We start from the raw sequence: 72,089 nt of genomic DNA, 5'->3' as shown, positions 1-72,089 counted from the left end.
TTGGGTAGATACCCAGAAGTGGTATTGCTGGATCAAATGGTAGATTTGTTCCCATTCTTCTTCTTCTTTTTTTTTTTTTTGGTGGTACTGGGGGTGGAACCCAGAGACTTTCTACCTCCGGTCTATACTCCCAGACCTTTTTTATGTTTTTTTATTTGAAAACAGGGTCTCACTAAGTTGCTGAAAGCCTCACTAAGTAGCTGAGGCTGGCTTCAAACCTGTGCGATCCTCCTGTTTCAGCCTCCCAAGCGCGGGGATTACAACGTGCACCACCACGTCCGGCCTCCCATTCTTCTGAGGATTCTCCACACTGTTTTCCAAAGTGGTTGCACTAATTTGCAATCCCACCAACAATGTTTTAGAGTTCCCACTTCTCCACATCCTCGCCAGCATCTGTTGTTGTTTGTGTTTTGAATGATTGCCATTCTAGTTAGAATTAGGTGAAATCTCAGGGTAGTTTTGTTTTGCATCTCTCTGATTGCCAAAGATGTTGAGCATTTACGCTGGGCGTGGTGGCTCACGCTGGTAATCACTACGCTTGGGAGGCGGAGAGAGGAGGATCACACTGGTTCGAAGCCAGCCTCGCTGGCTTAAGAGACCCTGTTTCCAAATAAAAAATATAAAATAGGTCTGGGAGTGTAGCCCAGAGGTAGAAGAGCTTCCAGGAACCCCAGTACCACACACACAAAAATATGTTGAGTATTTTTTTCATGCATTTATTGGCCATTTGAATTTCTTCTTTCGTGAAGTGTCTATTTAGTTCGCTTGCCCATTTTGTTATTGGATGCTTTGTTTTTTAGTGTTGAGTTTCTTGAATTCTCTGTATATTCTAGATATTAGTCCTCTATTGGAGGTGTAGGTGGCAAAAATCTTCTCCCATTCTGTTGGCTCTCGATTGAGGTTCTTGACAGTTTCCTTTGCTGAACAGACGCTCTTCAGTTTCATGAAATCCCACGTATTGATTAGCTTTTTAATTTGTGTGTCTTTGGGGTCTTGTTGAGAAAGAGTTTATCTGTGCCTATGTGTTTCAGTGTTGGACCTATGCCCTCTTCAAGGAGCTTCAAGGTCTCTGGTTTGATTTCCAAGTCTTTGATCCATCTTGAATTGACTCTTGTGCAGGGTGAGAAAGTGGGATTAATTTCCAATTTTCTGCATATGGTTAACTAGTTTTGCCAACACCATTGGTTGAACAAGCTATCTTTTTTCCAGTGTATGTTTTTGGCCCCTTTGTCAAAAATCAATTGGCTGAAAGTGTGTGGAATTGTTTCTATTCTGGGTTTTCTATTCTGCTCCATTGGTCTATGTATCTGTTTTTGTGCCAGTATCATGCTGTTTTTTTTTTTTTTATTACAATGGCTTTGTAGTATAGTTTAAAGTCAGGTATTATGATTCCTAATGCATGGTTTTTGTTGCTGAGAATTAATTTGGCTATTCTGGGCTTTTTGTTACTCCAAATAAATTTAAGGACTGATCTTTCTATGTTTATGAAAAATGATCTTGGTAGTTTAATGGGCATTGCATTGAATCTGTAGATCACTTTTGGAAGGATGGCCATTTTAATGATATTTATTCTGCCAATCCATGAATATGGAAGATCTTTCCATCTTCTAAGATCTTCTTTGATTTCTTTTTTTAGTGTTTTATAATTTTCTTTGTAGAGATCTTTTACCTCTTTGGTTTATTCCTAAGTATTTTATTTTTTTGTGGGAGATCCTGAGTGGAAGTGTTTTCTGAATTTCTTTTTCAGTGGATTTATGATTGGTGTACAGGAAAGCTTCTGATTTTTTAAGATTGATTTTGTATCCAGCACTCTGCTAAATTTGTTGATCAGTTCTATAAGCCTGTTGGTTGAGTTTGTTGGGTTTTCTAAATATAGTATCATGTCATCTGCATATAGTGAAAGTTTGAGTTATTTTCCTATTTGTACTCCTTTGATTTCCTTTTCTTGCCATATTGCTCTGGCTAGAGTTTCTAGTACTATATTGAAGGGGAGTGGTGATAATGAACATCCTTGTCTTGTTCCTGTTTTTAGGGGGAATTCTTGAAGTTTTTCCCCATTTAATATGATGTTGGCGGTGGGCTTATTGTAGATTGCCTTTATGATGTTGAGATATATTCCTTCTATTCCAATTCTCTGCAGTGTTTATATCAAAAATGGATGTTGGATTTTATCAAATGCTTCTTCAGCGTCTATTGAAATGATCATGTGATTTTTGTCTTTGATTCTGTTTATATGGCGAATTACATGGAATGATTTTCGTATGTTGAACCAGCCTTGCATCCCTGGGATGAACCCTACCTGGTCATGGTGTATGATTTTTTTTATGTGGTTTTGAATGTGTGTTGCTAGTATTTTGTTTAATAGTTTTGCATCCAAGTTCATCAGAGATATAGGCCTGCAGTTTTCCTTCCTTAATCTGTCTTTATTCGGTTTGGGTATTAGTCTGATGTTGGCTTTATAGAATGTATTTGGGAGATTCCTGGTTTTTTCTATTTCACGAAATATTTTGAGGAGTATTGGGGTTAGCTCTTCTATAAAGGCTTTATAGAATTCACTTGGGAAACCATCTGGTCCTGGGCTTTTCTTTGATGGTAAGCTCTTTATTGCTGTTTCAATCTTTTTGATTGTTATTGGTTGGTTTAAGTGTTCTATATCTTCTTGACTCAGTTCAGGAAGGTTGTATTTATCTAGGAAGTTGTCAATTTCCTCCAGATTTTTCATTTTGTTGGAGTATAGTTTTTTAAGTAGTTTCTGATAATCCTCTGGTTTTCTACTCTGTCAGTGGTAATGTCTCCTTTTTCATCTTTTATCTTCATAATTTGGATTGATTCTCTCTCTCTCTCTCTCTCTCTCTCTCTCTCTCTCTCTCTCTCTCTCTCTCTCTTTGGTGGTACTGGGGTTCCTGGAAGCCCTTCTACCTCCGGGCTACACTCCCAGACCTATTTTATACTTTTTATTTGGAAACAGGATCTCTTAACCAGTGAGACTGGCTCCGAACCAGCACGATCCTCCTGTCTCTGCCTCCCAAGCGCGGGGATTACAAGCGTGCACCACCACGCCCGGCTGATTCTCTTTTTTAAATTTAGGTTGGCTAGTGTTTTATCTATCTTGTTAATTTTTCAAGAAACCAGCTTTTGGTTTTGTTGATTTTCTGTATTGTTTTTTATTCTCTATTTTGTTAATTTCTGCTCTAATTTTAATAATTTCCTGTCTTCTACTGGCTTTGGGGATCAATTGTTCCTAATTTTCAAGGGCTTTGAGGTGTGTCATTAGGTTATTTATTTGAAGATTTTCTGTTTTTCTTATGTGAGTGCTCAGTGCTATAACTTTTTCTCTTAATACTGCCTTCAAAGTGTCCCAGAGGTTTTGATATGTTGTATCTTTATTTTCATTTGTTTCTAGAAATTTCTTGATTTCATCTTTTACATCTTCTATGACCCATTCTTCATTCAGAAGTGTGGTGTTCAGTCTCCACATGTTTATGTTGTTTCTCTGGGTCTTCTTATAGTTGATTTCTAGTTTCATTCCATTATGGTCTGAAATGACACAGGGAAGTATGTAACATTTTTTAAAATTGCTAGTGCACATTTTGTGTTCCATGTGATCTATTTTGGAGAAGGTTCTGTGAGCAGCTGAGAAAAATGTAAACTCCACTATAGTTGGGTGAAATATTCTATATGTGTCCAACAGGTCCATTTAATTAATGGTGTTCTTTATTTCTGAGGCATCTTTACTGACCTTTTGTCTGGAAGATCGGTCTAATGTTGAGAGAGGTGTGTTGAAGTCTCCGAGTATTATTGTACTGGGATTTATGTGTGACTCCATGTCCCAAAAAGGTTGATTTATGAAGGTAGCTGCACCTATGTTTGGGGCATAGAAGTTGATTATTGTTATTTCCTCTTGCTGGATTATTCCTTTTACCAATAAAATATGACCTTATTTGTCTCTTCTAATAAGTTTGGGTTTGAAGTGTAACTTGTCTGATATCGTAGTTGCTACTCCTGCTTGCCTTCAAGTTCCGTTAGCATGGATTATCTTGCTCCAGCCCTTACTTTGAGTTTGTTCCTATCTTTACTTGTAAGGTGTTTTTTTTTTTTTTTTTTTTTTTTTTTTCGGGTCTGGGGCTGGAACCCAGAGGCATTTGACCTCCGAGCTACAACCCCTGCCTTTTTTTTTTTTTTAACAGGGTTTCACTGAATTGCAAAGGGCCTCACTAAATAGCTGAGGCTGTCCACGAACCGTGATCCTCCTGTCTCAGCCTCCCGAATGCTGGGATTACAAGCATGCGCCACCACGCCCGGCTAAGGTGTGTTTCTTGTAAGCAGCAGATGGATGGATTCTGGTTTTTAATCCATTTTGCCACTTTATGTCTTTTTATTGGGGAGTGAGGCCATTTATATTCAGTGTGATTATTGAGAGACAATTTTTTAATTCCTAAAATGTTAAGATTTTATTTCTGTTTGAGATACTGTTTATTCTTCTTTGCTTAGTTGTCTGCTGGATGGGAAATCTTGTTTCTTTGGTTCTGGTGTGTATTACCTATTTCTCCTTTGCAGTTAATCTCCTTGAGTATTTTCTCTAGTGCTGGTTTTGAAGACATAAATTCCTTCAGTTTCTGTTTGTCATGGAAGCTTCTTATTTCCCCATCTAATTTGATAGATAGTTTTGCTGGGTAGGCAATTTTTGGCTGGAAGTTGTTTTCTTTCAGAGTTTGGAATATGTTATTCCACGCCCTTCTGGCTTTCATGATTTGGTTTGGGAAATCTGGAGTGATTGTAATTCGTTTGCCTCTGAATGTTACTTGGCCTTTTGTTTCTGTTGCCTTTAAGATTCTCTCTTTGGCTTCCACATTGGTCATTTTGACAGTTATGTGGTGTGGGGAACCTCTTCTCTGATCCTGTCTAAAGGGAGTTCTATAAGTTTCCTGAACCTGTGTATTGACCTCTTGCTCTGTTTGGAAAATTTTCTGCTATTACTTCTTTGAAGAGATTTTTGATCCCTTTAGTTTCACCTTCTTTTCCCTCCTCTAATCCAATTATTCATATGTTAGCTTTATTCAAATGGGCCCATATTTCTTCAATGTCAGATTCCTGGTGTTGGTTTTTTTTCTAAATTATAAACTATGCGTTCGTTTTTGGAGTGATCATGTTCTAGGAGTGAGATTCTATTCTCCATGTGGTTTTATCGATTTTTTATACTTTGAATTGAGGCCTTTACTTCAATAACTGCGTCCTTTATTTCTTTTAAACTCTCTCTGAATTCTTTTCGAAAGTCCTGTATTATTTCTACAGTTGTATATTGATTCGATCTTCTGGCGATCTCTGAATTTCTGTGTTATCAGGTTTGATATTGTGGGGTTTTGGACATTCATTGCTCCATTGTTATTCCTCTTTCCCATGATTTCAGAAGTTTGTGCCTCCATTGTGCAGGTTCAAAGCCAGCCACACGTGCTGGCTTAGGAGACCCTGTTTCCAAAAAAAAAAAAAAAAAGTAAAAATAGGTCTGGGAGTGTAGCCCGGAGGTAGAAGGGCTTCCAGGAACCCCAGTACCACCACCACCAAAAGAAAAAAAAAAAAAAAAAGAAGTTTGTGACTCCTCTGGATTCTTCCCTGGGTCACTGCGACTTCACTTAGGGTGCTCTAGATCTTGAGTCTGTGGTAATCTCAGTCACCACTACTCTTTTACTGGGTTGTATCACAAAGTTTCATACCCAGGGAGTTAATTGAGGCTGCGCAAGACCATGGGGTTACCAGGCTGGGTGTTTTTCCATGGGGAGCTGCAACTGGGGTGTGGTATCTCTGCCACCCCTGCTCATTCACTGGGTTGGACTGCAAAATCTCAGACCCAGGGAGATTATCAAAGCTGCACAAGTCCCTGGGGGTGCTGTGAACTCACCGCCACCTCTGGCAATATGGCGCTGCTGCCATGGCCTTGGGAGACATGAGGCTGGTGTATTTCTTTTCTGATTTTGAGCTCTGTTCTCAGTCCCTGGAGGGCATGATGAGCTTGGCTACTGGGATTTTTAGACATTCTTTGCACTGAAAAAACTGCTGAATTTCACCCGTATGATCCGCAGCTGCTCACTTCAGCTCCTTGTTTACCTTTCTTCTCTGGAGCCTGATGGGTTGTTGAGTGCTCTGATCTGGAGCTGTTGTGGGCGCAGTGAACTCGCCGCCACTGCTGGCAATATGGCGCTGCTGTTGCCTCCTCAGCTGTGAGGCTGGCGTATTTCTTTTCTGGTTTTGAGCTCAGTTCTGTGTCTTTTTCTTCTCTGGAACCTGGTGCTGCAAGGCAAGATGGCGCTGGCACAGCTCCGCCACTGCAACACAGGCTGGTTTCTTTTCTGGTCTCTGGTTGTTCTTCTAGCCTTCTTTTTCTCTGTCCCTTGTATTTACAGTTTTTATTTCTCTGCTGATGGTGTTTTCTGTCTATGAGAAGCGCTGATTTTGTGGCAACAGAGATCGATTGTTAGCAGGACTTGTAAACACTGCTTTTCTCAGTTGCCATCTTCCCAGAAGTCCCCATTTCTTGTTTCTTTTTTAGTGTCAAATCTTTTGAGTTCATTTGAAGGAGTAGCTAGCAAAGATCTCCCATTTTTATTTTTAATTTTTTTGGTGGTACTGGGGTTCCTGGAAGCCCTTCTACCTCCGGGCTACACTCCCAGACTTATTTTTACATTTTATATTTGGAAACAGGGTCTCCTAAGCCAGCTCACGTGGCTGGCTTCGAACCTGCGCGATCCTCCTGTCTCTGCCTCCCAAGCGCGGGAATTATAAGCGTGCGCCACCACGCCTGGCAAGATCTCCCATTTTGTATGCTCTGTCTTTAGACTCTTGAGGGTTTCCTTTGTTGAGCTGAAACTTTAATGCCATCTTATTTATTATCTTTTCTTTTTGTGGTAGTGAGGATGAAACCCAGGGGGCATTCTACCTCTGAGCTACACCCCTGCCCTACTTTTAATTCTTTATTTTAAACAGGGTCTCACTGAGTTGCAAAGGGCCTCACTAAGTATCTGAGGTTGTTTGCAAACTGCGATCCTACTGTATCAGCCTCCCATATGCTGGGACTTTAAGTGTGTGACACCATGCCCAGATTTTTAATTCTTATTTTAATTTCCTGAGCTTTGGGTGTCTTATTGAGGAAGTTTCTACCAGTGCCTATATGTTGGAGTGTTGGTCATATGCCCTATTTTAATAATTTCAAAATTTCTGGTCTAATTTCCATGGCTTTGAGCCATCTTGAGTTGACTTTTGTGCAGGGTGAGAGATTGGGGTTTAATTCTATTTCTACAAATGGCTAATCAGCTTTTCCAACTCCATTTGTTGAAAGGGCTGCCTTTTTTCCATTGTATGTTTTTTGACATCTTTGTCTAAAATAAATTGGCTCTAAGTGTATGGATTTGTTTCTGTATCTTCTGTTCTAGTTCATTGGTCTATGTGTCTGTTTTTGTGCCAGTACCATGCTGTTTTTATTACTATAGCTCTGTAGTATAATTTGAGTCAGGTCTGTGATGCCTTATGCATGGTTTTTATTGCTGAGAATTGCTTTGGCTATAATTGGCCTTTTGTTTTTCTATATGAAATTAAGACTTTTTTATGGCTCTGTAAAAAACAACATTGGTATTTTTATAGCAATTGCATCGAATCTGTAGGTCACTTTTGGTAGAATGGCCATTTTGGTAACATATATTCTGCCTACCCAAGAGCATAGGAAATCTTTTCATCTTCTAAGATCTTCAATTATTTTTTATATTGTTTTATAATTTTTATTGTGGAGGTCTTTTACCTTCTTAGATTTATTCCTAGGTCTTTTATTCCTTTTTAAAATTTTATCGGTGCATTGTAATCATACATCATCATGGATTCAGAGTCATAGAAGAATACATGCACACAGCACTTGGTGAACCCACCCCCAGCTTCCACTCCACTCCCTCCTCCTCCCTGTGCATGGCATTGTGATTGAGACTGGTAAACTTTTGTATGTACAACATGTCCACTGAAGTGTTTCCGTCATCGAGTCTTCCTGCTCCCTTCTGCTTCCCTCCCTTAGATCCCCTCCATCACTCCACTAGGGTTTCTCCTCTTTTTCTAGAGTCCCTTCTGTGTCCCAATTTCTTCTCAGCTTCCACATATGAGGAAAATCATCTGATCTTTCACTTTCTGTGACTGAGTAAGCTCAGGTAGCATAATAGTCTCCAGTTCCATTTATTTTCCTGAAAATGACATAATTTTCTTCTTAATGGCTGAGTAGAATTCTACTGTGTGTATTTTCCATAATTTTTTAATCTATTAATCTATTGATGGATACCTAAGCTAGTGGTTGATGGTTCCATAGTTTGGCTATTATGAATTGTGCTGCTACAAACATAGGTATGCATGTGTTACTATGGTAGTCTGGTTTCAGTTCTTTTGAGTTGATACCCAGGAGTGGTCATATGGTAGGATAATTTCCATTTTTCTGAGGACCCTCTACATTGATTTCCAAAGTGGTTGCATTAATTCACAATTCCACCAACAATGTATTAAATTTTCTATCTCTCTACATCCTTGTCAGCATTTATTATTGTCTGTATTTTTAATGATTGTCATCCTAACTGGGGTTAGGTAAAACCTTAGAGTAGTTTTGATTTGCATCTCTCTGATTGCTAATGATTTTGAACATTTTTAATATATTTATTGGCTATTTGTATTTCTTCTTTTGTGTCTATTTAGTTCACTTGCCCATTTTTTGATTGAGTTATTTATTTTATGGTGGTTTCTTGAGTTCTTTTCATATTTTAGATATTTGTGTTCTATCAGAGAGTATTTGACAAAGGTCTCCCATTCTTTTTTCTCTGTTAAGGCTTTTGATAGTTTCCTTTGCTGCATGATAGCACTTCAGTTTAATACAACTACACCTATTAATCCTTGTTTTAATTTATTGTGCCTTTGAGGTTTTATTGAGGAAATTTTACTAGTGCCTGTATTTTGGAGTGTTGGCTCTATGCCCTCTTCAAGTAACTGGAAAGTCTGTGTTCTAATTTCTAGGTCTTTGACCCATCTTTAGTTGACTCTTGTGTAGGGTTAGAAGGTGAGATTTATTTATATTTTTGTACATATGGATAACCTGTTGCCAACACCATTTGTTGGAAAGTCTATCTTTTTTACAGCATATGTTTTTGACTCTTTTGTCAAAAATTTATTGCTGTGTGGGGATTTATTTCTAACTCTTTTATTATGCTCTTTAAATTTATGCATCTATTTTTGTTGCAATACCATGCTATAGCTCTGTAATATAGTTTTAAGTCAGGTATTGTGATGCCTACTGCGTGATCCTTATTGCATGCTCAGCTACTTAGTGAGGCCCTTTGCAACTCAGTGAGACCCTGTTTCAAAATAAATAATAAAAAATAGGGCTGGGGAGTAGCTTGAAGGCAGAATGCCCCTGGGTTCCATCCCCAGAACTGCAAGAAAAAAAAAAAAAAACTATGGTATTTTATTAGAGATTGTATTGAATCTGTAAGATCACTTTTGGTAAAATGACCATTTTGATGATATTTATTCTGGAAGAGCCTGGGAGATCCTCTCACCTTCTAAAATTTTTAATTTTTTTCTTTACCGTTTTATAGTTTTTGAAGTTATTGTGAATGGAATTGTTTCTTGTATTTCTTTTTCAGTGGATACATGGTTGTCGTATAAGAAAAGATACTGATTTTTGTATTCCTCTACTTTGTTGAATTTGTTAATCAGCTATCGAATTTATTTATTTATTTATTTATTTATTTATTTATTTATTTATTTATTTATTTATTTATTTTTGGTGGTACTGGGGTTCCTGGAAGCCCTTTTACCTCCGGGCTACACTCCCAGACCTATTTTATGCTTTTAAAATTTGGAAACAGGGTTTCCGCCTCCCAAGCACGGGGATTACAAGCGTGCACCACCATGCCCAGCTCATAGAATATTTTTAATTGAGTTGTTTTTTTGTCTTCTAAATATAGGATTATGTTTTCTGTAAATAGGGATAACTTCAGTTCTTTTTTTTTGTCCTATTGTATTTCTTTGATTTTCTTCTCTTGTCTTATTGCTCTGGCTGGAGTTTCGAGTGCTATATTGAAAAGGAATAATGATAGTGGGCATCTTTGTCTTGTTTTTTATTTTTTTCATGATACTGTGGATTGAACTAAGGTATGTTCTGCCTTTTAGCTAAATTCCCAGCTTATTTATTTATTTATTATGTATTGGTGATCCAACCCAGGGGAATTCTACCTCAGAGCTACATCCCAAAACCTTTTTATTTTTTTAAAATAGAGTCTCATTAGGTTGTTGAGGCTGGTTTTGAATCTGTGATTCTTCTGTTTCAGCCTTGCAAGTCCTGAATTACAGGCATGTTCTACCATGCTCAGCTTGTTTCTAATTTTAAAGAAAATTTTTGCAGTTTTCCCCAATTCAATGTGATGTTGGTTGAGGTAAGTTCCTTTGATTTCAGTTTTTGACAGTGTTTTTAACTTGAATGGGTGTTGGATTTTGTCAAATTCTTTCTCAGCATTTATTGAGATGATCATTTGATTTTTGTCTTTAGTTCTATTTATGTGGTATTTTTAATATAATGATTTGTATATGTTAAACCTACCTTATATCCCTGGAATGAAATCAACTTGGTCATGGTGTACAATATTTTTGATATGGTTTTAATATATATCTCTAGTATTTTGTTTAAAATTTTTTTGCACCAAGGGTATTAATCAAGGATACTGGCTTTTAATTTTCTTTTCTCGAGGTATTTTTATTCAGTTTTGTTATTAAAGTGACAATCACTTCATAGAAGGAGTTTAGAAGAATTCCATCACTATTTTATAGAATGGTTTGTGAAGGGTTTGGTTTAGCTCTTCTATAAAGGTTTTGTAGAGTTAAGCTGAGAATCCATCTGGACCTCAAATTTTCATTTATGGAAGGCTTTTGATTGTTGTTTCTATTTCTTTGTTTGCTATTGGTTAATATAGTGTAGTGTAGGATTTCTATATTCTCTTGGTTCAATTTAGGCAGGTTGTGTCTAGAAATCTATTAATTTCTTGTTTACAATTTGTTGGAGTATAAGTTTTTAAATAGTTTCTGATGATCCTCTGGATTTCCCCATTGTCTGTGGTTATGTCTCCTATTTCATTTCTTACTTAAGCAATTTGGGCTGATTCTCTCATTCTTTTTGTTAGATTGGCTAAGACTTTATCAGTCTTGTTTAAATTTTAAAATATACAGCTTTTTGTTTTGTGGATATTTTGTATTTTTTTTATTGCCAATTTCATTGATTTATGCTCTGATTCTAATTATTTCCTGCCTTCTATTGGCTTTAGGATTAGTCTGTTCCTATTTTTGAGGGCTTTGAAGTGTATCAGTTGTTGTTGTGGGTGACTTAAGTTTTTCTTATGTGGGCACTCAATGCCATTTTTTTTCCTTAAAACTATCTTCAAAGTTTTCCATAAATTTTGGTATACTGTTTCTCTATTTTCATTGAATTTTAGAAAAATTTAAAATTTCCCATTATTTCTTCTTTGATCCTGTTTTTATTCAAAAGTGTATCATTCAATCTCCACATATTTTTGCAATTCCTTTGGTCATTTTGTAATTCCTTTGGGTTATTTTGATATCTACTTTTGTTCCATTATCATCTAAAAGAATGCAAGGATTTATATTGCTTAAAAATTGCTGGTATTTAAGCCAGGAATGGTGGTGCACACTTGTAATCCCAGCACTTGGGAGGCTGAGACAGGAGGATCGCACAGGTTCGAACCCAGCCTCAGCTACTTGGCTCTCAGCAACTTAGACCTTGTTTCCAAATACAAAGTATAAAATAGGTCTGGGAGTATATCCTGGAGGTATAAAAGCCCCTGGGTTTCACCCCCAGTACCACCAAAAATTAAATTAAAAAAAGAAAAGAAAGAAAAATAGTTGGTATTTGTTTTGTCTAATTTGGGAAAGCTTCCATGAGCAGCTGAGAAGAATATGTATTCACCTGTTGCTGGTTGGAATATTATCTATACATCTATATTTGTTTATAGTGTTCTTTATGTCTGAAAAATATTTAATGATCTTTTGTCTGGAAGATTGATCTAGTGGTTTGAGTGGTGCATTGAAGTCTCCCAATATTATTGTGTTGGGGTCTAGCTGAATCTTTATATTGTAGAATTAGTTTCATAAAGATGGGTGCACCCATGTTTGGGTCATAAATTTTAATATACTAATATTTTCTTGTTGAATTGTTTCTTTTATCAGTAAGAAATGACCTTCTGGTCTCTTCTGATATGTTTGGCTTAAAGAGTACTTTGTTGAATATGAAAATTGATACCCCTGCTTGTTTTTGGTCTCTATTTGCATGGAATGTCTTTTTTCCATTCTTTCACCTTCAGCCAATGGATATCTTTGTAAGATGAGTTTCTTGCAAGCAGTATATAGCTGAATTATGGTCTTTAGTCTCCATTGTCAGTCTATGTCTTTTAATCAAGGAGTTTAAACTGTTAATATTCAGTGTTATTATTGAGAAATGATTTTAATTTTCTAACTTTTGAGTCATTATTTTCTGTTTGATATAGTTTTTTTTTCTTTGCTTAGTTGCTTATCTGGTGAAATTTGTCCATTCTCTAGTTCTGATATTTATTTTTCTTCTTTGTGTTTTATTTCTTTAAGTATTTTCTCTAATACTACCTTGGTAGTCATGAATTCTTTTAGTTTCTGCTTGTCTTGGAAGGTTTTTATTTCTCTGTCAATTTTGAAAGATATATTTGCTGGATATAACAGTCTTTGTTGGGTGTTGTTTTCGTTCAGAGTTTGGAGTACATCATACCAGGCCCTTGTGGCTTTCATGATTTGGACTGAGAAGTCCAGAATGATTCTTATTGTTTTGCTCCTGAAATTCAATCATTTTATTTATCTTTATGCATTTAAGATTCTCTCCTTGACCTGTATATTAGTCATTTTGATTATTATGTGGCATGGAAAGGTTCTTCTTTGATCTTGTTTCTTTGGAGTTCTGAACATATTCTATGTGTGTAAGTCCACCTTGTTTTTCATCTTTGAAAAGTTCTCAGATATTTATTATTTATTTTTTAATTTTTTTATTTTTTGGTGGTACTGGGGTTCCTGGAAACCCATCTACCTCCAGGCTACACTCCCAGACCTATTTTTTATATTTTTATTTGGAACCAGGGTCTTTTAAGCCAGCGAGGCTGACTTTGAACCAGTGTGATCCTCCTGTCTTCGCCTCCCAAGCGCGGGGATTACAAGCATGCGCCACCATGCCCGACTCTCTGATATTATTTATCTGGAGTTTTTTTTGGGGGTGGTGGTGGTACTGGGGATGGAATGCAGGGGCATTATATTTCTGAGACACACCCCAGCCCTATTTTTATTCTTTATTTTTAAACAGGTCTAACTAAATTGTGGAGTGCCTCACTAGGTAGCTGAGGCTAGCTGCAAATTTGCAATCCTTTTGTCTCAGCAACTCAAGTACTGGGGATTCAAGTGTGTGCCACCACACCCAGCCTCTGCAGTGGTTTCTTTTTTTTTCTTTCTTTCTTTTTTTTTTGGTGGTACTGGAGTTCCTGGAAGCCCTTCTACCTCTGGTCTACACTCCCAGACCTATTTTATATTTTGAAACAGGGTCTCTTAAGCCAGTGTGGCTAGCAGCTAGCTTTGAACCTGTGTGATCCTCCTGTCTCTGCCTCCCAAGCGTGGGGATTACAAGTGTGTGCCACCATGCCAGGCTACAGTGGTTTCTAATGCACTTGGTTTATACTTCTCAACCCTTTTCAATGCATCTTATCTGTAAGGTTATTTTATATTAGTCCAGATTTTTGGAATATTATGGCTATTCTGTCATATTGTCTTCTCTATCAGTTTTTTTGTAGTACTGGGGATGGAACCCAGGGCATTTTACCTCCATGCTACACCTCCAGCCCTGTTTTTTATTTATTTTGAAACAGGGTCTCACTGAGTCACAAAGGGTCTCACTAAGTAGCTGAGGCTGGCTGTGAACCTGGATCCTCCTTTCTCAGGCTCCCAAATGCTGGGATTATAAGCTTGCACCACCATGCCCAGCACTCTATCAGTTTTTAATGATCTTCAAAAGAGATGTGGTCAGTTTTCAATGCATCTTCTAAGAGTGAGACTATCTTCCATATGGTATAGTCTGGCAGTGATGGTTTCTTTTGACATTATTTCACTTATTGTCTCTCATTTCATCCAGGGCCTCTTTTTGATAATTATTTAGGGTCTCAATTTCTTTATTGAACTGTTCTTTCATATTCTGCAAACTTGCTCTGATTCCTTTTCTAAAATCTCAGATCATATTGATAATAAATGTTTATAATTCTTGCATTTTCTGCAGCTTTGTATTGGTGATCTCCATTGTTGTGGAGTTGTGGGTATTTGTTGTTTCCTCATTGATCTTTTTTCTCATGTTTTCAGGATTCTTAGGTTTCTATCTCTGCTGTTTGGGCATCCCCTTTGTGTGGGAATCCTATGTCTATTCATTTTCTTTTTATAATATGTCCTGTGCTGGGTGTATATATTTGCCTAAACAAATCTGTCTCATAATCAGTTATTTTAGTTCATCCTCCAGAACCTCTTTAAAAGGATATTGTACTTAGCCAGTGTAGGGAAGCAGTGGCTCTGATTGGCTACAAGCCTGCATGTTCTGCAGGCCCAAACTCATCAGAGCCACAGGCTATAACATTTTTATCCTGTGGCCATGCTCACTGAGCTTTAATGCCCCAGGAACACCATCAGTGCCCTACTGGGTTATGATCATGTGAAACATTGTCAGACTCTGGGCTCTGTGATCACTAGACTCAAACTCTCCTGGATGAGAGATTGCAGTGTTCCTAGCCCTCAGCATGGCTATCTGAGTTAAATGTCTCCAGGGACATTGCTACAGCTCTGCTAGCTCTAATAACACAAAACCCTGCTGGTCTCTGGCCTCTCTGCTTATGAGGCCCAAACTCCAAAAGGGGAGAGATTGTACTGTTCCTAGCCTGGGATGTGGGTGGCTGAGTGATTTAGCCCCAGAGACACTACTGATGCTCTGGAAGCTTTGATCATGTGAAACCTTAGTGGCTACCAGCCTGAATACTCAAACTTCTCCAGGTGAATTTATAGACTTCTGAGTTTGGAGCACAGTTGATGGAGTTATTTCACCCCAGAGACACCAATGTTGGTTATCCTGCAGTGATTGCTGGAGACCCTGCAGGGGAGAGGTGGACTGCTGACTTCAGGAGTGTTCCTAGGGATGGTGAGCGAATTCACATTTCTGCTGTGTTTAATTGTAGCTCCTGCCCCAACCTCTGGAGGGGTGTTTTTCACAATCACAGACCCCATGAGTTTAGTCATTGCCAAATGAATACCTATAGCCATGTGAGCCCCCACTGGGATAGTTTGTAAACCCATGGTCTTAATGTGCCCAGTTGGAGCTAGTTGGTTTCCTGAAGGAAAGGTTTGTAGTTTCTCTGTCCTGATGAGTTAGTTCAGCAGCAACCCTAGTAGTTCACTGGGTTCTTTCCAACATATACCTTTATGTCAACATATACCTTTGGCCCAAGTGACTGACCAACTCTCAAAATTGAGCCCACAGAGACCTTGATGTTCTTATGTTTCCCTAAAATATTATGCTCTCTTCTATACTGGCCACACAGTACTGGAAGGCTCAGTTAGGAATTAGCAAATATCCTAGCTGCTTTTGCTAGACATATGTATTTCAGATGGTGGGAGATAAACTTACCCAATTAATGAAGTTTCTATGAAGTCTAAGATCTGGGTCATATAGAGATGTTTTTAAAGGAAAAATATATATCAAGCCCTGGCTATTTGGACTCAGTGGCAACATGTCTCTGATTTTACTTTCCTGGTCTAATTTATTATCCTTAAGCATAAGGTTCTTTGCTGCTTGGTCTTGTGACATATCTGGTTTAATAAGTATCTGGTAGGAACACTGTGTGTAGCTTTTGGCAGGACCCAGTAAGTGAACCACATTGAAGGATACCTAGAATTTTTTTAACAAGGTCATGTCATTCTTCTAAATGTGAGAATCAGCTTCTGGGTTGCTGCTGATTCCTGGTAGAGATTATATATATATTTTTTGGTGATACTGGGTGTGGAACCCAGAGGCTTTCTACCTCTGGGCTATACTCCCAGACCCATTTTTTTTATATTTTATTTGGAAACAGGGTCTCACTAAGTTGCTGAGAGCCTCACTAAGTAGCTGAGGCTGGCATCGAACCTGCGCGATCCTCCTGTCTCAGCCTCCCAAGTGTGGGGATTACAAGCATGCACCACCACGCCTGACTAGAGATAATATTTTGATTGTGAGATCACAAGTGATCGTATGACGAGCTGTCCAACATAAAGTAGTTATAGTGTTGGGCATAAATAGTAGCCATCCATCATCAAGTGGCAGTGCAGTAGTGTATGAAGGGTTTTGTTTTTTTTCTCCAGATACAATCTATACCCCGATGCTTCCTTTAGAAGATGACTGTAGACAGTGTCAATATACAATATTAGTCAGATCCCTTGACCTCTGGCTTCCAGTTGGGTTCACTCAATTGAGAATCAGATCAGGAAGTTCTCTTTGTGCAAAATTACTCAGGCTTGCTGTGTCTCTTAATTAAAAGTGCTTTAACTTTGTTCTCTTAATGAAGCCCTCACTACATAAATTTTTCCTTTTGGATTACAGTAACTGGTTCTTTCTTTCTTTCTTTCTTTCTTTCTTTCTTTCTTTCTTTCTTTCTTTCTTTCTTTCTTTCTTTCTTCTTTCTCTGGTACTAGGGATTGAACCCAGGGACATTTTTTTTCTCTGAGCTATACCCCTAGCCTTTATCTTTTATTTCAAAACAGGATCTCAGTAAATTGCTGAGGGCCTCACTAAGTGGCTGAGACTGGCCTCTAGCCTGTGATCTTCCTGTTTGTGCTTTTCGAGTATTGGGGTTACAGATGTGTGACACCTTGACTGGCTGGATCTTTTCTCTAGATACTTCAAGCTTAGGAAAAGTAAAAACCCCAAGATACTATACTATTCCTTGTGGCTTTCTCACATCCTACACACACATTTGTTAATAATCAGTTTTTTTAAATTTATTTTTTTGTGTGTTACTGTGTATGGAACCCAGGGGCATTGTATCTCCGAGCTACACCTCAGCCCTACTTTTTAGTCCTTTTTATGTTTGAAACAGGATCTCACTGAGTTGTGAAGGGCCTCACTAAGTAGCTAAGGCTGTCCACAAACACTGATCCTCCAGTTTCTGCCTTCCAAATGCTGGGACTACAAACTTGTGCCATCATGCCCGGCAATAATCCACTTTTTAAACTGGCTTCTGGTGATCTTATTTTGATGGTATCATCTGCTTCTGAACCAGAATCTATTGAATACAGTAATGTGTACCTGAAATCACTCTAAGAAACAGCCTGAAAATAGGGTTCTAGTTTGGGTTATTTTACCGAGTAACACTGAGATGGACTCTTTTCCAGTAGAATATTTAATGTGGGAAATCCAGGACATATGATTGTATCCCAACTACTCAATTATCACTGATAGTAGCATGTAATAAAGTACAAGTGAAAAGGAAAGTGTTAACAGATCAAGTTCTAAGGGCACAAGTAAATTATGCAACAGGTGGTTCATTCTCCTGGAAAATCCCTTTTGGCAAACTAATAAGGGAGAAAAATTCAGCTTAGAGCATACTGGCATGGGGTTATAGCTTGCTCATGGGCAGCTCTGACTGTGGAAAGAATAGTCTATTGTCTACTCAGTACATGTCCACTGGAAGACATTGCTGTGTAGGTTGGGGTGTGGCGTGAAATATATGCTGAGCCAGCAAGTTATGGAAGTGCTATTTCTTTCATTTTCTCCTGTTTCCTGTAGTCCACTGAGACAGGGAGGAGTTACCTCAACCCTCTCTCTATTACACTTACAGGCCCACTCACGTAAATTTTGCTTTTGATTTCTATAACTTTGGGCTCTTTTGAAGCAGCTTCCATACCAGTCTCATTTATAGAGGAGGAAACCAAGGCAAAGAAAAGCTATGTAAATTGCCTAAATGCACACAGCTATCAAGTGGAAGGGCCAAGCTCAAGTTAGTTTTTGAGAGTCTAAAGCCCATGTTTCTTCCTTTAAACTCCAAAGGAGATAGAACAGGAACACAAGCTAAAAGAAGACAGTCAGTGTAATAAAGACAGAGGTTCATGTAGAGTTTCAGTTACTTTAAGAAAAACAACAAAAACAAAAACAAAACACACCTTAGTGGATAATTTTGCCATAATTTTGTGTCAAGGAACAAGTCCTCCAGTGAGAAGGACAAGTCCTTCGTCCCCTCCAGGAAATCATTTCTGTGTATGTAGTTGTTAGGAAACTAATACCAGCCTGGAGCCCAGACCTAAGCCCAGAGAGCAACAAAGACATGTGTTCTTCATGTACACAATTCTCAAGTACTATCCCACTGCTAAGTGGGAGCTAAGTGCTTACTGAGGATGTCGTGGGGCAGGACATCAAGGGAATCTGTTAGGTACAACTTTGGATTCTTTTCAACTTCTGATGGTGCTCGGAGAGATCCAAGACCACAAAGAGCATTTTTGGGTCTTAGCCTGTGATTGTTTGGAATATGGGGCTGCTCCCGGTGTTCCGGATGAGGGCACATCTGGAGGGTTGCCTGGTTTCTCCGAGAGCTTGAGAGTTCTGCTGTTTCATCTTTGCAAATGTGCTGCAGAAGCATTCCCCAAGCGTGCATATGGAATGTGAGCTCCAAAATTTGTCTATTTTGAAAAACACAAAGTGTTGAGCCTCCTTATAAAAGCAGAACTTGTAAAGGGAGAGCAACATTTTAAAGCAGGGCGTGCATGTCCCTATGGAAAGCCTCTTTTATTTTATTTAATTAAAAAAATTTTTTATTGGTGCAATGTATTCATACATCATAATGGTATAAAGAAAATACTTTTGTAGACATACATGCACACATCGCCCAGTTAGCCCCTACCCGATCCCCACCCTGTTCCCTCCCCATCCCTCCTTCCCATGCTTGGCTTAGTGGTTGACATCTAGTTTTATAGCAATTTATCCAATATTAACGATGATAATCTCACAAAACAGTTTCATTTGTCTGATACCAAGCTTTTGATGACTAAAAGATAACAGTTCGATATTTCTTTTTGCTTTATTTCTTACCAGAGAATATTTTTTTTCTTTTCTTGTTTTTTTTAGGTGAAGCTATCATACATTTATTTATTTATTTTTCAGAAAAAATCTATCCTGATATAGAATATGGACTCTAGATACCCAAAACAATCTCAAAGAAGAACAAAGCTAGAAGATGTATATTTTCTGATTTCAAACCATATAAAGCTACAATAATGGAAACAGTGTAGTATTGTTATAAAAGCAGATGTATAAATCATTGGAGTTAAATAAAAGCCTAGAGATAAATTCTTCCATATATTGTCAAGTTATTTTTGACAAGGTTTCCACGAACATTTGGTGGAGGAAATAATAATCTTTTAACTAAGTATTGTTGAAAAATAATAATTACATGAAAAAGAATAAAATTGGACCCTTACCTAACACATATACAAATATTAACTCAAAATAGATCAAAGACCTAAGTATAAATCTTAAGACTATAAACTTTTAGAAGAAAATCTGGGTCATAAAACCTCACAACACTGAAATTGGCAGTGATTTCTTGGATATGATTTCAATGGCACAGGTAACAGAAGGGTATACAAACTCCCTAAAAAATAAAAAAATATTGTATATCCAAAGACAGTGTAAACAGAGTTAAAAGCTACTGATAGAATGGGATAAAATATTTCCAAATGCTATATCTGAAGGTAAATTAATATTCCAACTAGAAATCCTAAAAATTAGCAACAATAAAAGCAAACAATGCAATTTAGAGATAGGTAAAAGACTAACATAAATAATGAATCTCCACAGATAACCAATCTTAGTTGTCTGTTGGATGGAAAATCTTATTTCTTGGGTTCTGGTGTGTGTTACCTATTTCTTCTTTGTAGTTAATCTCTTTGAGTATTTTCTCTAGTGCTGGTTTTGAAGACATAAATTCCTTCAGTTTCTGTTTGTCGTGGAAGCTTCTTATTTCTCCATCTAATTTGATAGAAAGTTTTGCTGGGTAGGCAATTTTTGGCTGGAAGTTGTTTTCTTTCAGAGTTTGGAATATGTTACTCCAAGCCCTTCTGGCTCTCATGACTTGGTTTGGGAAGACTGGAGTGATTCTAATTGGTTTGCCTCTGAATGTCAGTTGGCCCTTTGTTTTTGTTGCCTTTAAGATTCTCTGCTTGGCTTCCACATTGTTCATTTTGACAATTATGTGGTGTGGGGATCCTCTTCTCTGATCCTCTCTAACAGGGGTTCTGTAAGTTTCCTGGACCTGTGTATCAACCTCTTGCTCTATGTTTGGAAAATTTTCTACTATTATTTCCTTGAAGAGATTGTTAATCCCTTTGGTTTCACCTTCTTTTCTCTCCTCTATTCCAATTATTCTTAGGTTAGCTCTCTTAAAATGGGCCCATATTTCTTCAATGTCATATTCCTGCTGTCGGATATTTTTTTCTAAATTAGAAACTATGCATTCATTTTTGGATTGCTCATCTTCTAAGTGCGAGATTCTCTTCTCCATGTGGTCTAATCGGTTGTTTGTACTTTGAATTGAGGCCTTTACTTCATTAATTGCATCCTTTATCTCTCTTTGGCTCTCTCTGAATTCTTTTTGAAACAACTCTACCTCTATTATTTCTACAGTTATTTTCCTGATTTGATCTTCTAGAAATCTCTGAATTTCTGTTTTATCGGGTTCTGATGTTGTGGGGTTGTGGGCATTCATTGCTTCATTGTTATTCCTCTTTCCCATGATTTCGGAAGTTTGTTCCTTCTCTGGGTTCTTCCCTTGGGTCACTACGACTTCACTTAAGGTGCTGTGGATCTCGAGTCTGTGGTATCTCAGACCCCACTACTCCTTTACTGGGTTGTATCACAGAGTCTCAGACCCAGGGAGTCAATCGAGGCTGCTTTAGACCATGGGGAGTGCCAGGTTGGGCGTTCTCATATGGTGTAATATCTCTGCCACCATCACTCCCCCACTGGGTCAAATCCCAGGGAGTACAGTACTGGGATTTCTCCTCTAGGGGCCGCAATTTGACTCACTGTTGAGTGCGCAGATGGAGCTGTAGTGGACTCGGTGAATTCGCTGCTGCTGCCACCAGTAGCAATATGGCGCCACTGCTACGCCCTCGGCCGCGAGGCTGGCGTATTTCTTTTCTGTTTTTGAACTCCTCTCTGAGCCCCTGCAGGGTTTGCTGAACCCAGCCCCTGGGAGCTTTAGCTGGTCCCTGCGCCGAGAAATCTGCCGAATCCCGCCCAGCTGTTCCACAGCGGCTCACCTCAGCTCGCTGTCTGCCACTCCGCTCTGGAGCTTGGAGGTGGAATGCCCCTGGATTTTATACCCAGTACAGAAAAAAAAAAATAGAATAGAATGAGAGATACTTAGTATTAATAGTACCGAGGAGTTCTTATCAAGCCTCTCTTGGCTTTGCACAAGGCCATGAGTCTCTAAGAGGGACAGGACAGAAGTAAGATAGCTGTAAAGTGAATGCCTTGGGCAAAAAAGAGCAGCGCCTGCTGTTGTCTCCAGCTGTCTTCTGTCCAGGATTTTCCCTCTCTAATTTCCCCTGGGATTTCAACTATGTTGGGGAATTTCCACTAAAGTAGGGCAGAGGAAGTACCTGGAAATAGGAAAGATTAAAAGAGACCATCTGCATAAAGAACAAAGACAAGGAAGGCTAATAAGATATAGGGTAAGGCCAGGACTATGGAAATCAAAACAAAACTTCAGCCCCTTTTGTGGGCTGCACTCTGAAGACAACCTTAAACAAGTCTTGTTTAAGAGGGGTGAGCAGACAAGTGGGGTGTAGACAGGGGGGCCAGGAGATTACAACCCACCAGCCCATGGGATAAGGATTCAAATTAAGGATTAAAACTTGTCAAAAGACATTGGGTTCTCCAGACCCAGTTCAGATCAATCATAAAAGAGCAGATGAGGAGCCTCAATAAGGTATAAAAGCTCCCCTCCCGGGAACTTCTGTGATTACTCTCTTTTGGGTTCCTCTCTTCCCTGTGTGTAGGAAGCTATTTTTATTAAACTCTCCTTGGCTTACAAATAAAGTTTCATATCTCTGTGCCCTTCATTAGTCCATGAACTTCATTTGTTGAAATCCAGTGAACAAGAACCCAATAATCGGAGGCATCCCATATCATTTTGGTGACCCAGATGGGACCATGGGGGAAGTGAACCAGTGAAGGAAGAATTTGGTCAAATCACCATTACCCTCAGGGCAGGAGGTTTTTTTTTTTTGTGATACTGGGGTTCCTGGAGGCCCTTCTACCTCTGGGATACACTCCCAAACCTATTTTTTATACTTTTTATTTGGAAACAGGGTCTCTTAAGCCAGCACAGCTGGCTTTGAACCTGCGCAATCCTCCTGTCTCCACCTCCCAAGCATGGGGATTATAAGCGTGTGCCACCATGCCTGGCCTAAGGCAGTTCTTTTTTTAATTTTTTAATTTTTTATTGGTGCACTGTATTCATATATCATAGTGGGATACAAAAAACTTTTGTAGACATACACGCACACATTGCCCAGTCAGCCCCCACCCAACCCCACCCCATTCCCTCCCCATCCCTCCCTCCCATGCTTGGCTTAGTGGTTGACATCTAGTATTATAGCAATTTATCCAAAATTAACAATGATAATCTCACATAACAGTATCATTTGTCTGATACCAAGATTTTGATGACTTAAATATAACTTTCAATATTTCCTTTTGCTTTATTTCTTATCAGAGAATATTTTTTTTCTTTTTTTTTTTAGATGAAACTATCATATATTTATATATTTATTTTTCAGAAAAAATCTATGCTGATATGGAATATGGACTCTAGAAACCCAAAATGATCTCAAAAAAGAACAAAGCTAGAAGATACATATTTTCTGATTTCAAACCATATAAAGCTACAATAATTGAAACAGTGTAGTACTGTAATAAAGGCAGATGTATAAACCATTGGAGTTAAATAAAAGCCTAGAGATACATTCTTCCATATATTGTCAAGTTATTTTTGACAAGGTTTTCACGAACATTTGGTGGAGGAAATAATAATCTTTTAACTAAATATTGTTGAAAAATAATAATTACATGAAAAAGAATAAAATTGGACCCTTACCTAACACATACACAGTTATTAACTCAAGATAGATAAAAGACCTAAATATAAATCTTAAGACTATAAACTTTTAGAAGAAAATCTGGGTCATAAAACCTCCATTGAAATTGGCAGTGATTTCTTGGATATGATTTCAATGGCACAGGCAACAGAAGGGTATACAAACTCCCTAAAAAATAAAAAAATATTGTATATCCAAAGACAGTGTAAACAGAGTTAAAAGCTACTGATAGAATGGGATAAAATATTTCCAAATGCTATATCTGAAGGTAAATTAATATTCCAACTAGAAATCCTAAAAATTAGCAACAATAAAAGCAAACAATACAATTTAGAGATAGGTAAAAGACTAACATAAATAATGAATCTCCACAGATAACCAATCTTAGTTGTCTGTTGGATGAAAAATCTTGTTTCTCTAGTTCTGATGTGTGTTACCTATTTCTTCTTTGTAGTTAATCTCTTTGAGTATTTTCTCTAGCGCTGGTTTTGAAGACATAAATTCCTTCAGTTTCTGTTTGTCATGGAAGCTTCTTATTTTTCCATCTAATTTGATAGAAAGTTTTGCTGAGTAGGCAATTTTTGGCTGGAAGTTGTTTTCTTTCAGAGTTTGGAATATGTTACTCCAAGCCCTTCTGGCTCTCATGACTTGGTTTGGGAAGACTGGAGTGATTCTAATTGGTTTGCCTCTGAATGTCAGTTGGCCCTTTGTTTTTGTTGCCTTTAAGATTCTCTGCTTGGCTTCCACATTGGTCATTTTGACAATTATGTGGTGTGGGGAACCTCTTCTCTGATCCTGTCTAAAGGGAGTTCTATAAGTTTCCTGGACCTGTGTATCGACCTCTTGCTCTATGTCTGGAAAATTTTCTGCTATTACTTCCTTGAAGAGATTGTTGATCCCTTTGGTTTCACCTTCTTTTCTCTCCTCTATTCCAATTATTCTTAGGTTAGCTCTCTTAAAATGGGCCCATATTTCTTCAATGTCATATTCCTGCTGTCGGATATTTTTTTCTAAATTAGAAACTATGCATTCATTTTTGGATTGCTCATCTTCTAAGAGCGAGATTCTATTCTCCATGTGGTCTAATCGGTTGTTTGTACTTTGAATTGAGGCCTTTACTTCATTAATTGCATCCTTTATCTCTCTTTGGCTCTCTCTGAATTCTTTTTGAAACAACTCTACCTCTATTATTTCTACAGTTATTTTCCTGATTTGATCTTCTAGAAATCTCTGAATTTCTGTTTTATCGGGTTCTGATGTTGTGGGGTTGTGGGCATTCATTGCTCCATTGTTATTCCTCTTTCCCATGATTTTGGAAGTTTGTGCCTTCTCTGGGTTCTTCCCTTGGGTCACTACCACTTCACTTAAGGTGCTGTGGATCTCGAGTCTGTGGTATCTCCGTCCCCACTACTCCTTTACTGGGTTGTATCGCAGAGTCTCAGACCCAGGGAGTCAATCGAGGCTGCTTTAGACCATGGGGGGTGCCAGGTTGGGCGTTCTCATATGGTGTGATATCTCTGCCACCGCCACTCCCCCACTGGGTCACGTCCCTGGGAGTCAGTACTGGGATTTCTCCTCTGGGGCCTGCAATTTGACTCACTGTTGTTGAGTACGCATATGGAGCTGTAGTGGACTTGGTGAATTCGCTTCTGCTGCCGCCAGTGGCAATATGGCGCCGCTTGTACGCCCTCGGCCGTGAAGCTGGCGTATTTCTTCTTTGGTTTTGAGCTCTGCTCTGAGTCCCTGCAGGGTGTGCTGAGCCCAGCGACTGGGAGCTTTAGACGCTCCCTGTGTCGAAAAATCTGCTGAATCCCACCGGGCTGTTCCCCAGCGGCTCACCTTGGCTTGCTGCCCACCGCTCCTCTCTGGAGCCTGGTGGGCTGTTGAGTGTGTTGGTCTGGAGCTGTAGCCATCCAGTGAATTCGCCGCTGCCGCCGGCAGTAAGGCGCTGGTGCTATGTCCTCGGCCGTGAGGCCGGCGTATCTCCTCTGTGGCTCTGAGCTCTGTTCTGAGACCCCCTCCTCTCTGGGGCTGGTGATTTTTTTGTTTCTCTGGTGATGGTGTTTTCTGGCTATAAAAGGTGCTGATTTTGTGGTAATAGAGATTGGTTCTTAGCAGGGCTCTTAAGCCCTGCTTTTCTCGGTCGCCATCTTCCAAGGCAGGAGTTCTTACAGGACACACTTAGGTTACTAACATCAGTGTCACCTTGAGTGGCGCTATAGTAGATTTTTTATATCCTCATTTTTAATCCAGATTTCCTGACACAAAGAAACTTTCCTGGTGATTTTTTTTCTCTGTGGTACTGGGAAGTAAACCCAAGGACATTCCACCTTAGACTCACACCCCTAGCCCTATTTTATTTTTTATTTTGAAACAGGGTCTTAGTAAATTACTGAGGCTGGCTTTGAACCTCAATCTTTCTGTGTTTTTCTATCTCAGCGCTCAGCCTACCAAATACTAGGATTATAGGCACACACCACCATACCTGGCCCCTGGTGATTCTTAAATATAAAAATTGAGACCACCACTTCTACAAGGGCTTTTCCTGGATATCTAGTACTAGTAATTATATGTTGAATACTTGTCAAGTACCAGTGTTGTTGTTGTTTTGTTGTTGTTGTTGTTGTTATTATTATTATTATTATTATTATTATTATTACTGCTCTTTTGTTTTCCTTTGATGCTTTTTTTTAGCTCTTATGTATTCTTTTAAAGACCACCCAGCTGAAATCCCTCTTCCTCAGAGAAGCCACAAAAGGCTTTCCTCTTGTGCCATCTCAGGTCTACTTAGCCCTAGATTAGCTTTCTGAGTTCTTCTTTTCTTTCCTAGTGCAGGTGACAACACTCAGCCACTTCTCTGTGAGCTTCTCTAACCAGAGAAGCTGTGTTATCTTCATGACTAGTGGAGAGTGGAACCCACTCTCCAGCTGGCCTGAAGACAGATGTGTGGCTCTTTCAATTTGAAGGGTCTCTGTGTCATTCATTCTGCAAGCATGATAATTCATGTAGCTCAAGAAAACGAACCCTATTTTTGCTGTGTTCTTTGGTGCACGGCATTTAATTTCCTTCCTGTCATGGTCACTGAGATGAACTTTCTGTTCCTTTCCCCCTAGGATGAAGTTTCATGGGCCTCTTTCCCTTCTTGTCAATACTCACAGAACAGAAGGCAGACCCCTTGCCAGCGCTGTGTTCAGTGTGTCCTAAGGTGGGCACTGGTGTTCCAACTGATACTGAAGTCTTGCTTCTTAACCAGGTATGGTGTCACACACTTGTAATCTCAGTATCTGAGAGACCAAGACAGGAGGATTGCAAGTTCAAAGCCTGTCTTGGCAATTTAGTGCGAATTTAGTAATCTAGTGAGACTCTGTTTCAAAACAAAAATTAAAAAGGGATCAGAGGTGGAATGCCCCTGGGTTCCATGCCCAGTACCACAAAAACAAAAACAAAAACAAGTCACCTGCTAGCTCAGCAACAGAAAATAGACCCCATCCCATACAACCTCTTCAATCCTTTTCACCACTATTTAGTTCTAATCAAGAAGAGCTGCTTTCAGACATTTCCTCTCAAAAGTTGGTCCTGACCATTTCTTCCAGAGGTGAACACCTCAATTCTTATTTATTTATTTATTTATTTATTTATTTATTTTTTGTTTGTTTGTTTGTTTTTGCCAGGCTGGGAACCCAGGGCTTCACACAAGCCAGTAAGTGCTCTACCACTGAACCACATCCCCAACCTAATGCTTCTATATTTTTACATCACATATGAGAGGACAGACAGCCTTGCTTTTATTTTCTCTTTCTTTTCTCTTTCTTTCTTTCTTTCTTTCTTTCTTTCTTTCTTTCTTTCTTTCTTCCTTTCTTCCTTTCTTTCTTTCTTTCTCTCTTTGATTGAACCCAGGGCATTCTACCTCAGAGCTTTATCCCCAGCCCTATTTTTATTTTTATTTTTATTTTTATTTTTATTTATTTATTTATTTATTTTTTGGTGGTACTGGGGTTCCTAAAAGCCCTTCTACCTCCGGGCTATACTCCCAGACCTATTTTATATTTTTATTTGGAAACAGGGTTTCTTAAGCCAGTGTGGCTGGCTGGCTTCGAACCTGTGTGATCCTCCTGTCTCCGCCTCCCAAGCGCGGGGATTACAAGCATGTGCCACCATGCCCGACCATATTTTTATTTTGAAATAGGGTCTCACGAAGTTGCTGAGGCTTCCCTTGAGCCCGTGATCCTCCTGTCTTAGTCTCCCAGGTACTAGGTAGGATAAAAGGCAAATGCCACTGTGCCTGGCCATAATCTTACTTTATAATCACCATTTCTGTAGGTGCAAATGCTTTAATACTGTGATATTATAATAATTAGCACTTGGTAGGACTATCTCCTGAAAAGAAGCCAAGAGCAGCAGAGAAGAGAGGGCCGATAAGGCTATATCAGGACTCATGATTGTTCATCACCTTTATCTGGACCAAAAGACAGGCATGTGACAGACATTTCTAAAGGCAGGAGAAGGTGTGGACACTCTATCATCCTGTCTTTGGAGATGGTAGAGTGAGCCCCAGGAGGTTCCACGATGCAGGGGCCAAAGGGGACTCGGGCAGAACGAGCTAGCTTACATTGGCTGCCGCTCTGCTTGCCAGCTGTGGAGATGGGGTGTGGGCACATTGCTGAATTACTGTGTCAACAAGAAGCATTGATGAATTGCTGTGTCAGGAAAGTACAGAAGGGAGGGGAGGAGAGAAGTGTCTGGGGAAGAGGACAGGACTTCAAAGGCCAGGGGCTTTCTGGAAGATGAGAGGGAGCATCTGCTCAGCTGATAGTGCAGGAGGCCTGGAAAAAGTGTTTAGATCAGGGAGGAAATGGACTATCGCAAGGAAGCAGGGGGCAGGAACTCTCATGGAAGGAATAAATGGGCAGAGAAGCTGAGTGGTGCAGCTTCCTGGTCCTGGAAACCTACAAAGAGGAAAAAAAAAGATGCTGGGGACCTCACCAGACCTTGAGGTGTCAGGCCAGAGTCCCCTCTGCTTTGGCGTTTCAGGAGTTTGACCTAGGTTGCAACTGAGGTTGAGTGACAGGGCCTTTTGCTCCTTAAGAGTACTAGCCAACTTTTAATCTGATTTCCCTTCCTTCTTTCCTCCCTCCCTCCCTCCCTCCTTCTTTTCTTTTCTCTCCTCCTCCTCCTCCTCCTTCTCCTCCTCCTCCTCCTCCTCCTCCTCCTCCTCCTCCTCCTCCTTCTTCTTCTTCCTTCCCCTTCCTTCTTTCTCCTTCCTTCCTTCTTTCCTTCCTCCCTTCCTTCCTTCCTCTCTTCCTTTTTCCCCTTTCCCTCTTCTTTCTTCGTCCTTCCGTCCTTCCCCTCTCCCCTCCCTCTCTCCCTTCCCTTCAGCGAAGTCTCACAATATTGCCCACACTGGCCTTGAACTTGTGACTCCTCTACCTGAACCTTCCCAATAGCTGGGATTAAAGATGTGCACCAGATTAAGCCAGATTTCTGTTATTTTAAGATGAAGAAATGATATTTGATTATTTCTTTAGCATTTAGGCAGATATTTAAGATTTCTCTTTTACCTTATCAAGGAAGAGAATTGCAATCTGGTCTCAGCCAAAGCCATAGCTGTGAGGAGGAGCCATCTGGGCCACGTTACTTATGTTTTGACGTCTGCAGAAATGACCGGTGGACCTGAGGGTGCCTCGGCAGCAGCACGTTTGTGAAATTGCCACATGATTCTCACATTTCCTCAAAAGTGTGGGAAACACTTCTCTCTTGATGCTTTTCAATGTTTAACACACAAATCACTTGGAGATTTTGTTAAGGTGCACATTCTGAAGGTCCCAGTGGGATGGTAGTCTTTATTTTTTATTTTTTACTTTTAGTGGTACTGGGGGTGGAACCCAGAGGCTTTCTACCTCTGGGCTATACTCCCAGACCTATTTTATATTTTATTTGGAAACAGGGTCTCACTAAGTTGCTGAGAGCCTCACTAAGTAGCTGAGGCTGGCCACGAACCTGTGGGATCCTCCTGTCTCAGCCTCCCAAATGCTGAGATTACAAGCATGCGCCACCACGCCTGGCACTAGTGTTATTTTAAAAAGCTCCCAGGTGATTCAAATGTTATTCAAAAGCTGTTATTGAGAACCATAACTAAAAGATTGACTTGCTGAAAAATTAGTAATAAATTAACTATTGTGTCCTAAAGTAGGCCCTGAAATTTAATTTTCAAATGAAGTTTTTCAACCTTTAAACAAAAAATAACCTTGATGTTTCCTATGTAGTTCCTTTTTTATGGACAAAAATGGATGGCTCTATAGAGCAAAGTGGTGGAAAAAGTATGATTGAGGATTGTCAAGGAAATATGGACAAGTCGAACAAACAAGAGAACACAGGCATAGGTTATATCGCATGCTAAGCATTTAGTTCTTATTGAAAAAATAATTTGCATTTAGTGAAGATCACTTAAACCTAGAAATAAGCAAATGATAATGAAAAATAATTAAGTCGGGAACAGTGGTGACACCTGTAATCCCGATACTTGGGAGGTTGAGACAGGCGGGTTGCAGATTTGTGGCCAGCTTCAGCTACTTAGTGAGACCCTGTTTCAAAATAAAAAATAAAATAGGACTGGGGGTGTATCTCAGAGGTAGACTGCCTTTACGTTCAATCCCTGGGAAACACCCTTCCCCCAACAAAGTAATCTTAAATAACCATTTTTAACCTTTGAATTTTAATCATTATTTATCTTTTTCCTATTTTTAATTTGATACTTAAATGCATTCATAACATGCATAGTTTAAAAAGCTTCATAATAGGAAACTTTAAACACGGGCACAAGCAGACTGAATGGTATAATGATTTTCTATTGCCTAACCACTTCATTTGCCTAATGATCCACGTAAGGTCTGTCTTTTATCTAAACCTGTATCCTCTTCCGCCTCCCCTGATTTATTTTGAAGCAAATCTAAGGCATTATGCATCCACTGATAAATAGTTCCACTTTTTTCAGTTCATATGTGGTCAATATTTTTCCGTGTCACTCAGTATTTTCCTATTTGTTTTAAATGGCCATATAGAATTTTATTATATGAATATGTCATTGCTTATTTGGATAATGTCTTACTGGGAATTAAGTGGTTTATAATGTTTTATTCTTAAAATAATCTTTGATATATACTCTAGTAAATAAATCTCAGTATGCATTCTTGATTATTTAACAAAATCAGTTCTTAGAAGGGAAATTTGTGGATCAAAAGTTTTTCATGGAGCCAGGCATAGTGACACATTCTTGTAAATTCTAGTACTTTGGAAGCTGAGATAGGAGGATTGCAGGTATGAGACCGGTCTCAGCAACTTAGTGAGACCTTGTTTCAAAATAAAATAATAACCTTAGTCTGGGAGTGTAGCTTGGAGGTAAAATAGTCCTGGTTCAATCCCACAAAACTCAAGAGTTTTGTGTAGTTTAAAACTTTCTTTGACACATTTATCAAATTTCCTTCCACTAAGTGTGTACTAATGATAGTCCTACTAATCTCAAGAAATCCCTGTAAACTTGAAAAAGAAAAATAACATTTTATTAATTCTTCGATTTCTTTTTATTTCAAGTGAGACTGAATTTTGATAGAAAAAATCTTAAAAAGCTATTATAGTAATACATGCATGTGGTCCCAGGTGACTGTCTCCACAGGCTCCTTCCCACCCACAGGCTCCCAGAGGCAACGGATTCTTTTGCTATTTCTTCTGGTGGTTGCTTCCATAGGGCTAGATGATCCAGCCTCTGTTTATTTTTTTAATGAATTTTAGATAGTTTCAATTGGCTTTCTGTTATGATACATAATTCCTTTTCCTTCCATATTTTGAACATAAATATTATTTTACAAGGTTTTTTAATTGATTAGTTATAAACTTTTACATTTTTTTGTCCCATTAACCAGAATCTATTACTTCCTGTTTTCTTGGTATAGAACTTGAGATTAGAAGTAAATTTTTTTTTTTTTTTTTTTGGTGGTACTGGGGTTCCTGGAAGTCCTTCTACCTCCGGACTACACTCTCAGACCTATTTTTACATTTTTATTTGGAAACAGGGTCTCCTAAGCCAGCACGCGCGGCTGGCTTCGAACCTGCGCGATCCTCCTGTCTCCCCCTCCCAAGCACGGAGATTACAAGCGTGCGCCACCACGCCCGGCTTCTACATGATCTCTAAGAAACGTGTAACTATACTGCTTGGAGAGATGCACTAACATTAGTGAGTGATTATGATAAAGTAGATCTCTTTTTCACGTGATGAAGGTAGGTATCACACAAAGTTCTCATTGGGGTTGGCATGTTAGTGTCCGAATGTAGGACGAGGAGTGGCAGGATGACTAGTACTTGAGGAATAGCATTTTTCCTTGCTCCCATGGGTAATTCTTTTCGTCCATCCTCAATAAAAGAAGAGGTCGAGAGTGAATCATGACTAAGTAAATGAGATTCTCAGGGGGAAAAAAATGTGATTTTTGTATTATTTCCTGATGGCCTGGGTTAGTTTAGGACAGAACTTAGTGAGCCCGTGGTTGGTGGTGCCAATGGCTCTCCTCAGATGTTAGATGTCTTAAATATGCTTCAGAAGTGGCTGCTTCTTATTCCTTTTGGAATCTGCCAAAGCCTTCGTCTGCACACAAAATAGGCCCTGACTCACAAAAGTGACCGAGGGCAATCTGTAACAGACCCATGGGGATCATAAAATGTTATTCTCCTCATAACTCACCAAACTCAAGCTTCTCCAGAGGAAGAAGAGATAGGATCAGAAGGTAGATGAAACAACACAGGTTAAGCTGAATCTTTATGTATTTTATTTACAAATTTTTAAATAGTCTATAACGATGTTTATTTATTTTTTCTTTTGGTACTGGGGATCGAACCCAGGGACATTTTATCTCTGAGCTATATTCCCACTTTTTATTTTTCTCTCTGAATTAGAGTCTCAATAAGTTGCTGAGGCTGGCCTTGAACCTGCAATTCTCCTGTCTTAGCTTCATTATAAGTACTAGGATATTAGCCCTCTATATGTATGTGTGTATAACAGCTACTAAACTCCATTAAAATGATGTAAGATTTTAAAATACTTAGAAGTAATGCATATTAAATATTTCTTCAAGCTTCAAGTTATATGCTTCTAAATCAAAAGCAAAAAATGTTTAATAGAACGTCACTTTTTTGCTATGAAAAAAAAAAGTACTGGGATTACAGACATGCACTACCACACCTGGCTAATGATGTTTATTTTTATTATAAAATGTGTGACACACAGAATATGTGAAACATGTTTGTAAGTTCTAAAGCATAGTAATACAACGAACAGCCATACGCTCATCATTCAGGTTAAAAATCAGGACATCGTCGATAACCTGACACTTCCCACATCCTTTTCTCTCTTGTCTCTGCCTTTTCCCTCAAAGGTAAAATGATTCTGGATTTTGGCTTATTATGTTAGTTTTCAAAAACTTTTTTGTTGGTGAAAAATAACATTTAGAAAAGGACATCTATCACAAATTACAGCTTAATAAATTATTATAATAAAAAATGTCCATGTGGTTACATCATAGGTCAAGAAACAGAAACTTTCAAGAGCTTCGGAAGGCTGCCTGAGCCCCTTCTTGGTTATAATCTTCTGTCTCTCCTCTAAGGATAACTATTAACTTTATTTTCTTTTTGTACTGGGAATTGAACCCAGGGGCATTCTACCTCTGAGCGAAACTCCCAGGCCTATTTTATTTTATTTTATTTTATTTTATTTTATTTTATTTTATTTTATTTATTTTTGGTGGTACTGGGGTTCCTGGAAGCCCTTCTACCTCTGGGCTACACTCCCAAACCTATTTTTATATTTTGGAAACAGGGTCTCTTAAGCCAGCGCGGCTGGCTTCGAACCTGCGCGATCCTCCTGTCTCCGCCTCCCAAGCGCGGGGATTACAAGCGCGCGCCACCACGCCTGGCCTTATTTTTTATTTTGAAACAAGATCTCACTAAGTTTCTGCCAGCTAAGTTGCAGAGTCTGAGGGCCTCGCTAAGTTGCAGTCTTAGAACCTGTGATCTCCCTGTCTCAGCCGCCCAAGAACTGGGATTAGAGGCGTGGGCCACCACATCTGGCTACGATTAACGTCTACAGCAGTCATCTACTTGCTTTTTCAGTTTCGCCACCAACGTATGCATCCTTAAATATTATTCTGCAATTTTGTCTGTTTATAACTCTATGAAAGAGATCATCAAATATGTACTTTAGGGGCTGCATATTTTGCTGCAGATTGGTTTTCTTTGCTGTAGACTTTAATATTGTATACAATGATTGATTGGCATCTGGAATGTGCCTCATTTTTTGGATATTATTATTATTTGCAGTACTGGGGATTGAACCCAGGGGAATTCTACCTTCTCAGATACACACCCAGCCCTACTTTTTTATTATTCATTTTGAAACAGGGTCTCACTAAGTTGCTGAGGCTGGCCACAAATCTGTGATCCTCCTGTCTCAGCCTCCTAAGTACTGGGATTACAAGTGTGCACTACCAATGCCTGGCTTCTTTGATATTATACCAGTGTGATTAAGCAGCACAAGGCACACATGTGTATCTATTATATAGAGTATATATGATATAATCAAAAGTGAAATCATTTAGTCATAGGATAGGCATATCTTCAATCTGAATAAACAATGATAAATATTTTCCAAGAGAGAACAAATTTAATTCCTCCAAGAGTAAGTAAAAGCCTCATTTGCCCACATTATTGTTAGCATTTGATTTTGCCGCATTTAAAATTTTAGCCATCATGCTATATGTATAGTAAGATATGTATTTCAATTTTTTAGAAACTTTAGCACTTTTCCATATATTGATTGGCCATTTGCATTTTAAGTCCCTTCCCACTTTTTTTTCTGAGAGGTAATGGGGTGGATCGGTGCTGGGGATCGAACCCAGGGCCTTGTGCATGCTAAGCACACACTCCACCACTGGGCTACATCCCCAGTCCTACCCTTCCCCATTTTCTCTGTCTTCTCTAGTTGCATCTATTTTTTTTTTAACTTTTCTAGCACTTACTGAGAAAAGTGTTGAAATCCCTCTTTATGATCTGAATATATTTATGTTTGTAATATCACCCAGTTTTCTTCATATGTGATTGAGGACATGCTAAGCACATACACATTGATATTTGTTAGGTCTTCTCAGTGAATTCAAACTTCTCATTATGAATTGGCCCTTCTCATATCTAGTATTAACTGCACTACTACAATCTTTTCTCTCAGATAGTAAAGTGATAGTAAAATGGCAATATTTACTTTCTTTTGATTTGTGCGTATTATCCTTTCCAAAAATTTTGCTTTCAATCTTCTGCATTAATTTTTAAATATGTTTCTTTTAAACACCATATAATTGATGTTTAAGATTTATTATGACAATAGTTCTTTAAACTGGAGCATTGTCCAATTTTATATTATTCTTGATCCATTTTGCTAACATTGCTGTGTTAGTTTGTATTTCTACTTGTTATTCTATACTTTCTTCTACTTTTTTTTTTTACATATTTTAGATTGATTACTTTTATCTTTTGTTTTTTTGTGGGGTTTTTTGTGGTACTGAAGATTTAACCCCGGGGGCATATTACCTCTGAGCTACATCTCCGGCCTGATTTTATTCTTTATTTTGAAACAGGGTCTCACGAGGCTGCTGAGGGCTTCATTAAGTAGCTGAGGCTGATCGTGAACCTGGATCCTCCTGTCTCAGCCTCCCAAGTACTAGAATTACAAGTGTATGCCACCAAGCCTGGTGGTTATTTTTATCTTTGAAAATTTAAAAGTCATCCTACTTTATCTTACTAGTTTTGAAGACATATATTCTATATCTATTCTTTTACAAGTAGCTTTAGTAATGATACCATGAATTCCTGACAGACTGAAGTGTGATGCCAAGATTATACTCTCCTCTCATAAATAGTTTAGAACATGGAAACTTTAATTCATTTCTGTGTCATATGCCACATATTACTCACTATATTACTTTTTATTTCATGCAATATTTATTTAGACTTATCCATATATTTACTACTCTCATTGTTTTTCATTTTTTGTGGCATCTCTGAATTTGCTTCTGCAATAATTTACCTTCTGTGAAAGCATCTGTGGAGTTCACTTAGTGGGCATCAACTAGAAGTAACTCTTTCCAGTTATTTTTTTGTCCAAAAGTATATTTAGTTCATTAATTAACTTTCATTCTTCAAGAAGCATGTAATATTCTGTTGGAAATTATTTTCCAACAGAATTTTATATGCTTTTTATTATTTTTAATGTTTTTAAAAATTATTTTTCCAATGAAAAAATAATTTCATTGTCTTTGAATTCCACTGATGGTGGTAAGTCATTCCAAATAAAGTGTCAGTCTCACTAGAACTTTTGAAAAAAAAATAAGCCTTTTTTTCCTAAATGATTTAAAAGATTTCTCTTTGTCTTTGGTTGTTTGAAGTTTCATAAAAGTGTATGTAGTTGCATTTAAAAATTTTAAATTATTCATCCTGCAAGCCAGGCATGGTGGCGCACGCTTGTAATCCCAGCATTCGAGAGGCTGAGACAGGAGGATTGCAGTTTGCAGACAGCCTCAGCCACTTAGTCAGGCCCTTTGCCACTCAGTGAGACCCTGTTTCAAAATAAAGAATAAAAAATAGGGCTGGGGGTGTAGCTTGAAGGTAGAATGCCCCTGGGTTCCATCCCCAGTACCGCCAAAAAAAAAAAAAAAAAAAAAATCATCCTGCTTAGAGCCCACCCAATTGTTGCATTGTTTCATCAAATTTTTTGTTTTACATTTTGTCTTTCCTCTCTTTCTGGGAATTAAACATTTGTTAGTTCTCACTGAATCTCTCTGTCTCATATTCTCTATTTTTTGTCATGAATAAATTTATATAACATTTTATAATAATGATTTTCTCCTCTGATTGGAACAATTTTGTTTTTTATATTTAATATTTTCAATTTATTTATTTATTTATTAAATTTTAATTGGTGCATTGTAGTCCTACATCTTAGTGGGGTACAAGAAGGTGGAGGTTATCCTTTTTTTGTCTGCAAAAGTTTCTTCTAACTTCTCTTTCTTTACACTTGTCCTAACTTTGCGACATTTAATCTGCTCTTCAGCCTATTCATAATGTCCAATGGAGCTCTTAATGTCAATTCCACAATTTCTTTTTATTTTCAATCCATATAACTTTTTAAATAGTCTCTGGATTAGTTACCTATTTGGATTAGTTACCTAGTTTTGGGTTAGTTATCTATTGCTACATAATAAATCACCCCCAACTCAGCCACTTAAAGAGACAAACAATTGTTATCTCACAATTTTTCGTAGCTCAGAAAGTTGCATAAATTTATCCGAGTCCCTCTGGTCCCCAGCCTCTCACAAGGCAACAGTAAAGAGTTTCACATGGGTCTCACGTCATCTCAAGACTCTACTGAGGACTGACCCACTTTTAAACTCACTGGGGTCTCTATTTCAGTCCTGAGGTTGGCTAGACGCTGGCTGGAGACATCAGTTTCTTGCCGTGTGGATCTTTCTCTCTAAGGTAGTCCACTACATGGCAGCTTTCTTTCCCCAGAGCAAGGGTTCTAGTCGAGAGCAAGAACACAGGCCAGCCACAAGACAGAGGCGCAGAGCCTAGGCCCAGCTGCCAAACTGTATGACTTTTGCCACATTCTGTTAGTCAGAAGTGAGTTTCTAGGTCCAACCCACACTCAGGGAAAGGAATTGCTCAGGGCAAGTATTACAGATATGAGGAAGTGGGGATCATCTATCTCAGGTTCCACACCAAGATTTGGGGCTTGACATCACCATAAACACAGTCATTTTACAGTCTGTGTTTAATGTTCCTAAATTTCTGTAGAAATTTAGGTACATTTATGTTGCCTATTATTTCTGCCAGTTACATTTCGTGGCATCTTTTCTCCTTGAGTGTCTGATTATCTTTAATTATGTGGGCTATCTTATAACTCAAAAGTTATTTGGAGAAATAATTTGAGATCACAAAAAGATGTCGCCTTTCTCTAAAGAGTATTTTAAAAATAGATCTACAATTATTGCCTCTTGGTTAAAATTTAAAAATGTTGCCAGGCTTGGTGGCACACGCTTGTAATCCCTGTGTTTGGGAGGCAGGGACAGGAGGATCACGTAGGTTCGAAGCCAGCCTCGCTGGCTTAAGAGCTCCTCTTTCCAAATAAAAATATAAAATAGGTCTGGGAGTGTAGCCCAGAGGTAGAAGGGTTCCATCCCCAGTACCACAAAAAAAAAAATTAAAAATGTTTTTGTTAGATTATGATGATATGATGGAGAACTAGTAATTTGGATTTGTCTTTATTTTAGTTTGAGGCTTGAGATTTTCTGTTACTCAGATAATGTGAAACTGGTTCACAGTCCATGTGAGGGCTTGTTTCTAGTTTATTTTCCTACATAAGATACAGACTTTCCATGTTTCCATCCAAGAGGTGAGGGAATTGTTTTCTAAGATACCCACTCTTTATGGCCTTGGATTTTGACTCTTACTCTAATTTTAAAAATTTCTCCCAAGCAGGACTCTGTCTTTTACTTAACACTCCTAGACTTATAAATATCCCCAGGCCCAAAGTAGCCCAAACTGTAGGCTCACTTTCCTGTATTCCTATCTTCTCCTAGATCTTGATCCAGTAATTTTTCTACCATCTTGTTAGCTCTTTGATGCTCAAAGAAAATTAAAAAATATTTTATCACTTATTTTCATCTGCCTTCCATGGGAGGGTTGGTTTGTAAACCCAGCGTACCATGCAGAAGGGGAAGCCCTAGTTGGCTTTTCTCAAAGTTTTATTACACCGGCTTGTATTTCTAAACAAGATGCCATTTAAATTCCTTTTTTTATGATTATTAAAAATTTTCCATGGTATGTGTTGTTCTGAAAATTCTCAGTCTCGTCCTGTTGATGTGTGTGGGTGGGACTAGTGTGTTCATTTTCACCAATTTTGATCTCTGTTATGTGAACATACTACATTGCATTTACCAATTCTCCTATCAGTGGATATTTTGATTATTTTTAGTTTATTTGATATTATGAACAGTGTTATAACTCATTTTATAACATTTAGCTGGGTGCGGTGGTGCACACTTGTAATCCCAGCATTTGGAAGGCTGAGACTGGAGGATTGCGGTTTGCAGAGAGCCTCAGCTACTTAGCAAGGCCCTTTGCAACTCAGTGAGACCCTGTTTCAAAAATAAAGAGACTAAAAAATAGGGCTGGGGGTATAGTTTGGAGGTACAATGCCCCTGGGTTCTATCCCCAGTACCACACACACAAAAATAAAAAATTATAACATTTAACAAACATTTTAAATATTTTTAAGCAAATGGGGCATCTCCTTTTTTAGGGTTCTTGGCTAGTGGATTTTTTTTTTTTTTTTTTTTTTTACTGGGGGTGGAACCCAGGGGCATTTCTACCTCCGGGCTACACTCCCAGACTTATTTTATACTTTATTTGGAAACAGGGTCTCACTAAGTTGCTGAGAACCTCTCTAAGTAGCTGAGGCCGGCTTTGAACCTGTGCGATCCTCCTGTCTCCGCCTCCCAAGCGCGGGGATTACAAGTGAGTGCCACGGCGCCTGGCACTAGTGGATTGTGATGAGTGAAGTCCAAGGACTAGAGAAGAGTATAGAAATATGAAAGTTTATTTTAAGTCAGGAAAAGATAGAAGTCAAATAGCTTCCTCCTCAAAGAGGAAGGAAAAGAGTTAGTTAGGGAGAGGGCTTTTAAACCTTCCTGAGATTTTCTGTCTGTTTTCCTTGGAATGGTCAGAATTGGGTTTTGGGGAGCCAATGACTTTTGTACAATATTGATTTTTATTTTTAATTTGAATTTTTATCTATGGGCTGGTCAGGGCCCTGATTCTCTGGCACCCACCAGTCTCTCACTTTCCTGCTAACTTCCCCAAATTCACAAAAAAGAGAAGGATGCAGGTGGACACTTTAATCCTTCCTGTTTGCAGGTCCTCTGCCCTGCCTCGAATGGAGAGATGTAGCATGTTCGAGAGTAAGGAGGCTCCAGATTGCAAAGGTGTCTGTTTCCTCCAAATTCACTCACAGATTTCACTCCCACAAATAAAAACCCAAGTGAACCTGTACAAACTCATCATTGTGTATTCTAGTGGAATAATTTTATATCCCAGTCAAATAATCAGTTCTGTCAAAGATAAGAAACCATCGGGTATCACTATAGTTGGGCGTGGTGGTGCACGCTTGTGATCCCCGCACTTGGGAGGTGGAGACAGGAGGATGGCGCGGGTTCGAAGCCAGTCTTGCTGGCTTAAGAGACGCTGTTTCCAAATTTAAAAAAAAATATAAAAATAGGTCTGGGAGTGTAGCTCGGAGGTAGAAGGGTTCCATCCCCAGTACCACCAGCTGTGTGTGTGTGTATATATATATATATATATATATATATATATATATATATATATATAATCACTATAAGCTTTCTTGTTAATTGCAAAGGAAATCATCTTCTTTTACAATGGAAAGATCTTGCAGTCACTCTCTTAACCAGGGAGCAAACATATCATCAGTAATGGTGGGATAGGATGATGATGATTTGTCTTAACCTGGCTCATGATGAGATGCAGCTTGGAGAACCCAACATTATAAAGTATTTGTGCCTAAAGTACTTGACTTGAATTTAACCAAGCTTTCAAGCCTGATTGCGTATTCAGAGGAAATATAAGAGATAAGAAGAAAAGTTAAATAACACTCTTTAGAAATGTACAAATCCAGAATATAGAGCTACAAAATGTCAATGCCATAAAAAAATTGTGAGAGGATGATTCTAGAATGCAAGAGGCTTAAGAGACATAATAATCAAATATGACATGTGCACCGTAACTGAATCCTGGTACAAAAAGCATACTAATTTCTAGAAACAATTTTTGATAATTGTGTTTACATGTGGGTTGTTGATTTTCTTAGTTGTGATAATGGTGTTGTAGTTATAAGGTTAAAGGCTTTTTTGGAAAATTAACACAAATATTTATTTATTTATTTATTTATTTATTTATTTATTTATTTATTTATTTATTTTTCGGGTCTGGGGATGGAACCCAGGGGCATTTGACCTCCAAGCTACATCCCCTGCCCTATTTTTTTATTCTTTATTTTGAAACATGGTCTCACTAAGTTGAGGAGACCCTCACTAAGTAGCTGAGGTTGTCCTCGAACCGTGATCCTCCGGTCTCAGCCTCCCAAATGCTGGGATTGCAAGCGTGCGCCACCACGCCCGGCACACAAATATTTAAAAAAGAAATAATATAGTGTTTATTATTATCAAATAATTAGAAATATAATCTCTACAAATATACTCACATATTTAAATCAAGCAAGTATGACATTGTGATCCAGTTTTTGCCTCTTTGTGGGTTCTTGGCCTGTGAAATTCAAAGAATGAAGTTGAAGGACCATAGAAGGGTGGGTGTGGGGGTATGAAATTTTATTTTAAGTCAAAGGAAGATAGAATATAGAAAGACAAAACTCTTCGCATGGGAGAAGGGTCCTTACAAGAGAGTGACCACTGAAGTTTTGAGGAGGCGAGCTTTTATCCTGTCTTGTGGTTCCTATCTGCTCTCTTGTGATGGTCAGAATTGGGTGTCGAGGACTGGGTGTTTGGGCCCAGTTTTGAATGTCTACCTTGCAAGTTGGCAGCTGTTCTGATCTTCTGGTGTCATTTGTCTGCCTCTTCCCTCCTTTCCCCTTTGCTCATGCTTGGGATTGATGTACCCCAGCATTCTTCTGAATGTGGCCTACAAATAGGCTGAATTCTTGTATCAGTTCACCCATGACCTCTGTATCTATTAACCTTTCCCATTTCTGTTCCCTTCACACTTGGTTTCTTTTAGCCCTTTCTGTTTCTACGTCCTTTGCCCTAAACTGCCCACTGTTCATAGATCCTCAATAGAATAATAATTTTTATTGAAATTAGATTGTAATTGTATGGTGATCATTGCACTATTCTTTCAACTTTTTTGTGTTTAAGAAATAAAATGTAGCTGAGCGTGGTGGTGCACACTTGTAGTCCCAGCATTTGGGAGGCTGAGACAGGAGGATCGCAGTTTGTGGACAGCCTCAGTTACTTAGTGAGGCCCTTTGCAATTCAGTGAGACCCTGTTTCAAAATAAAGGACAAAAAATAGGACTGGGGGTGTAGCTTGGAGGTAGAATGCCCCTCAGTTCCATCCCCAGTACCGCAAAAAAAGAAAAAAAGAAAAAATATATAAACAGGAAGATCTTGTTGCTACACATACAACAGAATAGGAAAGCAAATGAAAAATATTTATAAAAACTTATAAAAATTAGTAAAAAAAAAAGGTTAACACAATAGGAAAGAAGGTAAAAGATGTGAATTTTTTTTTTTTTTTTGTGGTACTGGGGTTCCTGGAAGCCCTTCTACCTCCGGGCTACACTCCCAGACCTATTTTTACATTTTCATTTTGGAAACAGGTCTCCTAAGCCAGCGCGCACGGCTGGCTTCAAACCTGCGCGATCCTCCTGTCTCTGCCTCCCAAGCGCGGGGATTACAAGCGTGCGCCACCATGCCCGGCAAGATGTGAATTTTTTAATTTTTATTTTTTGCGGTACTGGGGATTGAACCCAGGGGCATTCTACCTCTAAGCTACACCCCTAGCTCTATTTTATTCTTTACTTTGAAACAAGGTCTCACTAGGTTGCAGAGGGTCTCTTCTAAGTAGCTGAGGCTGGTTGTGAAGCTGCAATCCTCCTGTGTCAGCCTCTCAAGTACTGGGATTACAAGTGTGGACCACCACGCCTGGCAGATGTGAATTTATTGACAGGCTGAAAGAAGTTGAATGAACATTCGTTGATTGCACAATGTTTCACTGAGTGTTTCTGTTGAGGCCAAGCTAAGGACAGCAGTAAACAAAGCTGATGAGTAGTCTTGTCCTTGAATGACTACACTTTGGTGGGAAACACTGGTAAAGAGAAATAATAAGTCAATACAAATAACACAAATGAACTTTGAGTCAATGTAGTTTGGTGGAATATGTGCAGGCTCTGTAGCAACTCTTGGATACAATCCCAGCAACAATTCTGACGAATTCTGGCACCTTGTGCAAATTCCTTAAATTCTCTACGCTTCCATTTCTTCTGGAAAATGGCAATAACCATAGCACTTATTGCATATGGTTGCTAATAAAATTAGATGGGATGGCACACACACACAAAGCACTTAGCATGATGTCCGGCACATAATAATCACCCAATAAACATTAGATCATCTTCTTTTAAGTCGTTGATTACTCTTAATAATCCTGCCTAGTGTTCACCCTTTGTCCCACTGGTGCTGGATACTCTGGACTCTCTATCCTCTGTCACACACACACACACACACACACACACACACACACACACCAATGGAGAAGAAAATTGAGTGAGTGTTTCCATAGGGAGAAGAAAGACTAGAGAAAACAATGTCCCCAGGAATGTCAACTTTTAAAGGACGAACAGGGCAGAGAATCACATAGAAGATTGTTCATAGAAGACACTGAACAAGAGCAACCCGTGCCAACTGCCAGCGTGTGGCTGGGATGGAAGGGAAGGAAGGGCTTCCAGGGGCGTTGACCGGGGCCCCTGCTGCTGAGCGTCTAGTCAGATGAGGACTCACAAATGCCTCTGGGTTTAGCAAGAAGGAGTTTGTTTGTGCTTTGATGAAAACGGCTCTACAGAGCTGGGGCTGAATGGTCGTCCCAGCTTTCACAAAACACTTGTTTTAAACTTCTCTATCTTTTACCCCTTTCTCTTTGCTCAAAGTACTAACTCTTTAATTCAGAAAAAGAGGGCCAAGTTAAATAAATATTTCAATTTTAAGTAGGTGCTATGCTACCAAAGTACAGCGTGTTAGGAATGTTCTAAATGTTTTAAATCCAGAACACTTCCACCTGGGACATGTTCTAAGAGTTCTGGCCCCCGAAAGTGGCAAAGCGTCACGGGCAGAGTGAGGGAGGCGTGGGGGAGGCCTCACGGGCAAGGAAGCTGCTCTCCCTCAGCGTGGGTGCTGGGCACACAAATGTTAGTGTTTCTTTTCTTTCTTTTTGTACTGGGGATTGTACCCAGGACTGTTCTACTTCCAAACTACACCCCAGCCCTTTTTGATTTTTGATACAGGGTCTCACTAAGTCTCTGAGACTGGTCTCAAGCCTGCGAAACCTCCTATCTCATGCCATCATGCTGGCTCTTTTATTCCAACAGTAATTACTAATATCTACTGTACAAAAGTCACACACTGTCTTTTACAATATCACCTAGCTACAGGTTGGCTGAGAAAGGATTAAGGGGACCACGTGGTTCCAGGAGGCTGCACTGAGAGCCAGGGTACAGAGCAGAGAGAAACGCAAAAGAGTCACCGAAGGTGCTCTTGATAGAAACTCGGGGTGTAGGGCATCTGGAGCACAGTTTTCTTGGCCAGGCCCCGGGAACAGAGGACCAGCAGGTTTGAAGTGGGTCTCATCAAGTAGGGAGAGGGAGCTGAGCTGATGCCTGGGGACAGAGGTAGAGGTTTGTCAGCTGTCAGTCTCATGACACTCTTACTGGATGGTCTGGAGACTGGCTGGTATGTACTATGATGACCAGTCTTGGGGGCGATCCTTCTTTTATGGGTCTCTGGTGAAGGGGTGGCTTCATTCGGTGGTCTGGTGTGTTTGATAAATTTGTGGGCCTGGTTTTTCAGACACATTGTTGACAAGCCCATGCAGCCATGGGCTTCTGCTTTGAGAAGTTTACAGGTGGCCATTTTTATTGACACAACTAATTTATTTATCAAATTTTCCCTGCAGATGGTGGTTGTTCAACTTGTACAAATGAGGTAAAGTGTCACTTTACTTTGGCACCTGGACTCAAAATAGAACAACTCATGGCAAAGTACTCCTTCATTAAATGGAGTAACTCAGGGTTGGGCACAGCCTGAAAGCCACGGTTGTGTCCACCATGGAGTAACTCAGAACAGGGCACAGCCTGCTCTTCACACCTATGGAAGCAACACAAGGAAGCTCAAGTTTTCCTGTGGAATTTGGGTTTTTGAGATGCTTCACGATGGGAGGCACACATCTCCAAAAGCTCACGTGGTGACATCCTGTCCTGGGGACATACTTCCCTCTGTGTCTGGAGCACACAGCTGCCACTCAGCCTACTGTCAGAGACCGGGAGGCCAGAGGCTGGTGCTGGAGGTAGAGCTCCAGGCAGGTGGAACTTCACGTCTGGGGAGCTGAGGCAGGATCATCTGGAGAGAGGAAGGCTAGATGGTGGACAGGTAGAGGAATACAGCGAGTGGAAGATGGTCAAAGCGAAGGGTCTGACAAATGATACCCTCACCTCCGGGAGGCCAAACTGAAGACTTTAATCCCTGAAGACAGAAACAGGGCCCATCTCAGGTCCCAGAGGACCTGGACCATAGCTGGGAAACACTGGACATAGTTTGGAACAGGATGCAGCTGAGCTGGCTCAGTGGAGCATCACGGTTCTGTTGCATGAAACTCTACAGTCCTGACTGGAGAGAGTCAGCATCAGAGCCTAGGAAGAAGGAACCAGATGATGGAGTCAGGTGGAGAGGGAGAAGCAGGGGTCCAGGGGCAGAGGAGTCACTGAGGCTCCTTAGGCACCTGGCTGTGCCGTGCGCCATGCGAGAGGCTACGGTAGGACCATGTCTCCAAGGAGAGCACTTGGGAGGAACCCTGAGAAAGTGTCACCCGGGGACGTGTGTTATTCTGTGACTGTTGCCATCCTGAAGTGCGCATCTTAGGGTTACACGGGAATGTGAGCGTTCTCCAAAGTGCAGTGATGCGCTCAGGCCACCCTCGAGCAGCACCATGAGCTGGAGAAGTTCAACGGCCCCTGACATGTTGAAAGTCCCCGGTAAAGGCGCTAAAGGAAAATGTGAATGTTTGAGAACTGACTGCTTTCTTTAGCCTGGAATTCCGATTTCTGTTCCAAATCCATCTTCAGCCTAAACTGTTACAAATGGGAAAGCTGACACGCGGAGCCTCTTCCTGGACTCAAGCTGAACAAAAGCAAGAGCAGCCAAAAGTCTCTAAAGGGAAGGAGTAGCTACGTCTTTCATAATCCAAATGCTGCACCGCCGAACCTCAAATACACAGAGCTGGCCAAGGAGCAGCAGGATTGATGTAGGGGTTGCTTCACTTCCAGGGAAGGTGTGGGTGCCAGGGGCAGGCAGCCAGCAGTCCAGCAGATGGGCAGCAGAGAGGCAGGAGCAACCATCTAGTGCTCTTTCCCAGACTGGCCTCTTTGGGACAAGATCCCTGGGGGTGGGGTGATTCAGATTCCCAGTTCTCTCTCCTGCTGCTGTTGGCAATATCCATATAATGGCCCTGGGATGTTTTAGCAAGCATGTTTCGGAACCATTGGTACAGAGGAAAGGATCTTAAATAGAAGACTTGACCCATTGGTCTAATCCTCTCCTGGCCTTCTGAAAATGTTTGCTCTGAGTTGTGTCTGATAATTTCTATCCATGCTGTGACCTCAGTCTCTGCGGTAACATGTGGGGATCTTTGATGGAAACAGAATGTTGTAACTCAGAGGACTCTTTCAGAGGCCGGGGAAGGGCACATCAAGTGCCAGCTACTTTGTACATATGGCACTGCACATCTTTTCTTTCTTTTCTTTTCCTTCCCCTTGCTTGCCCTTCTTCCTTCTTTCCTTCTTTCTTCCCTCCCTCCCTCTCCTCTTTCCTTCCTTTCTTTTTACTGGGAATTGAACCTGGGGGGCCTACCTCCAAGCTACATCCCAGTCATTTAATTAATTAATTAATTCATTCATTCATTTATATTTTGAAATGGGGTCTTGCTAAGTAGCTGAGGCTAGTCTTAAACTGCCATCCTCCTATCTCAGTCTCCCAAGGACTGGGATTACAGGTGTGCTGCACCATGCCTGGTTCCCTGGTGTACATTTTTACATGCATGATCTCCTTTATTTCTCTCGACAACCTCAGGTAGGTAAAACAGGAGGAAAATGAGACTCGCATAGATCAAGTTAACTTTTTCCTGATTACACACTTGAAAAGCATTAGAGCTAAGATTTATTTGAACATTGTTTGAGTGACATTAAAGCCTTCCCATTGACACTTACCTTACATTGCCTTTGAGATCAGCAAGATACTTTGGTTTGGGGAGGAGGAACCAGCACACAGAGGCACCAAGCAACTTGCAGGGAGTCACACCGAGTCCGGGGTGGGTCTGGATGTGGTCCTGGGAAGCCCTGTGTCCTTTACTGGTGCTCTTTCTTTCAAGCCATGCTGGCACCTTGTTGGACTTGAAAACTGCAACCCTGCACGCTGCCCCATGTAGGTCTCCTTCAGGGGCTCCGCCCGGCAGCCTGAGGCACGGTCTGCACTTCCTGGCTCACCTGGCAGCCCAGGGAGGCAGGTCTCTTGGCCCAGAGCACAGTGCTTTTATTATCTGCCCCTTGTTTACCATGTCCATACTGAGAACAACTAAGAAAGTCACATCAAAGCGATTATGGCTTAGATCTTTTAGATGCATTTTCTTCTTTTAAAGTTTCTTGGGAAGCAGTTTTAATAGTTGACTGTGAAAACTTACCTTGTACTCATTAACATGGCCGGCGGGGTGGGGAATGTGGCCAGGTGACTGCCTATGACAGACAATTCAGTGGGCAGCCAGTGTGCGCTGTGGAGCAGTCTGTGTTCTCTGATATTTTGAAGAAAGGCAGCCACCTTCCGGTCATGATTTGGGCCCAGCTGCCTCAAGACACCCCAGGGAAGAGGGAAATTGGACCTGCACACGCCTCCTCCTCCCTGGTACCTACCTCACAGCCCCAGAATGTTCTGGAAACAGGAACGCACCAAGCTTTCTTTTTTTCAAGCTTTTTCAGTAGAATGCCTTCTGCCAGAGATGCATTCCTGATTTGCTCACTACTCAACTCCGGTTCCTTCTCTAAGGCCAAGTTCAAGCTCAGTCTCCTTCATGAACGGTTCTGTGTCCCTTGCATGGAATCGGTGGCTCTCCTGCTCAGCCATCTTGTGCTCACCACCACTTACACTGTACCCATGAATGAACTTTGCCTCCATTTCTATCTTAGCTGCAAGACTGGAAGTTCCTTATAGGCCAAGACTTCTGTCCTCATCTTGTCTTTCCTTAGTTCTTAGCTCTGGACCTTCTAGGGTCAACATGGATCATTAAGGATGGCACAGTGGACCTCCCAATGCACGGCCATCATTAAAACACTTCAGTGGCCTTCAACTCCCAGCACCTTTCTGAGACCTTCAAATTGGAAGAATCTTATGGTTACTCTCCTCTCAGCTCTCAGCTTCCCCTCTCCTTTTGGAGGCCCTGCTTGGGAGAAACCTGTCACCTTTTAGAGCATGTGGTTAAGTGCTGAGGCCTAAAGAGATTCTGCTTTAGTGGGGTGGGGTGGCATGTGCTTGTAATCCCAGTACTTGGGAGGTTGTGGCAGGAGGATCACAGGTTTAAGGCCTGCCTCAACAACTTAGTGAGACCCTGTTTCAAAAATAAAAAATAAAATAGGGCTGGGGATGCCTGTGGGCATCCTAGGAGGTGGTGTTGTTACAACTCAAGCCTGGTTCCAGAGCAGAACACAGCACATCTTATATATTTAGACCTCTGTTCTGTATCTCGCAGGCATAAAATATGGGAGAGCTAACAGGGAGAGGAAAGGACTCAGTTATAGGGGGCCTCCCAAAGTGATGCTGGATGCTAATCATGAGGTGCTTATGGGTGGATATATGCATTACTCATTGGGTCTGCCCTGGACAAATAGAATTCGAAAACCTCCTTCTGGGACTGGGCTCCTGGATTCTTGGACCCAGGGATACTGCTGCAAGTGTTTGTAGAAACAGCAGAACATTCCCACCGATGGTGAATGGCAGTCTAGCTTGGTGCCTGCTGCGGAGCTGTCTTCTTCCTTCCATGTAGAATCAGTGTGATTGTAATGTGCAGGCTCTCTTCACTCTGCATGTCTCCAATATACATGAATTTCCAAGAACATAATTTAGTTACAAAATGCCGGCTTCCGAGCAACATGGTTCAGATTTCAGTTCCCATGGCAGGTTAACTGTATACAATTGCATAAAGCATAAATTTTGCTGCTAGCTCTGCAATCCACAAATAACTATAGTAAACTATATACATAACAGAAGCACATCATGATCAGTGACCAGTTACATAACTTCTTCATATGTGTGTGTGTGTGTGGGGGGGTACTAGGGATTGAACCCAGGAGTGGTCTACCTTTGAGTTGCATTCTCAGACCTATTTTATTTTGAAACTTAGCTCGCTAAGTTGCTGAGGCTGGTTTGGAACCTGCGATCCTCCTGTCTCAGTCTCCCAGGTATTGGGACGATGGCATGCACCACCATGTCTGGCCCAGTTACATTACTTCTTTCAAGGTAGATCCTGAGGGTCTTTGAGGACTGTTATACAGGTAATCCAGAGACAGCAAAGGCATCTGTAGTTGTTTTGCTTCTCTCCCAATGATGTATAATACACTAAAAAAATAGAAAATTGAAACATGTACTTGAAGTTTCTTCATGGGAAGGTTTCTAATTAAAAGTTCATTTTCTTCAATAGATACCTTGCTTTAATTTTAATAAGCTTTGCTTTTCTAGGATATTATGTCATTTAAAAATTAAGATTTATTAAACATTTATGACATCTTTTTATTATTATTTTATATCCATAGAAACTCAAGAGATATTTCCTTTCACATTTCTTTAAATTTTTCCATGAATTTTGTTAAAGGTTCATCAATTTTATTAAATTAAAAAAATTTGGGTTTTCTTATTTCCTTCTGTAGAGTTATTTTTCATTTTATTAGTGTACACACTAATCTTTAGAAATGTATTTTTATTCCCTTGTATTTAATTTGCTCTATTTTCTAATCTACTGTGTCTGATATTTTACTAATTGGTTTTCAGCTTTTCTTTATACCTAATGTTAAGATTTGGGTTTGAAATGTTCTCTGCAGGCTATGTGCTAAAGGATCGTTGCCAACCTACTACTGGCTCTCTGGGGAAGTTGTGGGAATTTTAAGAGGTGGGAGCTAGTGGAAGGAAGTAAGGTCATGAGAAGTGGGTGTGCCCTTAAGCTAGGGGACCCTGGTCCCTCTCCCTGGTTCCTCTTTTTGGAGGATTTTCTAGTTATTATTTTGGTGATACTTGGATTGATTTTGTGATGTTAGTTTGCCCAGCAAATTGTGCTCTCTCTCTCCTCTCTCTCTCTCTCTCTCCCTCTCTCTCTCTCTCTCTCTCTCAATCTCTCTCTCGCTCGTGCGCTCTCTCTCTCTCATTCTCTCTCGTTCTCTCTCTCTCTGTCTCTCTCTCTTGCTCGTTCTCTCTCTCTCCTCTCTCTCTCCCTCTCTCTCTCTCTCTCTCTCAATCTCTCTCTCGCTCGTGCGCTCTCTCTCTCTCATTCTCTCTCGTTCTCTCTCTCTCTCTCTCTCCCCCCCCCTTCCCAGTCACAATGAGGTGAGTTTGCTTCACCACACACACATCCCACTATGGTGTTCTGTCTCATCAACAGAGCCCCAAACAACAGAGCCACATGACCATGGACTGAACCTCTGAGCCAAAATAAATGTCTCCTCGTAGCCAGAAATAGTGGCACATACCTAATCCCAGCTACTTGGGAGGCTGAGGCAGAAGAAGCACAAGTTTGAGGTCAGCCTGGTCAGCTTAGTGAGATCCTGTCTTAAAATAAAATTTAAAAAAATGGGGCTGGGGATATAGAATAGAAGTAAAACACTTGCTTAGCATGTGAAAGGCACAGGGTTCAATCTCCAATACTGTAGGAAAACAAAACAAGAAAAAAACACATAAAGAAACAAAAAACTTAACCTCATTCTATTTAGTTCCTGCCTTTGCATAGTTGTTATTCTATACCTTATTTCTCTCTGTGTTTTACAGTTCACAAGTTCAAACCTTATTAAGGGAGTGTTAGATTATTTAATATATGACAGTGAGATTCAAAGTGATGTACACATACATTCACACATTACTTGGTGTATTTGAAGTTTTAGTTTTTTTGTCACCAAAAGCATCTCCTTCCCCCACCTTTGCTTAGGTGGGCACTGGTAAACATTGTTGGTAAGTGAGTTTTTCTGTTTCACATTTTAAAATTATCCTGTCCATATATTTTTAAAACTTTAATTGTACACTCTAGCTCTCATTTGAGAATAGCAATTTGGCAGAGGACCTAAGTTTTATTGAGTGTATATTTGCATTTTCTCCTGCTGGTCACCATAAAATTAAGGCCCATAAAGGTTAAGGCCCTTTGAATTGTCTGTAAATCACACTAAACATATTTCTATTAGAATTTCTACGTTCACAATATGCACATCAGCAAGTTTCACAATATAGGAGATGTTAAGGAGAGAGAGGTATAACCACACAACCATAGGAGACTTCAGTACGATCTGAGATAAATCAAATGGACAGAAGTATGCTGAAATGTAGAGAATCCAAACCACATAAGCAGTAAGGCAGATCTCTTAGCTATTTTGAACCTTATATCCTAATCTTAGAGAATACATTTTCTTTTCAAGTAAGGAAGGTATATTTATAAAATTGATCATATATTAGAAAACCTTGATAATTATAAAAATAAAATGAGCACAATCAATATTATCTGACCACAGTGCCTGTATTAGTCAGGGTTCACTAGAGTAACAGAACCCACAGGACATGTATATGAGCAAAGAGGATTTATCAAATCAGCTTATAGTCCGAAGCAGTGTAGTCCCAACTGGCCACCTGCATGAAGAAAACCAGAGGAATCAGCAGCTGTGAAGTAGTCCAAGAGCAGGGCTCTCAGAATCAGGGCGGCCACTACTGCAGTCTCAGTTCCAATTGGGAAGACCGGGAAACTCCAGAGATATGATAGTGAAAGTCCAGTGTGAAGAGCTGTAGGCCGATATCTCAAATGAAAGTAGACATGCTCTGGAAGAACCACACATCCCTTCACGCCACTCTCTCCTTTTCATCCAGGTCCCACACCTATCAGAACCATGCTGCCTACATTCCGGGCAGGATTTCTCCTTCAACTTGCCATCACAGAAGTCAATCATCTCAGCATACCCAAAGTCACATAATCTTAGGTGTTTCATAATCTGGTCAGGTTGACAATACAGATTAACCATTATAATGTCATATATTAGAAATTGTTAATAAAAATTTAAAAGAGCCTATCTTCCTGAAATTAAAAAGTAAAACCCAAATCTCTCTATTAAACAACTTTTGGTCAAAAAGGAAATAAAAACTGAAACTATAAAACTGGTATAGACTACTCATGAGAACTTACTTGCCAGACTATACAGAATATAGCTAAAGCAGTTACCAGAGGAAAACATATAGCTTTAAATAGTTATATAAAGACAATTAACTAAAATAATTTAAAGAACAAGGCAATTAAAATAAAATAGAAGAAATTGACAAAGATAAAAATAAATTAATCCTAGAAAAGAAAAAACTCCAAACAAGAAATAAATAAATAAATATATTGAGTTTTTGAAAAACTGATTCCAATAAATATGGAAAGTCTGAACAGATTAATTTTGGTGGAAAAAATAGGGAAAATTGTCAAAGGGTCTTCAGCAGCTTTTCATAGGTGAATTAGGCCCAAAGACCAGGGAAGCACAAGGCAAACAACTAACATGACAGGTTGATGAACCTCAATCAAAATAAGAGAAGTGCAAATTAAAGATACATCTATCTATCATCTACCAGATTGGCAAAAATCCAAAAATTTAACAACATACTGTTATGATTTGGATCTGGCATTCCCTAAAAGCTCATGTGTTGAAGTCTGGGCTCAATGCAGCAAAGCCCAGAGGTGGCAGATGTCTGGATGTGGCCTCAAGGACTATGTCTGGCCCTCTCCTCCTCCTCTTCCTCCTCCTCCTCTTTCTTCTCTCTCTCTCTCTCTCTCTCTCTCTCTCTCTCTCTCTCTCTCTCTCTCTCTCTCTTCCAGGATGCGATGAGCTGAGCAGCTTTCCTCTGCCATGCCCCTGCTGCCATGATGTTTGTGTCTTGCAACTTGGTTATCATGGACTGAGCCTCTGAAACCCTGAGTTTAAATAGACCATCCATCCTGTGAGTTGTTTTTGTTAGATATGTTGGTCACAGCGATGAAAAGCTCACTAACACACACTCCATTGACCGGTCTGTGAAGGGGGAAGCATCAGTGGTGGGAGTGAAAACAGTACAACTACTGTGGAGGGGAATGAATATGTACTAAAACTGCACAGGGTTTTACCTTGTGATCCAGAAATTTCATTTTCAGGAATTTATTGTAAATATTCATTCAACAAATAATAAATGATACAGGTACAATATAAATAATGTTTTAATAGCACAGTATTAGAAATTATCCAAATGTTTATTAGTAGAGGGATAATTGAATAAACTATGAAGCAACCATAGTATGATTACAATGCAGACATATAAAAGACGAGAGCAATTTCTAATTGTTAATGTAGTTTAATCTGTTATATATATTGTTTTTAAAGTGATACATTAGTATGTTCCCTTTTATATAAAATGTACAGGAAAAGTGCATACATGCACATTTGTATATATTTATAAAAATATGGAAGGATAAATCGGAAATTAATAAAAGTGTTTACGTGTGGGGCATGGAGGTGTGGAATTAAGGGAACCGGTGAAGCATAGGGAAGACTTCCCTGAGAATACTTATTTTATATATAGTCTTGCTGGGTGTGGTGGCACATGCTTGTAATCTCAGGATTCGGGAGGCGGAAACCAGAGGACTGTGGTTCGCAGACAGCCTCAACTACTTAGTGAGGCCCTTCACAACTCAGTGAGACCCTATTTCAAAAAATAAAAGGACTAAAAACTAGGGCTGTGGGTGTAGCTTGGAGTTACAATGTCTCTGGGTTCCATCCCCAGTACCACACACACACACACACACTATATATATATATATACACACACATATATATTATATATATGTATATGTATGTATATATACATATGTATATATAGTCTTATATTTGGAACCATGTGACTATTTTATGTATTAAAATTAAGTAAAAGAAAAAGGAAAATCATAAGATTGAAAGAAGTGAAAAGAAATGAACTTATTTTTGTATCTAATTTCTAACAACCAAAGGAAAAAATTATTTCAAGTACTTTTATTTTTTTATTTTCTAAAATTTTCTTGGTGGTACTGGGGTTCCTGGAAACTCTTCTACCTCCGGGCTACACTCCTAGACCTATTTTTTATATTTTTATTTGGAAACAGGGTCTCAATCCAGCGAGGCTGGCTTCGAACCTGCGCCATCCTCCTGTCTGTGCCTCTCAAGCCCAGGGATTACAAATGTGCGCCAACACATCTGGCTTGGAAACAGGGTCTCTTAAGCCAGCGAGGTTGACTTTGAACCTGTGTGATCCTCCTGTCTCTGCCTCCCAGGAGCAGGGATTACAAACATGTGCCACCACGCCTGGCTATTTCAAGTACTTTTAGAACTCAGTCCTGTACTGGAACCACCAACATAAACTCATAATTTATACAAATATATTTCATAGATCTAGCAAATAACAAGGTCTTGAAGCAACGTCAACTCAGCAACAGAGAACCCCAAATGGCCAGATGTAAATTTACAAATCCCATTTGAAGTTGAGTGTGGTAGTGCAGGCTTGTAATTCCAGTATTTGGGAAGCAGAAACAGAAGGATTACAGGTTCAAGGCCAGCCTCAGCAACTTAGTGAGACCCTGTTTGAGGATAAACATAAGAAAAGTAGCTCAGAGGTAGAATGCCCCTGGTTTTAATCCCCACTACCAAAAAAAAAAAAAAAAAAAAAGGCAGCTGGTTGTGGTGGTACACACTTGTAATCCCAGCATTCAGGAGGCTGAGACAGTAGGATCATGGTTCAAGGACAGCCTCAGCTACTTAGTGAGGCCCTTTGCAACTCAGTGAGACAGTGAGACCCTGTTTCAAAATGAAAGAACAAAAAATAGGGTTAGGGGTATGTCTCGGAGGTAGACTGCCCCTGGGTTCCATCCCTAGTACTGCAAAAAAAAAAAAAAAAAAAAGTTACTAAAAAAGTTACTAAATCCCATTCCAAGCCAAGAATAGTGGTGTATGCCTATAATCCCAGTACTTGGAGGCTGAGACAGGTGGATTTATGGTATTAATCCAGCCTCATCAACTCAGTGAGTCTCTGTTTCCAAATTAAAATAGGGCTGGGGTGTAACTTGGAGGTAGATGACCTCTGGGTTCAGTCCCCAGCATCACTGACACACAATTCCATTGTGCATCCAAATGGCAGGGTACCTGGGGGAAATGGTTGATTCCAGGTATGGAGCATAGAATGCTTATGTGATCTTGGAATAACTTGTTTTGTAGAGAGCAAAAACTAATGTGGTCATGTCAGAAGGATACAGGGAAAAGAATTAAAACACAAGGAAACAGACATATTTCCAAGGTGTTAATATGAGACAATTGATTTGGTTTTTTTTTCAGCAAGAGAAAAAAGGAAAGAAGGCAGCTCTTTGCAACTAAAAAGAGACTCAGGGGGCACAGTCATCAAATGTAACATGCTTGGTTGAACATCGGCTTAAATAAATCTATCATAAAACACATTGTTGGGGGAAATTTGAATATATTATAGGTATTAGGTGATATTATTATTATTATTATTATTATTATTATTGTTATTATTATTATCATCTTGTGTTTTGAACCTAGGGGCACTCTACCACTGAGAGACACCCCCATCTCTTTTTTTTTTAATCTGCCAACAAGATTTATTTATTTACATGTAATTATTTATATATAGTATATACTATATTATTTTTTTAACAATTTTTTATTGAATATAAGTAGTATACATTTACACTATATTTGGTGCCCTCTCCCCGCCTCCCCCGTTTTCTCCCCCCCCCCCATCAATGGCTGTCCAGGTTAACCATGTCTTATTCATAATTTTACACATGTTCAGGTGTAGACCCTCATTAATCAAGATCGGCCTTTCTCCTCTCCTATCTTTCCATTAAAACTTAGCTAGTATTTCCCCTCTAATATCTGGGGTCCTACTGGTATCCTTTGTGTTTTCTAGTTTGGGCATATTAGAGGAAACATGTGTATCTTCTCCTTCTGTGCTTGGCTGATCTCACTTAACATGATGCTCTCCAGGGCTTTCCATCTTCTTGCAAATGATATAATTTTGTTCTTCTTTATGGCTGAATAGAATTCCATTGTGTGTATTTCCCACAGTTTTGCTATCCATTCATCTGTTGATGGTGATCTGGGTTGGTTCCATATTTTGGCTATTACAAATTGTGCTGCTATGAACATAGGTATGCATATGTTGCTGTATTTCTCTGAATTCAACCCCTTTGGAAAGATACCCAGGAGTGGTATAGCTGGATCATATGGTGGATCTATTCCCACCTTTCTTAGGAATCTCCACACAGATCTCCATAGTGGCTGAACTAGTTTGCACTCCCACCAACAGTGTAAAAGAGTTCCTCTTTCCCCACATCCTCGCCAGCATTTGTTGTTGTTTGATTTCTTTATGCTTGCTACTCTGACTGGGGTTAGATGGAATCTCAGTGTAGTTTTGATTTGCATCTCCCTGATGGCCAGTGATGAAGAACATCTTTTCATGTATCTATTAGCCCTTTGTATCTCTTCTTTTGTGAAGTGTCTATTTAGTTCATTTGCCCATTTCTTGATTGGGTTGTTTGTTTTGCTAGTGTAGAGCCTTTTGAGCTCTTTGTATACTCTGGATATTAGCCCCCTATCAGAATGGTGGCTGGTAAAGATCCTTTCCCATTCTGTAGGCTTCCTCTTTAGGTTATTGATAGTTTCCTTTGATGAGAAGAAACTTTTTAGTTTGATGTTATCCCACTTGTTTATTCTTGCTTTAATTTCCTGAGCTTTGGAGGTTTTGTTGAGAAAGTTACTGCCTGTGCCAATATGTTATAGTGTTGAACCTATGTTCTCCTCTACTAACTTCACCGTCTCAGGTCTAATTTCTAAGTCTTTGATCCATCTTGAGTTGATTCCTGTGTTAGGTGAGATATAGGGGTTTAGATTCATCTTTTTACAAATGGTTAGCCAGTTCTCCCAGCACCACTTGTTGAAAAGGCTGTCTTTTCTCCAGCGTATGTGTTTGGCCCCTTTGTCAAAGATTAATTGACTAAAGATGTGTGGGTTTTTTTCTGTATCTTCTATTCTAATCCACTGGTCAGTATATCTGTTTTTGTGCCAGTACCATGCTGTTTTTACTACTATTGCTCTATAGTATAGTTTGAAGTCTGGGATTGTAATGCCTCCTGCGTGTTTCTTGTTATTGAGAATTGCTTTGGCTATTCTAGGTCTTTTCTTTCTCCATATGAAGTTCATGATTGATTTTTCTAGGTCTCTGAAGAATGTCACTGGTATTTTAATGGGAATTGCATTGAACCTATAGATTAGTTTTGGCAGAATGGCCATTTTGATGATATTTATTCTGCCTATCCATGAGCACGGGAGATCTTTCCATCTTCCAAGGTCTTCTTCTATTTCTTTCTTTAATGTTTTATAATTTTTGTTGTAGAGGTCTTTTACATCTTGGGTTAGGTTTATTCCTAGGTATTTTATTGGTTTTGAGGTTATAGTGAATGGAATTGTTGTTTTTGTTTCCTTCATTGTGGGTTCGTTGTTGGCATAAAGAAAGGCCGCTGATTTCTTTAGGTTGATTTTGTAACCTGCAACTTTGCTGAATTTGTCAATCAGCTCCAGAAGTCTTTTGGTTGAGTTCTTTGGGTCTTCCAGATAAAGGATCATGTCATCTGCGAATAAGGATAGTTTTACTTCCTCTCTTCCTATGTGGATTCCTTTGATTTCCTTCTCTTGTCTGATTGCTGCAGCAAGAGTCTCAAGAACTATATTGAAAAGGATTGGTGATAGTGGGCATCCTTGTCTTGTTCCTGACTGTAGCGGAAATTCTTGCAGTTTTTCCCCATTCACTATAATGTTGGCTTTGGGTTTGCAGTATATTGCCTTGATGATGTTGATGTACTTTCCTTCTATCCCAATTTTTTGCAAAGTTTTTAACATAAATGGGTGTTGGATTTTGTCGAATGCGTTTTCAGCATCTATTGCTATGATGATGTGGTTTTTGTTCTTGGTTCTATTTATGTGGTGAATAACATGTATTGATTTGCATATGTTGAACCAACCTTGTTTTTCTGGGATGAAACCGACTTGGTCATGATGTATTATTCTCTTGATATAGTTTTGAATGCATATAGCTAGTATTTTGTTTAGAATTTTTGCATCTATGTTCATTAAGGATATTGGTCTGTAGTTTTCCCTTCTTGAGGTATCTTTATTTGGTTTGGGGATTAATGTGATACTGGCCTCATAGAAGGAATTTGGAAGAGTTCCATCTCTTTCAATTTCCCAGAACATGTTATGAAGTATTGGTATTAGTTGTTCACTGAAGGTTTTGTAGAATTCAGCTGGAAACCCATCTGGGCCTGGACTTTTCTTTGGTGGAAGAATTTTTATTGCCATTTCTATTTCTTTGGTTGTTATTGGTTGGTTTAGGCTTGCTATGTCCTCTTGGTTGGGTGTAGGAAGGTTAACTGTGCTTAGAAATCTATCAATTTCATCCAGGTTTTCAAATCTATTGGAGTATAAATTTTTAAAGTAGTTTCTGATAATATTTTGAATTTCTTCACTATCAGTGGTGATATCTCCTTTTTCATTTCTAATTTTGATAATTTGAGTTGATTCTCTTTTTCTTTTGGTTAGGTTGGCCAGGGGTTTATCAATTCTATTAATCTTTTCAAAGAACCAACTTTTTGTTTTATTGATTCTTTGAATTGTTTTTTTGTTCTCTATTTCATTTATTTCTGCCCTAATTTTGATGATTTCTTGTCTTCTGCTGGCTTTGGGAATAGACTGTTGCAGTCTTTCTAGGTCCTTTAGTTGTGTCATTAGGTTCTTTACTTGGTGATTCTCTGTCCTTCTTATGTGGGCACTCAATGCAATAAACTTTCCTCTTAGTACTGCCTTCATGGTGTCCCATAGGTTTTGGTAAGTTGTGTCTCTGTTTTCGTTTGTTTCCATAAATTTCTTTATTTCTTCCCTAATTTCTGCTCTTACCCATTCGTCATTCAATAGTGTATCATTCATTCTCCATGAATTTGAGTACTTTCTTTCGAGTTTCCTGTTGTTGATTTCTACTTTTATTCCATTGTGGTCTGAAAAGATGCATGGAATTATATTACATTTTTTGAATTTGCTGGTATTTTCTTTGTGTCCCAGAATGTGATCTATTTTGGAGAAGGTTCCATGGGCTGCTGAGAAGAAAGTGTATTCTATAGTTCCTGGTTGAAATACTCTGAAAACGTCTATTAGGTCCATTTGGTTTATGGTTTCCTTTAGTTCTAAAGTGTCTTTACTCATCTTTTGCCTTGAAGATCGATCCAGTGGTGTGAGAGGCGTATTAAAGTCTCCCAGAATTATTGTATTTGGGTCTACTTGGGATCTTATGTCCAGAAGGGTTTGTTTTACAAATGTGGTTGCATCCACATTTGGGGCATAAATATTTACTATCATTATATCTTCTTGGTGTATTGTTCCTTTTAATAAAAGGAAGTGTCCTGATTTGTCTCTTTTGATGTGTTTTAGTTTAAAGTCTGTTTTGTTGGATATCAGGGTTGCTACCCCTGCTCTTTTTTGGTCACTGGTGGCATGGTATATCTTTTTCCATCCTTTCACCTTCAGGTCTTTGGCTGTGAGGTGAGTTTCTTGCAGACAGCATATATTTGGATTATGTTTCCTAATCCACATTGCCAGTCTATGTCTTTTGATTGGTGAGTTAAGTCCTTTGACATTAAGAGATATTATTGAAATATGATTTTTGTTTTCTGCCATTTTGTGTTCTGTCTACTCTTGGGTGGTGTGATCTTTCTTCTTTACTTAAATGGCCCACTTATTAACTTCCTCTCTTCTCTGATTCTGAAGTCTGCTTCTTTTTTCTTCCTTATGATTTATTTCTTTAAGAATTTTCTCTAGTGTTGGCTTTGAATTCATGAATTTTTTGAGATTCTGTTTATCCTGGAAGACTTTGGTTTCCCCATTGATCTTGAATAGTAGTTTTTCTGGATAGATGAGCCTTGGCTGGAAGTTATTTTCTTCCAGGGTCTGAATCACGTCGTACCAGTCTCTCCTAGCATTCCTGACCTGGGTTGTATAGTCTGGGGTGATTCTTATTGTTTTGCCTCTATATGTCACCAGTCCTTTTGTTCTCACTGCTTTTAAGATTCCTTCCTTGGCCTCTATGCTGGTCAATTTGGTTATTATGTGGCGTGGAGTGGTTTTTCTTTGGTCCTGTCTCAGTGGAGTTCTGTAAGCCTCCTGGACTTGAAGATTCAAGTCTCTTTCCATATTTGGAAAATTCTCTGAGATTATTTCCTTGAAGATATTACAGATGCCCTTGGTCTGTACCTCTATCCCTTCCTCGATGCCTATTATCCGTAAATTAGGGTGCTTCATATTATCCCATAATTGCTGGATGTTTAGATTTTGTTGCTGTAAAGATTTCTGTATATCGCTGACTGTGTTTTCGGTTTGGGATGTACTGTCTTCTACTATTGATATTCTGTTTTCCATTTCATCTAATCTTCCAGAATTTCTTTCTATTGCTGTCTTCATTTCACTTATTGCCTCTTTCATTTCATTCCAGACCTCTTTCTGATTCTTTTTTAGTGTTTCTAATTCACCTCTAACCTCCTCTATACTTGTTTTAAATCCTTTCATCATATTGAACATCAAGATTTTGAACTCCCCTTCTTGCATTTCTAGTAGGTCAGTATTTGTGATTTCTGCTGTCTCTTCATAATTCCTGGTTCTCATATTTATAGCGTTCTCTGTCCTGTTTTTCTGATTTCTACCCATCGTTTGTGAGTACTGTGCTTAGTCAAATCTTAATATTAGGAGTTTGGGGGTATTGGTTAGTCAGCAGAGCCTTTCCAGTGTTGAGGGCGGGTGATGTGTAAGGAGCTGGGGTGATTGGTAAAGGAGTTGGATTAGGTAGAGGATATGTTAGGTTGAGAAAGACTTTAAGTATGATAAGGTAATAACTTGCTAGGAATGAGAGAGAGTTAACTACTAGGACTCTTGTCGTTGGTAGAGTAATTATGGATATAAGAGATACTTTGAGTATTAAACCAGGAGGTATATTATGGGGAAAAGTTTTGGGGGAGAAAAGTATGTAGGTTAGTGTGGGTAGGTTTGTAAATAGGGATGATGGAAGGAGCAGACAGACATAAAAAAAAAAAAAGAATCCACACAAGATACCAAGACTCTTATGTAATCCAAGAAAAATGAAGGAAAACCAATCAAAGGAGGAGAGTGAAAAAAAAGGAAGGGAAGAGGAAGAAAGAGGAAAAAAGAACAAGAATAAAATAAAAGGAACTAGCAGCTGTGTGAAATAAAAAAATAAGGCAAACCATCCAATATATGTATGTATGTATGTATGTATATATATATATATATATATATATATATATATATATATATCACAACAAGTTAAAGTAAAAGAAGTGTGGGTTAAAAGAAAAAAAAAATAAAACAGCAATAACCATACCAAAACAAAAGCACTGTAAAAGCAAAATAAAACAAAACATCCACATTAAAAGTAAAACAAACCGTCCTCCTTATTTACGCATATGGGGTCAGGTCCAAATAATATGTGCGTATCTGATTGCTTTGGTAGCTTTCAGAATACCATCCAATGTCTCTTAGTTTTCTTTGTACTCTATTTTTATCTTCTTAAGTCACTCTGGGTGTTTGGACACCTTTCTCTCCTTTAGCTGCTTTAGGTTTATGTGTCCAGATGTCTGATTTCACTGTTATTTGATTCTGTACAATTCACAGGTTCTGCGAAATTCTAACCTGTGGTCAGCACCTCTGCATTCACCACCCTAGCCTCCAGCCTATGCTTCCCTACAGCAGGGGTGGAGAATGACCAAAGTATAATTGGAACCTCCCCCTGAGGTCCTGAGCAGACTTTGTGGCCCGATGGATTTTCTTGTGTCTCTGGAAATTCCAGCTGGGCTAGCCGGTGTGGTCCCAAGATGTACCCTGGGCAAATGGATGCTGGTTCCTGGATGCCCACACTTACTGCCAGAGCTCTGCCTATTCCAAGAGTGCAGGCTGGATGCGCTGCTAATACTGGACCCAAGTGAGAGTGGATGCAGCTGTCTATTGCTGCTGGTATGCTCTTCCAAGGTGTATTGAGCTGTGTTCTCATTTAGCACTAAGCCTCTGGCTACCAGGAGGGTGGGAACACCCAGCGGTGGGCCAGGGGTGCAGGGTAGGTGCTCAAGGGTCCAGTGCGTGTTGTCCAGCAATGGTCTCTGCCTCCCGCGGGACGTAGAAGCTGGGGGTGCCCCAAGGAGATTTCCGGGTCACCCAGGGCTTTTGCAGCCTGGAAGGCAGGCTCTGGCAAGGTGGCAGGGGCTAGACACACAAGCAGACTCCAATTTAGGGGTGGCAGTGTACAGGTACTGACTACCAGCAGGGGACCGTGGCGCAGGCAAGTTGCGCGAGGAGAGTGCTCGGTTCTGAGGCTTGAGCCCGTGCTCACCCCCATCTCTTTTTATTTTTTATTTGGAAACAGGGTCGCACTAAGCTGTTGAGTTTCTCACTAAGTAACTGAGGCTGGCAGAGAACTTGTGATCATCCTCTACTGGATGAGCCTTGTGCTTCCAAGTACTGGGAAAACAGCCATATGCTACCATGCCTGGCTAAGGTGAGATATTATAATGTCTGTTATTTGAAATTCTTGAGCAGAAGAAAACTAAAACAAGGAAATGTGGCCAAATATTAACAATTTCAAAATCTAAATGGTGTCTGTGAACATTTATGACACCATTTTTTCTACTCTTCTACATGATGTATGAAAATTTCAAGAATGAAAACTTAGATGTTTTGCAGCTAGTGATGTCTGAGAGCTTAAATACTGGCAGCCTGGGGGTGGCTTGGTTGCCTTTGATATCGGTAGAGAGGGAGCTGGAAGTTACTGGGTAGAGTATCAGGATGGTGCCATCATTTGCTATGAGCTCTGATCCCCTAACCACAGGTTGAAAAGCAGCCACAGGGCGGCCAGGACTCAGGCCACAGGGTGTCACTGTGAATCCAAGGACCTCTTCCTCAGCTCCATCCTGCCCAGGGCTTAGAGATCTCAGTGGTTCCCACCATCCTGAAGGAGTCCCTGGAGCAGGGAACATCCATGCAGAGAGGCTTGCCCTGCGGTTGCCTCTCCCATAGTCATTAGGGAGGCTCAACTGAACAGATTACTCCTCTGTGACCTCTAATCCTGGAAAATAGTGGCAAAGGAGAAAGCATGGAGTTGCTTCATAGATTGGAATCACTTTCCTTGAAATTCCAGGGTTGTGAAAAATAGAGATTCTGGTATTTAAATACTAGTGGATAATCTACTTTTATACCTCAGTGGATCATGAACAGATAGAGTCACTGTAGGATATACCTGCAACTTCAAGATTAGCCTCCCACCTATCGTACACATGAGGACAATTAGGTGCAAAGGAAGGAGTTGGCCTAAGACCATTTAGTTCCTGCAGGGTCGAGCCGGGGGGCTAGAACTCACTCGGAGCTTTGGCTCTTTTCAGCCTGTCACACTTCCTACTCAGTGGCTCCAAATCTTCCTTGGTGCTACAAAAAGATACCTAGATATTTCTCATGTACCTTGAGACCTACTCTGGTAAACATTCAAAAGAACATATTGTACTTTACTTGGAAAGTGAAGGATGAAATAGCACAGGACAGTGTACGCAGAGGTCAAAACGAGCGGTGCCTGTTGACATCAGAGGCCAGTGCTAGAAAGAGGCTGGTTGTGGGTTCAGGTGGTTTCTCAGCAGGATCTTCAAAATTGTAGTTAATCTTTCAGGAAAGAAACTTGATGTTGCCTGTGTTTCCAGAGAGTATAAGACTGTTTAGGCTTAATCTATTCAAACAAAAATTTCAAGCAGTTGCTCCAAAAAGAACAAGGCCAATTGATTGGTTTTCAGAGGAAAAATCTATTTTCCCTGTTCCGCCTGGGGTTATTTTTTACTGGGGCTCCACCAGCTATCAGCATCAGGTTGTTAACTCTTCTTTCTAGAGAGTATACTTTATTCTGTCATTTTTCTCTACTCTTTTGCTGATAAAGTAATATTTATTCTTTGAAATTATTAGTTTTTCGTAGTACTGAGAATGGAACCCAGGGGCTTTCTACCTCCTGGCTATACTCCCAGATCTATTTTCTATTTTATTTGGAAACAGGGTCTCACTAAATTGCTGAGAGTCTCACTAAGTAGCTGAGGCTGGCTTCGAACTTGTGCAGTCCTCCTATCTCAGACTCCCAAGTACTGGGATTATAAGAGTGCGCAACCATGCCTGGTTCTCTATGAAATTATCATAATGGGAGTTTATGATGCATTCGATTAGCAAAATAAGAACTTCACAATTCTCGGGTCCCAATTATAAAAGAAATTAAGTTTAGGTTGTGGAATTTTAAAGTGTGGCAACCACTGTTGTGGGTGTTCCAAGGAAAAAATGGTTTTCTATAGACCTGACATCGGGAGGGTGTTTTATAGAAGAGGGAGGTATAAAGCTCCTTACTGTTGGGCGCCTTCAGCTCCTAATGTCACATGCCCCGTTCCTTTACGAGATGTCTTCTGCCCTTAGCCCTGACCGGTTTCCTCATGTGCAGACCTGCTTCTTCAAGAACACGGTGAACTTGGCTGGTGGAACTGTGGGTCGTGTCCACCCTGGAGCTCCTATCCTTTGATGTTTACACTTCCGCCTGGTTAATGGCCCGTCCACTCTCCTTTGGGACACAGAAGAGGATGTCTCTTGTTCTTCCTAATGATATTTTTGGCCTTACTAGGGGAAAAGATCACATTTAAAACATAACGTGTCCCATGGAACAAAGACTAATTTGGTGACATGATTTGGAAGCTATTTGTAACTTTCAAAATATCTTCCAGAATTATCTGTACCATTATGCCTGGATCCATTGAATATTTTTATAAAAACAAATCTATTTGTAATTTTAGTGTTCAATTGTCTACATTCATACACATTGCATATCATACATATTAAATACATATTACATATTAAATACATATCATACATATTAAATACAGGCTTATAAATAACACAAAACGTAAGAATAATGATAATTGCTTAATATTGCTTACCACAGGTGACTGTTGCAAATATTGCAAACATTGCAATTATTAAATAGCTCTAAAATCTGTGCCGGGCACACGCTTGTAATCCCAGCATTTGGGAGGCTAAAACCGGAGGATCGCGGTTTGTGACAGCCTCAGCTACTTAGGCCCTCTGCAACTCAGTGAGACCTGGTTTCAAAATAAAGAATAAAAAATAGGGCAGGGGGTGTAGCTTGGAGGTTGAATGCCCCTGGGTTCCATCCCCAAAACTGCAAAAAAAAAAAATATATATATATATATATATATATATTCTGAAGTAGAAATTGAAGAGGAACAAGATAAAGGTCTCAGCATTAATACTTGGAGTCCATGCTTTCTTATTACAGAGTTGGCTGGGAAGAATCAAGAGCTGGAAGGCTGAGCAAACTGAGCCTACTCTAGTGGAGAGTGGATTTGAAGTTTGTATTTATTTATATATTTATTTAAAAATTTTTTAAAAAATTTTATTTTATTTTTATGTGGCTCCTATTGAAAATGGCACATATTCAGACAGTGCTTGGTGCCCTCCCCCTCCTCCTTTTCCCCCTCTCAACAATGAGAAGTTGGATGCCTGCTAGTTGAGAGTGGTTTGACAAATAATTATCTTCCCATTGAGATCCCAGGAAAGCCACATCTTAGAAATAAAAACCATGTTATGAAACTCAATGATTTTCTCTAGGACTAAGGGCAAAATAAAAATTGAGCTACAAACAAAACTAAAACCAAGCCTTCATAAATTTATGGCTGAGTAATACACTCCATTGTGTATCTAAACCACATTGTTTTTATCCATTAAGTTGCTGACAGATATCTACACTGGTTCTATAACTTGGCTTTCATTAATTATGCAGTAATAAACATGAATATGCTTGTACCTCTAAAGTATGTTGACTTTAGGTTTTTTTTTCAGATAAACATTGAGGAATGGTACAAGTGGATCATATGGTAGTTCTATTTTCAGTTTTGTGAGAAACACTGATTTCCATACTGACTGTACTAAGTTACATTCTACCCACAGTGCATAGGAGTTCCTTTTCACCTGCATCCTTACCAGTCCTTACTGTTATTTCTATTCTTGATGATTGCCATTCTGACTGGGGTCAAATGGAATATCAGTATACTTTTAATTTACATTTCCTTGATGACTAAAGATGATGTTTTTTCATATAATTATTGGCCATTTATACTTTTTTGAAGCTTCTGTTTAGTTGATTTGCCCATTTTGAATGGCTTATGTTTATTTACTTTTTTGGTACTGAGAATATATATATATATATATATATATATATATATATATATATATATATATATATATTCTGGATATGAATTCTCTACTGGGAGAAGAGCTGGCAAAGATTTTTCCCATTCCATCTTTTAACTCTGTTGATGATTTCCTTTGCTGTGTAGAAGGTTTTAAATTTGATATTCTTTTTTTTGTCAGCTCTAATTATGAATTCCTGAGTTGTAGGAGTCCTAGTTAAAAAGCCATCGACTGTACCTACATCTTGAAGTATTTTCTTTATGTTTTTTTCTAACAGTTTCAAATTTTCTGAACCTAAGTATAGATCTTTGATACATTTTGAATTGACTTTTATACAGGGTGGGAGATATGAATCTAGTTTTATTTTTCTACATAGGGACATCTAGTTTCCAGCATCATTTGTTAAAAAGGCTGTCTTTACTGAAACATGTTTTTGGCACCTTGTCAAGAATCAGATGACTATAGCTGTGTGTGTTTGTCTGTGTTGTCTAGTCCAAATCACTGATCTATGATTGTGTTTTTAGATATATTTTTAAATTTTATTTATTTATTTATTTTTTGCGGTACTAGGGATGAAACCCAGGAGCATTCTACCTCTGAGCTACATCCCCAAGCCCTATTTATTATTCTTTATTTTGAAACAGGATCTCACTGAGTTGCAAAGGGCCTAAGTAGCTGAGGCTGTCTGCAAACAGCAAGCCTCCTGAAGGCATGAGAAAATTGATCTCTCACAACCTCAGATGAACCACCTCTCTGCCATCTTGATCTCAGTCCTGTGGCCTTCAGGACTGTGAGACAATAAGTTTCTATCTTCTAAGCCATGCAGCTTTTGACTTTGTTACAGTATCTCTAGAGAACTATTTGAATTACTATTTGTGTATGTTTGGTACTTGGGCTTAAATCCAGGGTGGTTATACCACTCAGCTATACCTCCAAGCCCTTTTAAATTTTTGAAGTAGGATCTCACTAAATTATCATGTGCTGGTCTCAGATCACGATCCTCCTGTTTTAGCCTCCCAAGCACTGGGATATAGGTGTGCTACCACCCTCCACTCAGACTAATAGAATTACAATTGACCTTTTTCTACTAATTGTAAAAATTTGGTTCATCTCATGACTGAATACAGCTCATTTTCTTTTCTCTTAAAAATGTCTTTGATTTCATTGATTCACCCTATGTTAGGTAATTTTGGATTGTATCCTGGGCATTATCAATTTTAAGTTGTAGAGATGATGGATTGTATTCTTTTTTTCTATCATTAATATTGCTTTTTTGTTTTAGCAGGCAGTTTCCTTGGCTGGACTTTCTTCTTCACTTATATGTTGTGAATAATTAATTTTGTCCCCAAAGAAGTTTGGCCTTTGTTTCTAGTTCCTAGAAAGTAGTCTCTAAATCCTTATAATTTCCTGAGTGATCCGAGTACCTGACAGTTTATGCTAATGAGATGACTCAGAATAAGGGCTGGCTATACTAGAATGAGACCATCTCTGTGATTAGAGGGTTGGGGGTTTGAGCTACATAATGTCAGCCATCTCTGGGGAGGGAGTGGGGGCTAGAGATTGAATTCAGCCACTCAGCCAGTGATTCAACTGGTCATCCTTACATAATGAAACTTTAATAGAAACTCTGGTTGCAGAAACCTGGGTGAGCTTTTCTGGTTTTCTCCACACTACATGTTGTTACACACTGATGTTTTGGGTAGGTAGTGCATACTGAGTCCTGGGGTTTCCCAGGAAAGTATCATGTTTGGGACCTTCCTCATCTTTTCCCTGCATTCTTCTTTTGGCTGGTTAAAACACTAATAGAATTTTAATCATAAGTACAGTGCTGATTTATTATCATCAAGATGGCGGCCGCAGCAACAATAGCTGGCAGCAGCCAAATAGGACATGTATTCCTCGGAGAAACCCCAGACATCAGATTTTGGTTTAATATCTGATTGGGACAACATATAGAGACATTATAGCCATGATTTCCTACCTAAAATATAAGAGACAGACCAAGATGGCAGAGATGGCAGTGGCGGCCAGTATTTGGGAGAGCTACATAAATTCAATCCAACCCACCTTGAACTGTTGGAGAAATTTCCCCAAAAAATGACTGCTCCTGCCCCACATGCTCAGGAATTCTGGACAACATACTATGTAAGAAAAATGCTCGGGAGGAGGGCCAAGATGGCGGCAGTGGCCAGTATTGGGGAGAGGCAGGTAGATTCATTTTTATCCACCCTGAACTTTTGAGGAAATCTCCCCCAAAGTAGACTGCTCCTGCCCCACATGCTCAGGAACTCTGGACAACATACTATGTAAGAAAAATGTTCGGGGCGCTTCAGATGGAGCCCCGCATAGTCGGGTCGGCCGGCACCACGTGTCCAGGGAGCCAAGGGCGCTCCCGGCTGCTGCGCTCCTCTGCACAGCGCTGGGGCTGGGTAAGCTCAGAGTAGCAGAACCTGCTCTCCAAGGTAAAGCTGTGGGCCTCCTCTCTTAATGGGGAGATAAAACACATTGCTACTAAGTATTTGGGCCCCCAACTCCTGCAAAAGACACGTACTGTTTTCTTTTATTAAAAAATATTGAAGAGGGAGGAAGATGGTAGCAGCTGTGGCTGCAGCAGCGATCACAGTCACAGCGGTGATGGTTAGCAGTGGCTGAATAGGACATGCATCCCTCTGAGAAACCCTACACAACAGATTTTGATTTAATAGCTGATTGGGACAACACACAAAAACATTTCCAGTCATGACTTCCTATCTGAAATACAGGAGAGAGAGAGTGGAAAATGGTGGAATTAGAGGCAAGATGGCAGTGTGGCGCCTACCACTGCAAGATAAGTGATTTTTGGAGGCATATCCCAGAAGAGATCAGAAAGCAGACTGCTCTTGCCACACATGCACAGGGATACTTAACAACAACATACTCTAGGAGAGACCAAGAAGGAGGCAGCCGCCAGTATTCAGGAGAGGCAGACAGATCCAACCAAATCCATCTTGAATTTCTGAAGAAATCTCCCCCAAAGTGGACTGTTCCTACCCCACATATTCAGGAACTCTGTCAACATATTATGTTTTTGTTTGTTTTTGTTTTTTGGTGGTACTGGGGTGGAATCCAGAGGCTTTCTACCTCCAGGCTATACCCCCAGACCTATTTTATACTTTATTTGGAAACAGGGTCTCACTAAGTTGCTGAGAGCCTAAGTAGCTGAGTCTGGCTTCGAACCCATGTGATCCTCCTGTCTCAGCCTCCCAAGCACGGGGATTACAAGTGTGCGCCACCACACCCGGCTTGGTCAACATACTATGTAAGAAAAAGTTTTGCAGAGACGGACCAAGATGGCGGCAGCGGCGGAGGCCAGTATTTGGGAGAGGCAGACAAAGCCAATCCAATTCACCTTGAATTTCTGAAGAAATCTCCCCCAAAGTAGACTGCTCCTGCTCCACATATGCAGGAATTTTGGACAACATACTATGTAAGAAAAATGTCCGGGGCAAGTCAGAGGGAGCCCTGCCTGTATTGCTGGGCCAGCTTGCTGCACTGGGTGTCCCAAGAGACCTCAGCTAATGGCTGCCATGCTCTTCTGCACTGCACTGGGGGCCAGGGTGTGCTTGGAGCAGCGGATCCTGCTCTCTATGGTGAGGCTGTGAGCCTCTGCTTTCAGTGGGGAGAGAAAATCCACTGCTGCTAGGGAATTGGGCTCTCAGCTTCTGCAAATGACATGTGCTGTTTTCTCCTACTAATATATAATATATAACATATATTATATAATATATAACATACTAATATATATATGGAGGGAAAAATGTGAACCTTTGTAAATGTTCTGCCCACAGTGACAAGACCTGGAGTCTGCCGTATAGTGAGGCCGGGCCTGGAGCCAGCGAGGCTGGGCCCGGAGCATGCGGCAGACCTGGAACTGGAGGCTGTTCTACACCAAAGGGCCAGTGAGTTTCTTCAGCTGTGTGGCTAGGAAGCAGTAGAAGCTGCCGCTGTCTCACCTAATCTCTCAGCAGATTTCCAGATCCAAGTGACCTCTATTAAAAAACACTGGTTCCATCCCTGGTTCCAAAAAAGACAAAAAAAAAAAAAAAAAAAAAAAGAACCCCTTTAAAAAAAACACCATTGGGCCGGGCGTGGTGGCGCACGCTTGTAATCCCCGCGCTTGGGAGGCAGAGACAGGAGGATCGCGCAGGTTCGAAGCCAGCCACGCGCGCTGGCTTAGGAGACCCTGTTTCCAAATAAAAATGTAAAAATAGGTCTGGGAGTGTAGCCTGGAGGTCCAGGAACCCCAGTACCACCAAAAAAAAAAAAAAAAAAAACAAACAAACCCCCCCCCCAAAAAAAAAAAACACCATTGGTTGTTTGTGGATCATCTTGTCAAAGTTACTCACCTTCTGGCTTTCAGGTTTTCAGTGTGTGGGAGTAAGTGTGGAGAAATAGAAGCTCTAATACATTGTTGGTGGGATTGCAAGTTGGTGCAACTGCTTTAGAGAACAGTATAGAAAATCCTCAGAAGAAGGAAAACAAACTTACCATATGATCCTGCAGTACCACCTCTGGATATCTACTAAAAAGAATAGAAGCCAAAATACCAAACTAATGCATGAACAACCATGTTCATAGCTGCACAGTTCACCATTGCCAAACTGTGGAACCAGCCAAGATGTCCTTCGACGGATGAGTGGATTTCAAAACTATGGGATATGTACACAATGGAATTTTGCCCAGCCATAATGGAGAACAAAATTATGCCATTTACAGTGAAATGTCACAAAAAATAAGAAATCAGATGCTTTTCTTAATGTGCAAAATATTCGGGAGAAATGAGTAACAGGAGGAACTCAAGATGAAGAAGGAACCCTATAGAGGAGCAATGCAGGTGACATATCTGAGGGGATAAGAGGGAGGATAAGGGAAACTTTTTAAAGTACATGATGTACTTAAACATATCAAAGTCAGTCAGGAAGCCAAGCATGGGTAGGAGGGAGGGGGAGGGAAAAGGTTAGAAATTGAGTAGGGGCTGATTAGGTGATGTGTGCATGTATATCTCTGCAAGTTTTTTTTTTAAATCCAATTGAGATGTATGCCTGTAATGCACCAATAAAATAAAAGTACAGTGCTTTCCTGAGTTTTTTGAGTTGCTGTAGGGAATTATCACACTTGAGGGGTTATTGAAGACCCAAAATAGTAGCCAGTTGCTCAGAAGTGCAGGTGACCTATATAGACCCCTGAATTTGCAGCTTATGTCCTAAGTAGAGCAGAATCATGGGAGACTGTATGGAGCTTGGGTCAACTCCAGTAGTTAGTCTAAGAAGTCAGTGTAACATGTCTAGTAATTTGCAGGATGCTGGATATTGTGAGGGCCACATTGTTACTTGTCTGGATTTAACTGTCTTCCATTAAAGAGGATTGTTTTCCTTGTTCCATTGTACTGCTCTTTCCTAATAACTTACTGCTTGTTTTACACTATGAGTTGCTATGGTAACAAGGGGGAGCTGACCTGAGAAGATTATGAGATGCTGAGGGGACAATAATCTCCATGAATGTGAGTAACAATTTTACCTCCTGGATGCCTACTGTTGTGGACTGAATGTTTGTGCCTGTTAAATGGACATGTTGAAGTCCTAAGCCTTCATTGTAGCTTATTTAGAGGTGGGGTCAAGAGACAAGAAAGTGTGCACTCTCTCTCTCTCTCTCTCTCTCTCTCTCTCTCTCTCTCTCTCTCACACACACACACACACACACACACACACACACACACACACACACACACACACTTAATCATGCTTTACTTACCCTGGAGAAAGCCCCCTTCTCAGGGCTAATTACTAGAGATTATAAATGACTAGGTGTACCTTTCAAATGTATACCAAATAATCCTTCATCGTGCACTAGGATACGATTTCCCTGCCTTAATCACTCTAGGATTTGGAAACAGAAAACCAGGGACATCCTAGAGCCAAGAGCTATGGAAGATTTAAAGAAGCCATTCCTAAACATCTGCTTATTCCGCTTCACCCGCTTCCCACTCAGCCCTGAGGACCCTGGTGTTTCCTGGTGGTCATGTGGCAAGCTGTGTCTACTGCTTCTAAAGATCTATGAACATCAGCTTTCTCCTTTGTAATAATAAGTTCTGTGTCTCTAGGTTTTACCACACCTGATTTCATGCACAATTAAGACATGTACAAAGAGTAAACACTATATGAATCTATTTATATAAAGTTCAGAAGCAGGCAAGACTAATTTATGGCGATGGTAGGGAGGGTCTGGTTATTCTAGGAGGGAGC

This window comes from Muscardinus avellanarius, assembly GCF_963383645.1.
Source record: "Muscardinus avellanarius genome assembly, chromosome: 15".
NCBI classification, from domain to species: Eukaryota; Metazoa; Chordata; class Mammalia; order Rodentia; family Gliridae; genus Muscardinus; species Muscardinus avellanarius.
The sequence above is the reverse complement of the archived record's forward strand: the minus strand, read 5'-3'. Positions refer to the sequence as shown.